This window comes from Mustela erminea, chromosome 14, assembly GCF_009829155.1.
Source record: "Mustela erminea isolate mMusErm1 chromosome 14, mMusErm1.Pri, whole genome shotgun sequence".
NCBI classification, from domain to species: domain Eukaryota; kingdom Metazoa; phylum Chordata; class Mammalia; order Carnivora; family Mustelidae; genus Mustela; species Mustela erminea.
In genome coordinates this window covers 79439703-79511791 of record NC_045627.1, presented here as the reverse complement: position 1 = coordinate 79511791, position 72089 = coordinate 79439703, and the positions used below count along the sequence as shown (strand labels likewise).

General features: G+C 39.1%; 1 protein-coding gene across 1 annotated transcript; it reads left to right on the top strand.

The window, feature by feature from the left end:
* Positions 1-22409: 22409 nt before the first annotated feature.
* On the top strand, positions 22410-60220 carry RAB11FIP2 (RAB11 family interacting protein 2). Its single transcript, XM_032312398.1, has 5 exons — positions 22410-23225; positions 28835-29277; positions 30005-30473; positions 53442-53487; positions 59532-60220. The coding sequence occupies exons 1-5, from the start codon at positions 22873-22875 to the stop codon at positions 59757-59759; spliced, it is 1539 nt and encodes a 512-aa protein (XP_032168289.1). The 5' UTR covers positions 22410-22872; the 3' UTR covers positions 59760-60220.
* The last annotated feature ends 11869 nt before the right edge of the window (positions 60221-72089 follow it).

Sequence of the window (72089 nt, the reverse complement as noted above, 5' to 3'; positions counted from 1 at the left end):
GACCTGAGTCAAAGGCAGATGCTTAACGGACTGAGCCATCCAGGAGCCCCTTCAAAGTGGTTTAAAGAGGATGTTTGAATTAAGTGGAAATTTAGACCAGCCTGCTGATTTCTAAAATACACGGACTATGCCCGGATGATATGATTTGCTGCATCTACGAACAAGAAAAGTAAGGAGAATAAAGCAAAAAAGTAGTTTTTTTTTTAAGATTTTATTTATTTATTTGACAGAGAGAGATCACAAGCAGACGGAGAGGCAGGCAGAGAGGGAGATAGAGGGAAGCAGGCTCCCCGCTGAGCAGAGAGCCCGACGTGGGACTCGATCCCTGGACGCCGAGATCATGACCTAAGCCAAAGGCAGCGGCTTAACCCACTGAGCCACCCAGGCGCCGGTAAACAAGTAGTTTTATATCTGAGGTTCCCATCTGGGGTAAGGATCAATTTTTTATCCCCAAATTGTGTCCTTCGAATTTTTTTAGTCAGTGTTGAACTTTATTTTTAGAACTTATTTTGTTTTTTATACTGTTTCATGACATACTGATGATAGTAGATAATTGCTTACTTAAAGTTCTTGGCAAAATAAAAAACTGGTGATTCTACGTCACCCTCCTCCCCATGTTTTTCCTTCTTATTTCACCAACCTGTAAAATCCAACTAGATTAAATGTCTTTAAAACATTTTTAAATTCTAATAATCGTTCATTCATATAGAGGTTTATTTAGGGCCTCTTACTTGCAAAGCACAGACTTAGGCATTCTGGGATTCTGCCCTCCAAAAAGTCAAGATAAGACAGGTGCAGAAATACTAATAATGTGCGGTAGAAAGTGAAAAGTGCTGTGCAAAGTTTGGAAAATGAGCTGGAAATTTATTCTGACACCTACAAACACACGTAAAGCTGGAAAAGGTGAGAACTGAGATGTCAAGTGGCATGAAATTCATTGGCTAGACCTTTTGATAGAAAGGAAGCCTCATATCAAGATCGACAAGGGTGAAGGCTGGAGAAAGGCAAAACCTTTCTATTTGAAATAAACATGCACTAAATTTGAGCAAGTTTAGGGGGGCTTGGACGTGAACGAGAACACACATCTCAGGGGTACTCACAGCATGAAGGGAATGAAATCATTTATCTCTGTACTCTTAAGCAGGTTAGCAATGACATTTCTTTACATGCTGAATCTGAAAAAAATATATATATATATATTGGCTCTGACCGTATAGAATTATTTGGTAGTGGATTTTTTTTAAGCTGAATCCTTAAAGCCAGGAAATTTTTTAAAAATCAGTATCTCAATACATGGATTTATAGAAATGATGAGCAAAAGAAAACAAAAAAGCAAGAAAAGGGGGGAGCAGGTGAAAGGAAAGACAAATCCCAGAAGTTACCACTGCAAGAACCAGGGGGTGGGGAGGGAAGCAGACAAAGGTTGGTGATGGAAGAAGTCAGAAATTCTTCCATTGAACAGAAGGTTTCGTTTTCTCATTCTTATTGTCACTTAACAGCTTTGCTCACAAAATACACAATTCTCCGTGAGTTTGAAAGCTCCACTGTGATGCCTGTATTTGTTTTAATGTCTACACGGGTGAAATTCCAGTTGTCAGACTCATCATTAGTTGTGCTGACGTTTTATCCAGTATAGTTCTGGCAATTTAAAGCTTAGTCCAACAGTTTCTTTCCCCCCATTTCTAAGGTCTGCTCTATAATTCTGTAATAGTAAAATCTTGAAACTATATTTAATACAACTTTATTATCTTAAAGTTTCTGCGGATCAGGAATCTGGGTAGAACTTGCGTGGGTCCCCGTCAAGCGGGCCACCATTATAGTATCTGGCCTCATTCTTATCTGAAGACTCAGCTGAGTCTTAAGCTTATTCAGGTTGTGGGGGGATTCATTCCCTGGCTCTGTATGACAGAGGCTCTTGGGTCCTAGAGGCTGCCTACGGTTCCCTGTGCCATGGGCTTCTCCACAGGCACTTCATAACAGCAGCTACTCCTTCCAGAACAGCACGGAAGTAAGAGCTAGAACGGTGAGTCTTCTATACTGTGATATAACATGGGAGGGACACCCCATCCCCTTTGTCATAGTCTAATGGTTAGAAGCAAGTCACAGCTCCTGCCCATACTCAAAGGGAGAGGATTACACAAGGATATGAACCCCAGAGGGCAAGGCTCACTGGGGGTTAATCTTAGGGTCTGTCTACCACAGCTGCTAAAATCAACTTTTCATATTTCAGGTATCTTTTTATATGTCAAAAGTAGACATAACTTAGTAGGTGAAAGTGATAATATGGAGCAATGCTTTTAACAGAACAAAACAGATAAGGTAAAGAGAAAAAACTTTGATGGCGCTTTTTGTAAACTCAGAACACGGTAATATAATTCAAATTTACATTTTTAAAAATTAAATAATAATTAAGTCAACTGAAGAAATATGTTAGTTAACTGATTTCTTGAAATGTTTATGTGTTCGCAATTTTTCTTTCTTTTTGAGATTTATTTATTTTTAGAGAAGGGGGAGGGGCAGCGGGAGAGGGAGAAAGAATCTTGAGCAGACTCCCCGCTGAGTATGCAGCCCGGTGGGGGTGTGGGGGACAGAGGGAGGGTGCCTCAATCCCACAACCCTGATGCTGAGATCATGACCTGACCTGACCTGAAATCAAGAGTCTGCCGCTTAACAGACTGAGCCACCCAGATGCAGCCTTGCTCGCAATTTTTTCACATGCTCAAACAAGGTTTAGAAATCTACAAAGCTAGGGACGCCTGGGTGGCTCAGTGGGTTAAAGCCTCTGCCTTCCGCTCAGGTCATGATCCTAGAGTCCTGGGATAGGGCTCCGCATCGGGCTCTCTGCTCAGTGGGGAGCCTGCTTCCTCCTCTCTCTCTGCCTGCCTCTCTGCATACTTGTGATCTCTGTCAAATAAATAAATAATATATATATATATATATAAAAGAAATCTACTAAAGCTAAAAAAAAGTAGCATAAATTAAGAGAAAATATTTGCAACATATTTAAGAGAGAGAGAGAATTAATATCCAAAATTCATGAAAAGTTTCAACAAATCACTGCAGAAAAAGGAGACACTCCAGAAGAAAAATAGGCAAAATATGAATATGCAATTCTCAAAGAATATATATAGTAAATAAAGACATAAGTCCTCAATTGTTCTTATAATTAAGTAAATAAATTATCAAGATAATAATAAATATTAATATTTAAATATTTAAATATTTAAATATAAATATTAATGTTCATTCACACAATTAGAAAGATGAAACAAAAGAAGATTTGTAATCTCAAGAGCAGCCCAGGATATGAGAAAACAAGCACTCATATATTTAGTGAAAAGATAAGCTTTTTGGAAGGCCATTTACCAAAACCTATAAAACTTTAAAAAGCCTTACCATTTGACCCAGCAATTTCATTTCTGGGAAACTGTCCTAAAGTGTTTCTTTAGGAAACGCTCCCAGTTTTCAAAAAGTAATAGACAGAATATTCATCTTAGAATTTTATAGCAGTAAAACACCAGGAATGACTTCAATGTACTATAATAAAGAACTGACTGTGATAGATTCATGTCATGAAATTCTATGTAGCCAATAAAAAGAAAGAAGTTGATTTGGGAGTGCTTACTTAAAAAAAAAAAAAGTTCTATGACATCTGGAGTGAAAAAAACTTAAAGGATAATATATAGATCATGATCTTGTGCATGTGTAAACAAGATAGGCGGAGATATGAACTTAAGTGTGAAACATATGGAAAGGGAACTGCAAGTACACACATTGGATCTCAAACACCCACACCTTTGAGTGGGCTGTAGAAGCAGGAGGGTGACCAGACAGATTCTCATGCTTTGTTTGTGAACGTAGGTTGCTCGGCTCATGTGCACTGAGAGCAGAAATAAATAAAGTGGTACCACTTTTCTCTTTACCATTCTAAGTGGGGCGGGGGGGAGGAACCCACTTCAGTAATTAAAAAATAATAAATATTGAAAAAACCAAACACCTAAACGTATTTTTGTCCTTCCTTGGCAAACTTCTTGCTGAGTCAGCTAATTTTCTGGGGTATGATAAACATAAGCAAAAAATGTAAAATTAAAAGGAAAGTTCTAGTATCTACTTATGGATTGACATGTCTACCTTTCTACTAATTTTCTTTGTTCTATTCCGCTATCCGTATTCTCTGCCTTTCCTAAATTATTCGGTCTGCCCTGTTGTCAGTCCCCCAATTTGTGCCTTTTTCCCCCTCAGGAGGTTTATTTTTCAAAAGCCATGAGATAACAAGAGTAGAATGGCAGATAACAAGAATTCAGTAGCAAAAATAACCAGATCAGTAGAAGAAATATATCGAAGTACAACTTCAGAATTTTGACATCATCTGAAAAACCTGTCTTGTCTATGTTCAGCTTCCACGTAGAAAAGATTCAGTAGCTCTGTTTTCCTAGCAAAATGATAACAAGCAAAGGGTTTGCCATATAATTCTGATGTATTTTGTCACAATGAAGAATTTTTTAACATGGCCTCATGTCACATTTTGCTGATATGAGTGTTTATTGGCATAGTTGGTGCATTTTATTATGATACAAGGAAAATTTTCTAAAAAGCGAACCCAACTTTTTTTTTTTTTACGTTAAAAAAAAAAAAAACAATGACTAAAAAGCTTAAAAATTAAACCAAAAATTAGAAACACATGGCTTTGGGTCTTTAGATTTGATTGGGCAAATACGTATATAAATTATACTTAGACTCGAACGTACTCATTGCCCATTTTTGCTTTATGATTACCTTAAGTCAATGTGGTGCCTTGTAAAAACGTACCGATGCTGCAGTCATTCCATAAACTCTATGAAATAAAACACATCTCTCTGGCTCAGTGACGTTCAGAAGATCTGGGTCTTCGCTCCTATAAATGTATCATATTGCATTTACTGCCTAATAAAGTCTCAAAGAACAAGATTGCCTTTCTTTTCACAACTTGATCCTTTACAAATTTACAAATGTAATGCTTTAACCTACTTGAACTCACCTCTGGCTCCCTGAGGGGAGATGTGAGGCGAGTCAAAGAGTCTGTTCTGGGTTAACCTGGGCCTTGGCTAGCCGCGGTGGGTATCAGGAGGGGCGGGCGCCTGCTGGTGGGGTACAGCTGGCCTCCTGGCCTCCACTAGAGGTCTGTGTAGCCCGAGTCAGTGAGGTTAAAATAAGACAAAGGGAGTAGGCACTGAGAAGACGAAAACAAGGGCCTGGTACCAGAAGGTGAAGGTCACAAGGAAGGGCAAGAGCCATTATCAAGATGGAAGCCAACTCCCGGAAAACCAAACAGAGATAAAACCAAATAGGTGACATTCTTCAGAACTGAGGTATTCGTTCCTCCCCAGCTGTCAAGTGCTTAGAGCAAAATTTCTCTGCAGAGCTTCTGTATTTGGGCCGTCTCAGCCTGAAAAGAAGTTGGGACGTTCAGGTGGCTTTGTGGAGGGTCTCGTAACAATAACGAGCTCTCCCTTGAACCCCACCCAGAACAAGAGATTGCAGTTTATCTTTTGTTAAAAGGTTATGGTTTAACACGAGAAGCTCCAGGGGTAGTAAATATGTAAGGAAGGAACTCTAATAATGCTGCAGGCAGGAGCTTGAACGTGACCTTGCATAAAAATGAACATTTCTTAAAAAAAAAAAAAATGAACATTTCTTTATCAAACAATGAAATGTTTTGTCTAAAGGACTTAAAACGTGCTGAACTCGGAACAGTAAAGCAGTGAGTTTGTATAAGAAGTAGAGGCAGATGGAGAAAGTAAAGACCAAGGAAGAGAGAAGAAGGAAGAGATAGGCAGACTATAGAGGAAAGCATTGCCTCTGGGGTAGTGGGGGCAGGGGGGTGCATTTCACCCGTCAGATAAGAGGAGCCACGCTCTGCTGCCACCTCAAAGCTTTGAAAATCATCCTCACGTGAGCCTGGGTATTTTCTCAACTCCCTGGATGTTTGACATCGAAACCACTCACTTAGGAAAATGGAAATTAAAGTTGTTCCCTAAATCATTCAAAGAATCGCTCCAATGTCACCACAAACTGAGGGTTGCTGGGGGGAGGGGGTTTGGGAGAAGGGGGTGGGATTATGGACATTGGGGAGGGTATGTGCTTTGGTGAGTGCTGTGAAGTGTGTAAACCTGGTGATTCACAGACCTGTACCCCTGGGGATAAAAATATATGTTTATAAAAAATAAAAAATTAATTAAAAAAAAAATTCAATACATATATCATCTAGACAATTTCAAATCAAAGCATTTGTACCTAAAATAATTACCTAGCTTTCCATTCTCCTCTGCTAGTTGATGCACACTAGGAAAAGTACAAATGGTTTTTTAGAGTGTGAATTGCACATACTCGATTCGTTTTGAAGTTTTAACTGGGCAGATGCGCCCATCCATGGTGGTGACAAGCCATCTCTAACTACTTCTCTACCTCCTCAGAGAAAAAACAGTCCATGATCACCATCCAAATGCTGACAATAGAATCTGTCTGTTTCACTCAGCTTCAAAACAAACCACCAAAAGCACTCAATGACCACTGGCCACTTTGTGCATGTTTCCTCCATCTTTTAACAATTCAAAATCTTACGGAAAACACATAATTTTCATCAAAATGGTTGTAGTTCTGGCTGTCTCTGGATGAATGAGGGGCCCTCAGGAAATAACTTTTTCATAAGGTCTCCAATGACTAACATTTTAATCCAGGTGAAAAATCAAGTTACATGAGTCTTTGTGGCAACTCTAAAGAATGAAAGGAGGTCAGCCCGAAGGTGGTATGTGGAGGTGATGAGGGGCAGATAAGGAAATATTAAAAGGCCATATTTTCCAAAGAATGTTCTCAGGGAAACGCACCCCCTCCCTTTTCTGTCTCCACTCCATTCCCTGTGATGTGAGAGAAGAATCTCTCTCTTTCTTTCTTTCTTTCTCCCTCATTCCCTCCCTCCCTCTTTCTTTCTCTCTTTCTCTCTTTCTCCACATAGGGAGAACTGTCTCCACCATTCCATGAGTTGGTGTCTTAGTCTCACCGGGCATTTGGCTGAAATAATCATCTTTGATTAGCATATGGAGAACAAAATCCACCCTTGGTCTTGGAGCTGAAATGCCCATTGGTCTTTATTTTACACAGCTGAGACACCGTGTGTGTGTGTGTCTAAGATTTTGAACATAAGAGAAAAACTTTCCAGTGAAAAATCTGTTTGCAATAGTGATGTGCAAAATAACTTGTCTGCTTGATCCAGAAAGCAGTTGTTCTGGAGGGTAAGACTATAAACTCATTCTGGAAGATAAGACTGTAGAACTGCAAATAGCTTACTGATCAAGCCTGGGAACTTGTTCAACAAGATTTCTTTCAAAACCCTAGCCTTGCTTTGCACTTCTCAGAGCCATTCTGGCACAGCCTGCCCCTTCTCCCCCGGTGACCTCTACTCTGGCCTTGCAACACTCCCTTCAATATCACCAGCTCAGGGTCTAATCCCTTTCCCAATTTCCCCACTTTGAGGCACCCCTGGGACCGTGTCAAGGTGGTGTTCACTCTTGTAATAGATCTAATAAACTACTCTTAGTCTGATCAGCTGCTTTTTCTGGTGGTTTTTAAAGATGTAATGGCCCGCACATTTTTTAGTTTCTGCATCAGGTTTCATAATGGGCCATTCTGGAACTAAGTTCTGGCTTTTAAACTTCAATTTATAGCCCCTTCAAAATCCTTAAACTAAGCCTTACCTTACCCCAGGTGAATGGCTCAAGGGACTTGAGAGGGGGAGGCAGCTTGGCTTTCACTTTTGGTGGGAATGGGGCAAGAGGAGAGGGGACATGCGGTTTGAGATGACCCTACCCTGTTTGAAGACGTAAAAGCTCTGGGAAGAGGAAGAATCTTTATGGATGAGTGGTCATTGATCAGCAGCAAAGAGAGGTTCATTGTCATTCTGCTGCTCTGGCTGGTTCCATGTGTTTCTGTGCCCGGTAATATGGTGGCCCCAATGTAGATAGAGCACATGGGTTTCTTTGAGCTGAGTCATTGTCACACTGTCCCCTCTATCACTGATGGTCCACTGAAAGAGAATCATTTTTATCAGTCTCCTAGCTCTAAAACATTTTGGTGTATTTTCTCCCTGTCCTTCTCTCTCTTATCAGCTTTGTGTTCCTTTGTAAGGAGACACAGGAACCACTGAGAGAATGAGAATAAAATGGAAGTGTTCTGAGAATTAAACACATTTTTAAAATATGTGGCCCATAGACAGTAACTGGTAATCTTTCTTTCCTATTTTACACAATGGATTATGTTGGTGATAATAATAATTTATAATTAAGAATTTATAATTTATGTTTATATAATTTATTATTTCTAATTAAGAATGAAATGTGAGGATATTATATTAATTTACCAATTTTAAGCATTTATACTTCAAAACCAAAAACTAACTGACTTCTGTGTCATCGAAATGCACACTAATGCAAATTTACCAACAAGTATTTTAAAATCCTAGTTCAGAGCTATAAAGAAGAAAATTTTGATGCCAGAGTGATAGTTTGTTTGGACTTTTTTGTTGTTGCCCTTTAATAAATGTTCTTCAATTCGGTTTCTTAAAAATAGATATTTCATTGTTGATGTGGTTAGTCTCTATTCAAGGTGTGAAATTAGTATGTGCCAACACGAAAGGGGGATAGTTCTCTTAATAACATTTTCCATGACATGTCTTAAACATTAGGGCTATTTGGGGGAGATCCAAAAGAGCAGAGTGAGAAATAGTCATAGCATATGAGTGTAATAAAAAATGTAATCATGAACAAACAATACATTAAATTGGTAGGACATAGTTTACATTAGATCACAGGAATGAATATCAAAAATACAGTCAATATTTTTGAAAAAACAACCAGCAGTGAAAAATTTATTTATAATACAAACCAGACACTCCAAAACAATTTGTGGTTTACTTAATTCTTACCGTTCATCCCATATTCTTTTGAATAAGCTGAAGGAAGGCACCCGAGTAACTACCTCAGCTGTTTTTAATTTTGATATTAAATTTTCAGTGAGATGAAAACTCCAGTCTATATAACAAAAAGAGAGGGCATGTCATTTTTAGAAATTGGGATTTTCCCCCCTCAATGTAGATTCCTATTAAAAAGAAATGTATTACAATAAATTACTATATTTCCAAATTGTCTCATTATTTCTAGGCAAACAATAATTGCATATAAATTCTGAATAAAGGAATATCACATTGCATCTTATGTGTTCTGCAATATGCACTCATAGAAAATCATTACAGTAACAAAACCAGCTGCAAGTAATAGAAAGCAAATGATTTACAATGTTACTATGAGAAACTACTTTATTTCATATTATCATAAAAAGAGCAGAACTGAATATTTGCATGACAAACAGAAGAATCCAGGAAATTCCAAAAGCAACTTTTTTTAATTTTTAATAGGTATTAATGCTGGAAGGTGATTTGAAAACCTTCTACTCTAGAGAATATTAGCAATTATAATTTGCAGTCATTATTAGGCCAACAATTGAAAGAAAAAAAATCTACAAACATTAATAGAAATAGAAAGAAATACTTGGAGTAATATATGCCTCTATCATACAACATCTATGTTCCAAGAGCTTACACTTAGTGATTTTGAACACTTTATTTCATTTAAGCTAAGAAGTAGAATGTATTGGTTCCTAAATGAAGCTTGACTCTGAAATTTGAACCACACTGAAAGTCTTCAGTGTCTATGTTTTGGTATGTTTTGTATGTCAATAATTGTATCTGTCTCCCAACAGCCCAGTCCTGGTGACTTGGCCCCGCCCACGTCCCTAATGAAGAGGAAACCCCGTGCAGCCCGCAGGTCCCCAGCTCTCTGCTTCCACCCTCCCCACGCACAGGTGATGGAGCCTGGGCTGCTGTGATGTGCCCTGCCTCAAGAAAAGTTGCAAGCTGGAAACCTGGCCGCTGAGAATCCCAGACATTCCCCGTTCCAGCTCTGATCTCCGGGACACCAAGCCCAGAACTGGTTCCTAGGCTTCAACATCCATATCTCTATTTCCTATCTCTAATTTTCTTCCACATTTATCAACGTAGTAAAGCCACCCTAAGCAAACTAACTGGTAGGAATCTCAGGTTTGCACAGCCCAATTATATACATAATATAAATGATATACATAGTATAAAACGAAGCATATTAATTATATATATCCCATAGATAGCTTATAAATAATATAATAATTGGTGTATAATATATTATGTGATTTCATATTTTATATTTTAATATAGTATAGTGTAATGTTTATAATATATAATATTTTTATATAGTTATAATAATATATATTAACTATATTAGTAATTGCATATCTATTACTATATATTACATACATAACACTGTAGGCTTATATAATAAGTGTGTGTGTGTGTGTGTGTATTTATATGTATATATATATATATATATATATATATATATATAGGCCCAAGACTCAAATATATATGCCTGAAGTCTGAGTCCCAAGTTCTTTGTCAGAGCTATCAAATTAGAGTTCTCTTTAGTGATCACGGTTTTTAGAGAATCAGTTGATTCAAGTTATTTAGCAAACTTTGTGGTCAGAGCAGTGAATGACTATAAAATGTATTTTAAGCACAACTTAAAAAATACACCAAATGAGTACAGTAAACTGGTTTATGGTTTCATTACTCACCATTATGTGTCACAGTGATGTTATGCTACAAAACACCAGATGCTACAACAGGGGAGGCAACCCTCTGAAACTTGGTGTTCTTCTAGGACGTTTTTGCTTTAGAAACTTGAACAGTAATGGTACCCAATGGGTGAAAGATATAGGCGATTAACTATACCAGGTGCTGCTAATCACCCAAGGAAGATGACTGAAAATTGACCCAGGCAGTATGTAGGTGTAGAATGGCCAAAACAAAAATCTGATTAGAGCATATTCAAGAGAAAATGGGAGAAAAAGAGAGCAAGTATAGACAAGTCTTTCAGGAAATTCTTTTCTGAAAAGAAACAGAAAAGTGCGGTGGTAGGTGAAGGGGATGTAGGGTCAAATGAATCATTGTTTTAATCTGAGAAGTATTCGAGATATATATGTAGATGAGATTTGGTCCAGAACCCATTCTCAACTTTTCTATTTTAAAGTAGCCAGGAGGGGAGGTATAAAAACCAAAGTTCATGCAGTTAATGAAGAATTTTGGAAGGAAATTGATGAAAAGCAATTGAGGAAGCAATTGAGGAAGCAGAGTGAGAAGGGATAACGGCAGACACAAAATCTCAAGAACACAAGAAGGGATGAGTTCAATTCCTCGTGCTCAGGAACCGTCCTCAGATGAAACCACAGATGGATGATCACTGTTAGAGGACAGGAGAGGGAAAGAGTGTATGGAGCATCTTCATGGACAATATTTCCATTAATGCACCCCAAATTTACATTAACTTTGCAAGCAGCTCCGCCGCACTATCAATGTCAGTGGCTGTTAGGATCAACGGTGGCCTTCCATCTTTTTCCTGTTTGCTGCTGAAAGACTGTCCAGTCCATCCGCAGATGATTTTTTTAGACCAAGATCATTAGAGATAGCACTTCAGGATAATACATTTGTAATACATTTTATATATATTAATACATCTTAATATTTAGTTCTAATGTACAACCATAGCTGATAGAAAAGGAGATCCAACACCATCTCATAACATCATGGAGTGGCCCTCATGTCCATGGGCAATTCCCTCACTTTTCTTCCAATGTATTATACCTTCTAGCAAGTGTAGGATTTCAGGCCACATACTCAGGTGATAGGCAAGATCAGTAACTCTATGTCCCTGTCACTCAACTTAATCTCTATTTGGATTCTCCCATTTCTGCTTCTGTCAAAATCCATCCAGAAAACATCCTGACTGGATATGCTCAGTCATTTCTGGTTTTACACTCAGTAAGGGAAGAATTTCTGCCTCTCTAGTTTCCTCCCTGGGACAGACTAAAATTCTTTTTTTTTTTTTAAGATTTTATTTATTTATTTGACAGAGAGACACAGAGAGAGAGGAAACACAAGCAGGGGGAGTAGGAGAGGGAGAAGCAGGCTTCCCGATGAATGGGGAGACTGATGTGGGGCTCCATCCTAGGACCCTGGGATTGTGACCTGAGCTAAAGGCAGCCACTTAATGACTGAGCCACTGAGGCACCCCAGAACTGAAATTCTTAGGGCTGAACGGAAGTGGAGGTCCCAGGGGAAAAGCCAGGGTGCATCCATAGCTGTAGGCACCTACTCCCACTAGCCTATCCTTGAGTACAGACATACATGTAGGTCCCATCCTGGTTGGTCCCTGGTCCTTGATCCTGGAGTACACTCCAGATCTTCCAGATCCAGACTTGGAGCATCATTGAGGTCTACCAGTTGTTTCTTAGTAATTTTCGCACTTTTCTAGGGAAGATAAAATTCTCAGAGTTTTTCTGTTTCTTCATTTTAAACAGGGGCTTCATAGGGTTGCCTCCAATCTTCTCTGCCTAGTCTCACTGCCCTGCTAGCCTATTACCACTGTCACTGCTCCAAGTCAGCATGGTGCAAGGCCCTGGGGGCAGTGGGGAGGGTGTGCTCTCAGACCTTGCTCATCTTCAAAGACCCTCCTTGAAAACAAGATACAACTAAGGGCTTCTGGTGTGCTCAAATTGTTCTGGAGGAGCTATAAACAAGTTTCCATGCCAACAAGGGCAAAAGGGAAAAATCTTGGAGATAATCCTAAAAAATATGCGACAAACCCCACACCGGTGATGCTTTTCGTCAATTTCCTTCCAAAATTCTTCATTAACTGCATGAACTTTGGTTTTTATACCTCCCCTCCTGGCTACTTTGAAATAGAAAAGTTGAGAATGGGTTCTGGAGCAGCAGTGAGTTTGGCTCTGCCTAATATTGCCTGAAACTGGAAGGAAAGTCACAAGGGGACTGGGTCCTACTGGGAATGAAAAACACATCAGTTATTATCAACATATTATCAGCCTTACAGCCACATGAGCTTGTGAAAGTGTGTTTTTCCAAGAAGGCACTGGCTTTTCATTTCACAATAAATTTGAATTTAATCTGTCAATACAATGTAATCTATCTTTTCTGCAATGGTCAGCCAGTTTTGATCTATCACATATATTTATTCACTCAGCTATCAAGTTCTTATTTATTCATTGCCTTATAAAATTGATTGGATTTAACATAGTTTGAGTGACGGCAAACTAGAATTTTCTTGCTTTTAAATCTGTTCAATTCTTAATCATTTTAAGCAACTGTTGATGCTAGGAGAATGTGTGACTGTTAAGAGAGATATATTTAATAGACATCCACCTAAAATTATAACAAAATCTTATAAAATTCTCAATTTATTAAAAAATCTTAACTGTATAAAATTCTTATGATAAAATCTTGTATTTATAAAATTCTTATATTTATAAAAAGTTTAATGAAATGCTTTTACATAGAATATTGTGTTTTACTCAGCAGCAAATGTCCAATAAATGTAATAGGTAGGTTGAGGTGGTGTGTGGGTTTTATACCCCTGCATGAGAACCCAGTATTTGTCCACAAGAGACTACATACTAGCATTTTGTATTTTGATTATGAAAGTGCAAGAATTTGGTAATGTAAACAGTGATTTTTTTTTCTCAATGTGTTCACTAATACATTTCAATGCCTCTGCATTTGGATGTCCAGCTGCTGCTTGACAGAAGATGATCTGAGTTGCAAGATAGATCAATTGTCTTTTGCTTGTCTGTGATTTCACTAAAGCAGCGCTAGGCTCTGGGATTGTGTCAAGGATATTATGATAATGCTTAAAGCCAACTGAAGTATGAGAGTTGTTCAAAGGATATGAAGGATTTGGTCCCCAAGTTTCCTGCCTCGTCCTGATGAGAGCAATGCCTCAAGAGGAGAGTTCACCACACAGACTCCCTTCATTCTTCGTGATGGGTTAGGAAAACACAGTGGAAATGTTTGTGTGGACTGTAGTGTTACCTCTTGGAAATGAAACAAGTCGAGATGTTAAAGAATTCAGCGTTAAGGTGAGCAATCAGTGAATGTTAGCTATTGTTTTTATTAAAAGAGAGAACATGTTTAAAATAAGAGGAGTACATGAGAGTCAGAAAACACTGATTCATTGCCAAACGTTTGTTACTAAGTGTAGCAAAGGGTGGCATACCTTTTTAAAAAAAATTCATTGTTTTCATAATTCAATGTGAAAATCTGGTATATTAAAATATTATCTGATCTATGATCTATTCAGTTTCTAATTCAGGTACTTGTAGAGATGGAAGCTGTGATTTAGGGAGTCCTTGTTTTTCTGTAACTCAGAAATCAGATTAATTCCTATGAGGATGTTCAAATGATAGTTTAGCAAATCATTATTAAATTTCAAATGAAGGTTTGAGTAATATTAAGGTGTCATTTTATTTCTATTTTTGTTTGGAAAAAATATCTAACAACATTGGGTTTGGCTTAAGACAAAAGTAATTCAGGGTCTCCCCTCACCGCTATTGCCTGCTGGGTACCTGCTGCAACCCCAGATCCTTAATTACATGGTGAAGAACAACCCAGAACAACTGTGCTGTCCAGTCTCTGCCTTCAGAAAAGAGGAAAGCAGTTGCAAAGAGAAGTAGAGTTGTACCACTAACCAACCCAACAGCAACAAACATCTTTTGAGCCCTTTCCATGTACCAGGCCCTCCCTGAGCTGTACCCAGCCCTTCATTGAATCTTCCCAACAATCCATTTTGTAGGCAAACAAACCTAAATTCATGATTTGCCCAAAGTCACACAGGTAGTTAGTGCACAAAGGATGATACCTATCCTGGGCTAGGCACTCAAGGAAAGTTGAGTGAATGTCTGTATCCAGGGAACTTTGGAGAGAACCCTTGTCTTCTAAAATGTTGCCAGCTCTTGATTCTTGAAGTGCCTAATGCACAAGACTTCATGAAGCCAGTTTGCTCTGTTCCTTTCTAATGTCCAAGTGCATATAGAAAAGGAAAACAAAACCCCTCAAAATTACAAAAATGATTTGGCAAAACTTTAACTTAGAAATTCACATGATGCACTTCATACTTGGATGGCAGTGGTCTTTTTTTTTAAACTTCAATTTTTTTAAGACCTCGGGTTATAAGAGCACAGTTATAGGCACAAATTACACAAGGTAAATACTTTGTCCTCCTGCATAAGCTTGGTAAGCAACCACCATAAAACACAGTGGCTCATGGATGTCAGACTATTGGAAAGATGTTTTGGGTAATCTGAGGTCCAAGTCTGGTGATAAAAGAAATTGACAGCCATTATTTTATTAAGGAAGAATTTAAGTTGCTCAAGGTCATATAAGCCATTAGCTGTTTGAGTCAAACAACTTCTCTCAGTTCAATGTTGCTTCCATTATACTACTTAACTTCCTGGAAGCAGGTATTTCTTTAGGTCTACATTGCCAAGTTAAGTCCTATACTTAATTTTGTATCATAAATGATGATTCTGATAATTATAAAGTGATTATAATACAGTCTTATAACAGGTCTTCTCTATATCCTAACCTGTAAGTGCTCTGAAGGTGACCTAATTTGGGCTGGGTAAAAGATAAGCACCCAGTTCCAAGCCAAAACTATCTTTATTATCAGATATTCAGATGAAGTAAAACATTGTTCTGGCTGGTTGAAAACTGCTTGGTAGAAATGATATAAAATCTTCTGAACAAGAAGAGTTGGATCTATCCCTCAAAATGCAATCCCCCACACCACCAAGCCAGGCTTGGTGTAATACACACACACACACACCATATATAGGTAGATAGATAGATATCTTAAATACTTATAAAGCCCTTTGCTTTGTTTAGCATAGATTAAACAAGTAGAAAAGGAGGGACTACTAGATTATTAGGTCCGATGTAGGGGGAAAATAAACATGACCACCAAATGTTTTGCGAACTGCCCACTAGTTAAATGTGCTCCAAATGAACATATATATTAGTTCCAGAAATACTACAATTCTAATACCTTATTATTTGTTTTAAAATCCTTCATCTTGGATTTTAACTGAAAATGAAAAAATGCTAGCATGTTTACAAAGTATAAAGGTGATATGTTTATGTAACTGTGGTAAATATTACTTATATATTATATTAGTTATATATATATTCTGAATAATGGAACATTACTCAGAAATACCCCATCTCTGTTAACCTCTACATATGTCTGCCTATACAGGTTGCAATGTCCTAGGAGATTTCAGAAAGGCTCATCATGATGAGACAACTGAAACGTGAAATATCTAAGTCGCACAAAATTTTCTTCCATAACAATAATCTTCGCTCTTCAGTACTTTCGGATATATGTAAATTTATTTGATTTTATATATAAATATAACTATATAAATTAATACCTATGAGATATACTTAAAATATATTGTAAATTATACATATTATATGTTAATAGTGCATATAGTATAAAGAGATATAAATAGTATATATGTTGTTATGAGTTAATGGATATTATATGGCATATATAAAATGCATAATTTATAATACATATTATATTGTATGTCAGATATATTACATAATACATATTATATGTCATACATATTATATATACATAGTACATATTTGTATATATGAAATAATATACATTAAATAATAGACAAATATATATAGTAACATATAAAGGACTTTGAGAATTCTGAAGATAGAAGGGAAGGGAACCCAGTGGCACAGAAAGATGATGACTTGTCAGGATTACAACTCCTCAGTTGCAGACCCAGGAATAGAGCGTAGATCTGATGCTCAGACCTGTGGGTTTTCCACTACCTATCATTCACAGATTCCTAATAATTTCACTGCCAGTTGTCAAAAAAAAAAAGGCAGAATTATGAAAAAAAATTCCGTGCGCATGGGCATAGGAGACTCATACAGGTGTCTGTGAAGCATTCTTTATGATAGTGAAAAACTGCAAACAATTTAAACATCCTTTGGAAAGTAAAAGAGCAAATGGGGCTTATTCACCTGGTCCAATACCATGAAACAGTTAAAGTAAATCGATTCATGCTCTGTGCTTTAACATAAATTTTGTTGAGGGCACAAAAATTGCACAACTTAATAGTATGAGAGCATGAGGAGGAAATTAAAAGGCAGCCACACAAAATATTCTGATGTGCAAATACCTATTCTCTTCCATAAATTTCTACCCTCCTCAGTTAGCATGTCTTCATAGCTTGAAAAAGCTACAACTAATACGAATAGCAATTATGTTAATTACAAGTGAAAAGTTTAAGTCTTTCCAAAACCACTTATACTTATGTGTGATTTCTTCCAAATCTTGAGCTGTTAGTGTCAATTTCCTCATGCAAAGTTCATTAATAAAAGTTATATTTACTTCCTTTCTGTGATGATCATTTTCACTTGGGAGAGAGAACTCTCAAGACATTTGGAAGGTTTTTTTCTCTTGAATTAGAAGATCCTTTATTAATAAGTTACATAGAAAGGGAAACTGCTTTAGTGTACTGACCAAATTCAATTAAATTAAAATGCCATTTTCTTCTTCATGTTGTAGAGGTACTACTTAGAATTTTTAAATACTATAGAATGCGTTAGTGGTTCCTATTGTAGTCTCTTATTTTACAGTGAAGAAACAAGGAAAATTACTTCCCTAAAGAGATGTAGCTAGTAATAGGCAGACTTGGGATTAAGACCCAGGTTGCTGACTGGCGTTCTTTATGTTATACATCACACTGCTTCTCTTGCACCACAAACAGTGTCCATACATTGCACGATCCCAGAAGACAAATCAATCAATTCATTGATGAAAGCAAAATGATTATCAAACCCCCAAATTACTAGCTTATTGTGATTGTAGTTCCAACTCAACATGTCAAATACCCTTTTTTTTTTTTTGAGTGGTTATGTGAAGATTAGTCTATCTGTGTATGTATCTTTAACATAATTCTGGAGTTTTGCCATAGGTATGTAAGTTTTGTATATATTTGGGTTGAAATCTGTGTGTGTGTGTGTGTGTCTGTATTTGAGGTCTAAAGATCATGATGATGTTTCGGGAAAGCTTCTTGTTGCTCTTATGTCTCTGAACTTCCAACTGGAAAGTAACTAGTATCTGTTATGTAACGTACATGGGAGTGACCTAGTGGGTTATTTAAACACTAAAAACACTATAATTGTCCTACAATCGATTCACAAGGTGCAATTTTAGAGATGCTGATGTCCAAAGGGAGAAATCTTTCACAATGCTTGGAACAAGTCTCCTTAAGGGACTTGACTTAAAGGGCATCACTTAGTAAATATTTTCAACTGGTGAAATCTTCCACAATTGGAGAATAAGTGTTGACTATTTTTACTTTCTGGTCAAATTGTTCTTACTCATTGCAACAGACATTATAAGAGTCTAAAATTAGAAATTTCAGCATTTTACTCCTTTAAGATGTGTTATCTTCCCAAGCCCTTGTATTTGGTTTCCCAATACCAAATATCTCTGTTTACGTCATTAGGCATAGGATATGGGCAGGTTAAAATAAGTGACTCTCTTTAACTCCAGTATGTTGCCTTTATGTATGCAATCCTTCTCCCCCTTTTAAACTGCTGTCCCTGTATATCTTAAAATTAGTAAGTAGGATTTTTAAAACTGTAAGACAATAAACATTTTGCAGAACCACTTTCATCCCAGATCTAACTGCCATTATTTCTCTCTCTGAACCAACCACATATTTCATCCAACTGACATGTTTTTACTCTTAATAAACAATCAAAAAAGAAAAAAAAACACGTTCTTATAGGAAATGACTTCACTTTTATAATGTAATTCTGGCTTCTATTTAGCTCATTTTTGTTGCTGTTGTTTATTTTTTTCCCTGGGGCAAAAATATGCTATTTTCTTATTCTGGCTTACAAACATTAGGTCATAACTTCTGATCTTGTCAGAGAGTAAATCTAAAGAATTTTGGCTCCAGCTAGGTTTCGGGGAAAACACAATAAATGTAGGTGCTACAGGAGATGTTATTAATTCTAGTTGTTTAGCTCTTGCCTTTAGAGTACTCCCTGAATTGTGTTGGAGGAGTATGTTATTGTGTTGCTGTGAACTGTTGCTGCCAACTTCCACCCTAGAGATAACTATATTTCAGAGATGAGTGAAATGATACTTGTAAACAAGTTTATAATCATTAATAAAGCTTACCAAACAATTTAAGCTCTTTAGAAACACACATCCACTATTATAATTAATTGTGTATTGTTTATTGAATTACAACCTTCCTAGAGACAGGAAGACTTTTAAAAATGCAATTTGTGAAAATTCTAAACTGAAATTTGTTTTCATGATGTTTATTTTGTTTTTGTAAGTTTCAGTTTGTAAGTTTTGTAAGTTTCCTACTCATTTCTCTCTGGAGATGCTGGTTGAAATTCCACCACTGACTACTCAGTACACTCTTTAAAAATCCCAAAGAATATTTTTCTTTAAAGTAGACAACTGCCCACTCTGGGATCCAGATGCTATATTCACAGTATGATGATGGTTTTGTTTTATTTTCCACACATGGCCTTTTCATGCACTGTGTCTCAGAGATGGAAATTCTGCTTTTTTTTTTTTTTTTTTCTAATTTTGATAGTATGCTTTCCCTAGAATGACCTAAAACCAGGTCTTTTCATTCTAGATGGAGTCTAGCTCAGGATTATTTATGATTTATCTGTAGTTCATTTCCCTGAAGATTCTGGTGGTAAACTAATCCAGTGTCTCTTTTTGGAGCACCTACTTCATGCAGAACTCACACCAGCCACTGTGTGCAAGCAGCACTAAAAAACTGGGAGTTCCTAACATGAAAGGAAACCTATAGACACTAGTAAGTATCAGTGGGTCCCTGAAAGAATATGCTAGAATCTGGGTGTTCTTTGAGGTTTGTGTTGTTGCCATTTAGTGTTAGTAAAGTACTTTCCTTCCACAAGACTAAAATAATATAGACGGTATCCCTCCCCCACTGAGGTTCTTCAATGACTGATCTTCTGACACAAATATATTGAGGACTTGCATACATCCACTCAAAAAATTTTTAATGAACGGGCCCTTATTTAGAACCATATATATTTCCTTATATAGAAACAGAGGGGCAAAAGGAGACTCAGTGCCACACGATGCTAAGAAATGTACATTACCCCAGTTTTAAGGGCTGCAGCTAGTACCTTTCAAGCATGGGAAACTGAGGAACACGGAGAACATAATGTCTTTAAATGGAAAAGTTTTGAAACTTAGAGAGTAAAACAATTTGATAGATATGCATATACTTTTCCAACTAACAATGGCCATAAAAATAAAACAGATAATAAACACCCTATCTTATTTTTATGGCCATTGTTAGTTGGAAAAGTATATGCGTATCTATCAAATTGTTTTACTCTCCAAGTTCATCCTATAAAGGGAGAAGAGGCATTAAGTCATTCAAGAAACTGAGTACCTACTGAACGCTAGGGACTGTGAAGGGATGTTCCAAGAAACACAAGGCAGTCCAAAGGATTTAGAATTTCATTGGGAAGATATAACATGAGCAGAAATAAATTTTAAAAAGTAGTCATATAGGGGCGCTTGGGTGGCTCAGTGCGTTAAAGCCTCTGCCTTCAGCTCAGGTCACGATCTCAGGGTCCTGGGATAGAGCCCTACATCAGGCTCTCTGCTCAGTGGGGAGCCTGCTTCCTCCTCTTTCTGCCTGCCTTTCTGCCTACTTGTGATCTCTGTCAAATAAATAAATAAAATCTTAAAAAAAAAAGTTTAAAAACATGAGGAGGCCTGTATAGGTAAAAAAAAAAAAAAAAGTAGTCATATAAATGTCTCTTGTAATTGAGAAACAGAGGGGCAAAAGGCGACTCAGTGCCACACCATGCTAAGAAATGTACATTACCCCAGAATACTCCTCCAAACCATCTTAGTCACAATAAAATAAAAAGCTATCTACAGCCCAAAAGCCATTTTATCTACAATGCAAGGACAAGAGATGGAGGTTTCCAGAATCTCGATTTCTTGCCTCAGGAAGCGAAGTGCCCATCACAGGCTACATATTGAATTTCCAGCAGAGGCAGGACACCCCAGCAAGTCTCCTGACTCATCAGCTATTACCCGTACTTTCCCCACTAGATCTGGTTAGTCCAGGAACAGCTCGGGATTAACACATCTCCATTTCCTTCTCTTAAAAAACCCCCTCCTTTCCAACAGCACTGGTGTCCATCAGGTTGTGCCCTCAGGTGCAGGTAAGGCAACAGGCTGCAGCCCTTGGTGGAGGAGAATCATCTCTGGTTTTGTCTTCAGAAGCTGGATGGTCCACCAGGGGCTCAGGAGACTGTGTCTCCACAGTCTTCTTGGCCCTGAAGAAACTGAGTGTCGGGAAGGGAAATGACGTGTCCAAGGTCACACAGACTGATGATGGCGGCAGACATGGGGTAGGAACCAGGTCTTTTGATTCTAGCCCAGCGTCTCTCCCGATCTTTTAAAATTCCTGTGTTTTTTTGGGCTCTTTTATCTGCTTGCCTTTCTTCTTCCATTGGGGGTGGGGGATGTGTTTCCAGCGAATTAGCGAACAGTGGGTAAGGAGTTGGGGAAAAGCGTGTTTTCGGTCCGGGAAGAAGGCTGACGCACCCCGCCACCATTTATCCAACGCCCGCTCCGTACCAGGCTCCAGGCATCAGGGTACAGCCAGACCGTGTTGGTTTCCAAAGACCGAACCCGGGTCTCTCCCTAGACCCGGCAGGCCCGGGCCTTGCTTGCCTCCACTCAGGAGCACTCCGCCGCTCCCCCTGAGCCCCTCGGCTGGCCTGTGCAGGCCCCACGTCCCCGGGGGCCCAGCGCCGTGCCAGGGCCCAGCAGCGCCCGGGAAACCTAGGAGGGGCACCCAGCCCCGGGAGGGGAGCTCGCGCAGCGCGCCCCCCGGTCGTCACGGCAACCAGGGAGGCGCTGACCCCTGACCCTGCGGCCCCGCCCGGCCCCGCCCCGTCGCGTTCCCGAGATCAACATGGAGACGGCCAACCCGGAAGTGCCGCCGCCGCCGCCGCCGCCGCCGCCCGCCGGGTGTTAGGAGCCACCGGCCGGCGAGGCCGAGCCCCGTGCCCGCCGCCCTGCAGCCCGCAGCCCGCCGGCGCTGGGGCGGCCGTGTCCCCTGCCCCCCGTCCCGCTCCACGGCCAGGCGACCCACCCCCGCCCCCGCCCGAGAGGAGGAGCCGAGGCGAGGGGGAGGAGGGGGAGGAAGAGGAGGAGGAGGAGGAGGGAGAGGGAAAGGTTTGCGAGAGGGAGCCAGGCCGCGCGAGCCGGCGGCGGTTCGTATTACCGGGGTCGGAAGGAGGAGCCGGGCCGAGCCCGCCGACAGGCGCGGGCGGGCGGGAGGCGCGGAGGAGGCGGGGCGGCCCGGCCGCGAGGAGACAGGCGTGGGGCCGGGGGGCTGCGGGTTTGGGCGGGAGAGCTCTAGGCGGCGGGGCGGGGGGCGCCCTCCCTCCCCCGCAGCCCTCCGCGGGGCTCTGGCGGCCAGGCCTCACCTGCCCGCAGGCCCAGGAGCCGCCCGCCGCCGCCCAGGGTCCGTCCCCGCGGCCGGCGGCGCGTGAAGGTGCGGACGCCAGGCGCGGGGGTCCGCGCGGAGGCCTGGGCGGCGTGGCCGGGGGATGCTGGGCCCCTGGGCTTCTGCAGCGGAGAGGGCACCCCCAGAACAGCCGTGCCCCCGGGCTGCCCCAGCGAGGCGCTTGACAGTGAACCCTGGGGAAGTTGGGCAGCTGTGAGTTTGCCTGTCGCCGTTAAGTGCCCTTAGGATGCAGTGATTAAGGAATTAGGCTCTCCCTCCGGGAGGGGCACTGCCTGCGCTTGAGAACTCCGTGCAGAGAAAAAGGACAGAATGATGCTGTCCGAGCAAGCCCAAAAGTGGTTTCCTACCCACGTGCAGGTCACAGTGCTCCAAGCCAAAGATCTTAAGCCAAAAGGCAAAAGTGGCACCAATGACACATACACTATAATTCAGCTGGGCAAGGAAAAGTACTCCACCTCTGTAGCTGAGAAAACCCTTGAGCCAGTGTGGAAGGAGGAGGCCTCTTTTGAGCTACCTGGATTGCTAATGCAGGGGAATCCAGAGAAATACATTCTTTTCCTCATAGTTATGCACAGGTCCCTGGTGGGTCTGGATAAGTTTTTAGGGCAGGTGGCAATCAATCTCAATGACATCTTTGAGGACAAACAAAGAAGGAAAACAGAGTAAGTTATGTAATTTATTTTGAATTGGGGGAGATTAACTCTATCTTATTTATGGATATTGTGTTCTTGGAAATTATTTGTATAGCTTGGGCATTGGTTTTTGCATTGAAATATGACCTAGTTTTAAGCACCCTATCTGCACGAATCTGAAGTGAAAATAGCCCTTGTGAAGAAATATTTTTTAAATGGAGGCGTTAATGATCCGTTACTCTCTTATTTTTGTTTAAGGTAAACATCTTAAATAATTGAATATCTTGCTCCGAATTTTAAGTAAACTGACATTGTTTCATACTTATAAGAGGACTGGATCACATTGTTGATCAACCCAAACTTAACATGTGTTCAAATTGTTGTGATCATTAAACATCACAATTTTCCCGGAAATGTAACATCAGAAAATTAAATCTACCAGTGTAAGGTCTCATATTGAACTCTGAAGCTGTCAAAAGATAAATTACCAAATTTAGAGCTCAGTATTTCATTGCAGCTTTATAAACACAAGTTGGCCTTTATTTTAGCTTAACCATCTTTCGGGGTCAGTACATCTCGATGGAGTCTAATGCTGTTAAAAGAAAAATTTTAAAATGTGTACAAACAATCTTAACCTTGAATAACATTTTTCTGTGAATTTACAACATATTGAAGTTAGTATATTCATAATTAGTTTTGTAGATCCGGCGTGTTTAGACTATGTTCAGTGCTCTCAGATTGGAGACAGTGATTCAGTTCTTGTGATGAAGTGATTTTAATGACATCTTCACTGCAAACATGACCTTTAGCCTACGACTTTAAAGCTTAGGATAGATATATTCTCATTTAAAAAAGGATAATATAAATTAGCACTTAGATATTATGTCTTAAGTTGAAAAATAATATGTTTTTAGAGATTGGTTTACTCACCCTTCCTTAAACCTATAATTATTCTGATCTGAGAGAACCTTAAGATTATCGGAATTAATGAGAGAAAAATACAGGTTGAATTTATAAGAGGACAAGAAGTTTCCAAAGCAGCTTTGGTGTTTTAATCATAATTGAAGTTTATTTGGCTTTTAAAAACTTTTAATAATGGTAACTTTCTTGAAGTTCATGTTAATTTCTTATATTTTAAAACAAGTGTCACTTAATATTTTCTGTACGCCTTCCTTTGGTTAGAGTTTTTAGTAGATTTTTTAAAAAATCAGGACTTCATGTAAGGTTTATACATGAAGGGTAAAAGGGTAGAGAGATAAGTACTAGGAATGCAGGAGGAAAAATGGTAAATATTTAATTAGGAGATAACAATATTTTAAGAAAAAGGAGAGAAAAGTTTCAAAAAATGTGAAGTTAAATGTATTCCGATGATTTTTGATAACTGTTTGTTACCTCCAAAATGGTATTGTTTCCTCTGAGGGGTTTTCCATCAAGTTGAAACTGAAAAGTGGATAATCACTAAATAATTTGCTTCAAGTCACCAATTTTGGATGACACTTACTCTCTAATATTTCAAGTGTTTTGAATGTAAACTTTAAGTATATTGTGACTGCAAGTTTTATCTGCGCTTTTTGATACTTTTTATGTTAATGACTTATTACAGGCCTTCTCTAAAATCTAAATTTTCTGAGTGAAAGTAGGCCCAACTGTGAATCCAGAGATTCAGAGGATGAAATGAGCTTTTAAAATTCTGTCTTGTTTTACTCCTTATCTTTGGCAGCATCCGAATAACAGTATATTTGGCCGTAAGCAATTCTCCTGTTGTGGTTTCCCTAAAGAAAATCTCTATTGGCTACTATATAAAATTGATTAGAACTTTCAGGGGGAAAATGCTTTAAAATGTTCTTAACAGGGCTTGTGATGTTATTGCATGCAAAGTGATTTTCAGATGTTACCAAATCCCATTTTCGTTGTGGATAAATGAGGACCACATATTTGATGAGATGTCTTTATTGGTAATATTTCTAGTTTTTTAATATATTTAATAGCTTCCTTTTCCAGCACAGCTGTGCATGTGGCACAGTACAAGATGAACTTGAGCCACCGGTGTATTGCAAGAAAGATATTTAATATTCTGCACAGTGCTGAGCCTTGTCGGCATATCCCCAAGTGCTTTTTAGAAAACTGGTATGAGTGATGAAGGCTACCAGCTGATTTAGAAGTCCCATGAAACTGCTGGGTGTGACACTTTATACTCTTTGACACTGAAGACAAGTATTTACAGCTTGTTTTCCAATTGTGTCATGATAGGCAAAGAAGTGTGATGGCTAAAACTATTACTTTACTTATTTTTATAATTTGAAATTAAATACCTTTCTTTCTTTCTTTTTCTTTTTCTTTTCTTTTTCTTTTTTTTTTTTTTTTCTTTTAAGGCAAGGGGAAGGGCCTGAGCCAGAACATTTTGAATGGGGCATGGAAAGAGAACTTCTGTATCTCCCACTTTTACGAGTGTCTGGGTTGGTTCTGGCATGAGATTTAAGGAAATAATACAATGTTTAATAATAGAATGGTAAAATCGTTCATGCTGTTATGTAATATCTATTGATTTTTTTTTTTTTTTTTTTTTACAACAGGAATGGGTGATGTTATGTTTTGGGTTTTTTGTTGTTTTTTTAAATGCTCATGAAAAGTAATAACAATCAGAGTCCCTAGAGTTAGGTATGACTCCGACACATGCAGATTTTAGGACTTTTGTGTGAGTCTCTGCAGTGCACCTGTGTCCTGGCCCCTGGCACCCTTCCTGCCAATCTTGTCCCATTCCTGACCACACAGCACCAATTGCTTGGGAATAGTTCCCACATGTGTGGTGGTTTTTGAACATGGACCTGTGCCCACTAAAAATTGAACAGAGGCCATATACAGTTTAAAAACAGCACTCCAGAGGTGAAAAAAATCAGCATTAATCCACTAAGCCCCAAATGCTGTGTCTTCATTCTATCTTTTTGAAGCCTGGGAAAATAAGTGCTATCTCCGGAATGGTTCTTGACGGCCTCATTAAGACTTCCCCATTATATCACTTTCAAAACAAAGCAGCTAAAGTAGTTTGTCATGCCTACATTTTAAGTTTTATATATTTGTTAAAATTCTTCGCAGGTTTCTTTGGTTTTGTTTTGTTTTTGTCTTGAAGTGGGGGGAGGGTGGAAAAGGCACTGTATTTAGAGTTTGTATTCCAACACTGACGTGCTTGATTCTTTAAAGCGTACTTGAGTTGTGTTCCCTACCGTAAAACAAAACGACACAACACACACACAGAGTTGTAGCCTGGTTGTGTTAAGAGTATAGTTTTAGCAAAAAATATTCAATAAATATTTATGGAGCGCAAGGCAGACTGCCTTCAGTGAGCTTACCCTTTGGCAGTAGAAAACCTGCATTGCCTTCCTCCTTGGTTGTCACTGCCTCCTGATTGAACACAGAGCCCTGTAACACATGGCCAGCCAGCCCTGCCTTTAACCTTATTGACATATGTGGTTCATCAAATAGTAAAGAACTTCTATTTTCATGCAGATGTTATTCATCAACTTGGAAATTTTCCTTACTGACTTTAATCTGACATTGGGATGTGACTTAGCCTTTGTGCCTCAAGTCCCTCATCTATGAAAAATGGATGTTAAAAGTAGATGATTGATTTGGTCTTATTTCTGAAATTCAGTGACTTTTGATTACTCCTCCTTCCATCTATTGGGTTATTGGTTTATTTTTTTTTTCAGATTCGCTTTGATTTGTTATATACATGGAAGAGGACATGCTTGGGTTTTTTGTTTTTGGCACACTTCTTCCACAGTGTAGTCATTAGTTTGGGTAAAGCCTAGATGTTTCAGAGTATTACCCACGTACCATCCATCAGAAGCATTTCTCTCCCATTGAAAATGGCTTTATTTTCCAGAACTGGGAATTAATAACTGGGGGTATAACCTTGCTTTTCGAGTGCTAAATGTATCTTGTTCAAGGTTCTCTACTCCACAGAGTTTATTTCTGTCATTTCTCATTTCTAGTCCTGTGTCTTCAGACTTCACTGTTTGCTTCAAGGGGGGTCTCAACTTGGGGTCTTGGAATAATGCTTCCTACAAGAACATATTTTATTTTTAAAAAACTGCTTGTTTTGATGCACCTAGGTCTTAATTGACTGAATTGCTTCAAAGTAATGAGGAAAATATTTCTCTTGTGTGTTACTTGCCGAGATGGAAGTGGTATGGATGTTGTGTGCCAATTTTCCCTCCTGCCTGGAAAGATTCATGAACTAATCTTCCACCTGATGGATAGTAAACATAAGCTTCTGGATATCTTCCTGGTAACAAGGAGAGAAAGTACTAATGTAAAATTAGATCAGAGTTCCTTTGTAGCTAAGAAAATTTGTTATACTCTATTAGAACCGTATTTAAGTAATAACCTGTCTGCAAGTTATGCTTCATTGTTAAGTAATGTGAAAACACTGTAGAAACTCTTTCCTAGGCTTGATTTTGTCTTTTTTTTTTTTTTTTTTGGCTGTTTCCCTGTGGATTAACCACTTGTATCACTGACCCCACCAGAGGCTTTCTCATGGATAACAATACTATGAACAAAACCAAAATAAATTTGGCTTATATAGTAGCCCCCTTATACCCACAGGGATACGTCCCAAGACCCCCATGGGGGTAGAAGCCGTAGCTAGCACCCAATCCTAGATATAGTGAGTTTTTCCCTGTATGTACATACCTATAATAAAGTTTAATTTATAGCTTAGGCACAACAAGAGATCGGTAGTACAATAGAGCAGTTACATACTGTAAGAAAAGTAATGCGGATGTGGTCTCTCTATCTTAGTGTCCTCTACTCACCATTCGTGGGGTGATGAGAGCTGATAAAATGCCTCTGTATTGAGACAAAGTGGGGTGAATAACGTAGGCTTTGGGACATAGCATTAGGCTACTACTGACCTTCTGAGGACACAGAAGTTCCAGGACACAGTTGACCGCTGGTAACTGAAGCCAGGGAAAGCGAAACCATGGATAAGGGGGGACTATTGTAATATCATTGACAATGGGCAGTGCGATTCAGCGAACTGAATGAAAGCACAAGATTTGGCTCCAATTAAAATTATTTTTCTTTGGTGCTGTTACAGTAGCAATAGTAAGCAAAGCAAATAGATTCTAACAGGAAGCATTTAAGCTTGCTTTTTCAAAAACTTCACAGGATTTGTGACTATTTGTCACTTCCTACATTTTACTCATTTTTCATATTTTATTCAGGAGAAGGCTTTGACCCACTTTATATGAATCTAAATTACATCTTATGTAATTTTCACAGTTAGCAAACTATAATGCAGTGGTCTCCGATGTTAACAAGATTCTTTCAATAGATTTTACAAGAAGAAAAACGGGCTAAATATTTAATTATTAAAAATGTGGTCATTATTGTATGATGTTCGGGAGTAGTGTGTTGATGAATTCTTTCCTGGCCTTTACTTCGGTGTCTTTTAACATGAACAAATGTTCTTAGGCCACTAGCAATACTTATGTCAGATGGATACATAATAGCTCTCGTGCTTAGTTTGCCTTGATGTGGAATAGCTTAACCTAAAAAGCTCTTTTTATATACCAAGCTTATATCCTTTCTTCCTTACATGTTACAACCCAGTTTTTTTTTTTTTCCTTCTCTTTAAGGTGGTTTAGACTAGAATCCAAACAAGGAAAAAGAGCCAAAAACAGGGGTGAGATCAAAGTCAATATTCAATTCATGAGGAACAATATGACAGCAAGTATGTTTGACTTATCAATGAAGGACAAAACAAGATCTCCTTTTGCAAAATTAAAAGATAAGATGAAAGGTAGAAAAAATGATGGAACATTTTCGGATACGTCTTCTGCAATCATTCCAAGTTCTCACATACCCGATGCCAGTACTGAATTTTCAAGTGGTGAAATACAGATGAAATCCAAACCAAAAAAGCCTTTCCTTTTGGGTCCTCAGCGACTCTCTTCAGCACATTCAATGTCTGATTTAACTGGGACACACATATCTTCTGAGAAACTCAAGTCCGGCACCATTGGTCAGACGCATCTTCTCGGACGGCAGATAGATGCCTTTGGAGCGGTTCCAGAAAGTGGTAAGTGACACTATCTAATTGTATCCTTAGTGATCCGAACTACCATTTTAATTTTTAAAGTCAAACTTATGAAGTTAGAAAATGAAAATTGCAATTTCTTCGTAGTTTCTTAGTTGTCAGCCCTTTATTGGGTGTCGAGTACACTTAAAATTGGTAAGTTTATTAAAGGCAGAATTTGTTTGGTGACAAATAATGGTGAATATAATTCACCATTGTGTTTATATTATTAAATGATAACAAAAATGAGTCCCAGTTGCTTTTCATGTCCTGGCGTCTTTTTTTGACTGCTGTTTCTTTGGTCTTGAAAGCCTGAAGCATAAATAAATATTCCATTTAATCAGAAAGTTCCTATAAAAAAATATTGTATGTTCAGAAGTAGCAAAGTATGTTTAATGCTAATGATGAAAAAAGTCTTTGGGAATTTATAGCACCATTGTGCCCATCAGAACCTCTAGTTTTGACATTATAGTTTGTGTATGTGATTGTTTTTTTCTGAGCTGAGTCAATTCCTGATTGTCTAGCAATATGCTAATTATTATTAGCCTACCTACTTGAGACTGCTATGCTTCACCATTTTAAGATTGTTTTCCTTGATTATTTTAAAGGTTAATATCTTTAAATAGCTAATTGCTCTCATTCTAAAAGCAGCAGTGTGCACACAGAATGTGTCAACTAGTGTGATGTAATGTGTCACTGATTATGTACTAACTACAAAATTGTTTTGCAGGAAGTCTCAAATCTCCACACAGAAGAACATTAAGCTTTGGTACTTCTAAAATGAACCAACCTGACAGCAGTGTGGATGAAGGTGAATCGTCTTTCGGAAGACAAAATGACCCATTTACAAATGTGACTGCTTCATTACCCCAAAAATTTGCAACACTGCCAAGGAAGAAAAATCCATTTGAAGAAAGCAGTGAATCATGGGACAGCGGCATGAATTTATTTTCAAAATCAGTTGAAGTAAGAAAAGAAAATAAAAGAGAGAAAAGGGAGAAAGTTAGCCTATTTGAGAGAGTGACTGGAAAAAAAGATAGCCGAAGATCCGATAAACTTAGCAATGGGGGATCTGATAGCCCTTGTGACTTGAAATCACCTAACGCATTTAGTGAAAATCGTCAGGACTATTTTGATTATGAGTCAACTAATCCGTTTACAACAAAATTCAGGGCTTCAAATATAATGCCATCTTCAAGGTAAGCCTTACATGGGGGAAGTTGTGCTATTTTGAAAAATACTGTACTTGAAAGTATCAAATATCCCTTTTAAATACTTGAATGTTTTAAATTCCTTTTATTTGATTTTAACAAAAATCTTATTTTTATAATCAATTAAGGAACCAGGCAACATTGCATACATCTTTGGAATTGAACTTTTTATCTTACAAGGATAAAAAATTCTTAATACCCACCCTAGTCTATCTCTACTTAAGTGAGCCAGAAACACACTGAAACTTAACGAAGAGAACCGCGTAGCTTTTGGTGACACATGGTGAGAGTGAATCACCGCTGGGTGTTAATTCGGGCCAGAAATTAGGTGATATGTTATGTTTCTGGATATTGTTTTCCAGGGATTAGTTCAGGGGCTCTCTGGAGAGGATTAGTGGACCAATAGCAGCCCATGGGCTGTTCTTTAAGAAATACTGGCTTAGGTTAAGTATTAATGGTTTTCATCATAGATGTTAACTACCCTTATCAAATGTCTATTTAGAAGTAGCTTTTATTTGTGAATGTTTACTGGAATTTTGTGACCCTTGTGGGTACTATAAATTTATCAAAGAGTTTTCTACATGATGACTTGTGGTCATAGGAATAATCACTATCATGATAAAGATTCGATTTTCAAAAATCGTAGTTCGCAGCTACACATGTAACGGTACTTTTCTTCTTCCTTAGTGCAAGTTGGAACTATATACCTTTGAATGAGATTATGGATTTTGCAGAAGTGAACGGTGGAATAGCTGATTAAAGAAAACCTAATCAAGGAATAAGATGAATTTATTGGAGTCCTAAGCAGGATAGAGTGTTTGCCGTTGAGTGTAGACGTTTTTCCTTAAGGCAGTACCGTATAGGATGCTGACCTGAGTGGGAATCCTGGCTCAGTAGCTCTGGGACCTCTGTGAACCTCATCGTCTCCATCTTTGAAACAAGGAAAGGAATACCTGCGTGGTAGGATTGGGTGATGATAAATTATAAATCAAGTACATGGTATAAAGCCAGTGAATGGTGGCTGTTACTATGTTTTATATACTGTCATATCATCTTTTATTCAAAAACAGTGCCTTGTTTTGTCCCACCATTCACAAAAGAATATAGTGTGAAGGAGCGTCCTGTTAGACGGTGCTCGCCCACCTGTCTTCTGATTTTCTAAAGACGGGTGAAAGTAGGCATTTAACATTTTCAAGGGAAAAGTGTATTTCTTTCATTTTCTTTTAGTAGTAAATATTTGCTATGGCTTTAAAAAGTATTCAGTTTTCTTTATAAACTGTACACCAAAAAATGCATTTTTATCATGTGGTATTGATGTTTTAATCGAAGAGTCCATAGTTTTGTTATGCTACTCACATATTTTATGTTGGTGTTTCATATAGCGTAGTCTACATATTGTCTTAAGTCCTAAATTACAGAGGTAAATAGAAATGTATTTTTCTCCCTTTGCTAAACTTTTTTTTTTTGAAGAAGAAGATAATTAAAAATAACTGTCTGTGATAACTTGGAGATTGGGTAAGTTAAATAATTTTAAAGTCAAAGAAAAGCAAGAAAAATGGGAACTGGTAAGAAAATAATGTTTTTACATCATGGAGGCATGTGGAAAAATAAGTATCCTCAAATCTTTAATTGCCCTCTACTTGGGCTGTTCACGTGGATTGCTGTGGGCTTTAAACGTGAGTGTGGCATCTTGCCAGATTTAGGCTTTGTTTGGGTGACTTCAGGACAAATGCTGATTCTTTCAAAATTAGAGCTATTTCTTGATAAATGCATAAAATGCTTGCAAATGTGTAAGAAACAAGATTTTTAAATTTTAAGTCTTTCTCTTCTTCGCGTTCTTTGGGATGCCAGGTATGAGGACAATATTGTACTCTTTCCCTATGTGTTGCAAACCATGTTCACGGTAAATACGTTTGCAATTAAAGGGTCGCTCTAATTTACAGTGTAAAAAAGAAGGATTGACTCTAAGTAGATCAAGGAAGAGAGTGCAGTTCAAAGTTCTGGAAAGCAGCTTGATCTTGAGTGGAATTTGGGAGGATACAGTCGAGGGAGTTTCGTCTGTCCGTGACCGTGACCGAGTGTTCCTGTTTCTCCTGCTGACATCAGCCCTCAGTGAGAGGAGACATTTTAGATTTCCCAGGTTCACATCTCAACCACACGCACTTTGGAAGCCACAGACTGCCATCACTAGGACATGGGCTGCGGATAATTTTTTCCAGTAGTGCTGTTTTGAGTCTCCTGGACTCTTGTGACTGACGTCTGTGAGAGCGCGGACTGGAGTGAAGGCAGACCACGAGGCTGGGGAGCCAGGGGGCGTTCTCTGAGTGAGCGGCTCACCTGGGATCGCAGGTGCAGGGGAAGCGTGCTGCTGCCCTGTGAGTGCACACGGTGTGATTGAACCTGGAGAATTTTCTTTATTCCAGAAAACTTGAAAGCACTGAGGAATGCTTTCTTAGAAGTCAGAGTTATTATTTCTTGGTAAAGAAAAAGTAAAATCCACCTGACGAAATCGCCTTGTAAACCGCAAAAAATACTACCTTGTGCTACCGTTCTTGGAATAGGTCTGATAATAGTCTTGCATAAAACCAATAGAAGAAATGAAGTCAGTTCTTTGTAAGGTTACTCCAACAAGGAATAGGAAAACGGGCTTCTTTGAAGCCCTTTGCTGCCCTGTTTACTAATTCACAGCTTCTTTCCTCTTACCTGCTCCTCTTCTTTGAAGCCTTGCCTGCTTTCATTGGAAGAGGTCCTTGATCCTTGTGGGGACAGCCTTTTCTTGTGTAAGTCTTACTTTCTGTGGGCATCCCTTTGTTCACTAATGGACCAGTCACTGGTCTCCCTTCCACCACCAGGAACAGCTTGAGGGCGAGGGCGTTTCATTCATCTTTCTGCCCTTAATCTCCAGCCTGATGCTTGGTAGGTAGTAGGGGTTAGAGCAAATCACTTTTGAATCAGTGAACACAGGATAGCAGACCCATTTCCTAAAATGTGCTTTTATTCCTTTAGGCTCCTCTTCCAGCCCAGTGTGGGCTGGGAAGACCTTCTGGCACACCAAAAATAGACCCACAAAGGCAAATAGGTGCATTTTTATGTAAAACTAAGCATTATTCAGCATCTCAGTGAGTGTCAAAGGGCTCTTGAAATTTAATATTCAGACCCTACGTAGCAGTTTCTGGAGTTTCTTCAGATCTCTGTGTTAAGTAGGTTATCAGCTGTCATAAACAACCCCAGATCTCGGTGGCTGATCACAGTCAAAGTGTGTCACTCACTGTCACCTCCTGATTCATGATGGCGGAGAGGAGGGAAGTGGTGTTTTGCTCCTGCGGTCATTCAACTGCACAGTGTTATTCAGAAGCCAGGCTCCTTCCTTCTTGTGGTGCCACCATTTACCACCCAGCTGGCAGGGTCGAGCTTCAGGGGCAAAGAGCCGAGGGTCCCGTGTGGCACGTCTCTGTGTCAGGCCTGGCTGCCGTGTGCATCACCTCCACAGCTGTCCCCTTGGCCAGAGTCCGTCACGTCCCAGCCCCAGGGCAGCCAGTGAGGAAAGCCGGTTCCGTTCCGGGGTGGACCCAGAAGAAGCTGAGTTGGGTGCGGTGAGGGTGCCGCATTATGTGTGTGGTCTGCGCGGTTCTGAGAAGTCTGGCTGCTGTCTCACACTGAGCATGCCGCGCGACCCGTACTGCACATGCGCTGCGAAGTGTAGGTGGATTTCTTGGCATTTTCAGGAAGATGTTCGTGGGTTTGTGACTGGGACGGAGTTTGTGTTTTCAAATCACGGCTACTCTTGCTTTTTCGTTACAGTCGCAGGTAGTTTGGTGTCATCAGGACCAACTGCGGTGTCGTGTGTCTGACGCCACACAGTTTGTAAAGTAATGCTTGTTTGCATCAGCAGTTTGATCATTTTCCAAGAACAAAAAAACCCGTGTGTGTTATGCCATTTTTAATCATTTGTTCACAGCCATGTCTAATTTAACACCAGGCTGGTCTTCCAGTGAAAAGTGGACATGGTATCTATGTTCAGCAAACCAGGATGTCCTTTTTTTAGAAAAACAGAGACACAGCTAGAGCCTTAGCTGGGGACAGGTGACGAAGTTCTGGCTTACAGGAGTGAGTGAGAGAGGAAATCTACCACGTCCAGGTCTGGTCCGTGAAAATGTCCTGTGCAGTCATCTCGATTGCCTGTCTTTCTCAGTACCTTAGGCCAGATGTTGGCAAACCATATTTTTGTAAATAACGTTTCAGCTTCACGCAGCCCAGCCACTGGTTTGTCTACTTTTGTGCAGTGGAGTTGAGTCCTTGTAACAGAGACTGTGTGGCCTGCAAAGTTTACTGAAATAGTTTGCTGAGCCCCAGGCTGACTGAATGGAGATCTTCATAAAAGACAGAGCCATAAGACACGGGTAGCCTGGGTCCCTGAATGTGGAAGGCCACCTCACCAAGCATAAATGATTAAACCTTATCTGAATGAGACATTCTGAGAGTATTAAGTGAACTACAGTTTTTGCATTTTATTTATCACAACACTTAGCATTACTACTACTTAGTATTAAGGGCACGGGAGCCATGGTAACTTTAGTCTGTTGGAAAAGCCTAGTTCAAGAAAGTTTAAGAACCTCTGATTTGTAACACCAAATCCAAACTCTTCTAACTTTAAAGACTTACTGTATTTTAGGTTTTTCTTGATTCGCCAACTTTTCTTTTACTGTTCCTTATCTCTCTGTTCTAGGTAAGTTAATTTCCTTACCTCTCTCCTCTGAGGCCCTTGTAAGCCTTACTGTGCCCATTTCTTGGCTCAGTCCTGGAAATTCCTCTTAACTCATCTGAGTGTGCTCAACCCGTCCTTTAGGCTAAGAACTCTTTAATTCATTCTTGGTTAATAACATGGTGTTTCCTTTTGGATTTCTGCTGATACAGAACATAACTGCTCTAGGATATATATTGTGTCTGGGTCTTAGTCTACCTTACTAAGCTGTCTAAGCTTCTTATAGCTATGCTGAATCTTCTTTTGTGGGCACCCCATACCACCTAGATGAGTACACGTCCTCCTTTGTGCTGATCGTCAGCGGCTCCTGGGGATTTCTCTTCAGCTACAATTTGTTGGGTCCTATCTCAGACTAAATTAGAATCTTTAGGATGAATGGGCCCTGAAATGAAAGTCAACATTTCTAAAACTTCCCACTGATTCTCAGTCAGGTTTAAAAATTACTGATCCAACTTATATCCTTTATTTCATAAGACTAAAGGAAGTTCTAACTAAGGAACAGAAATCTGGAGTTGTTTTGGTGAACTCATGGTTGAATAGATGACTTAGTCACTGGGCCCTAAGTAAGGTGGAGGTCAGCCAGACTAAAACAGGGACATGGAGAGGAGTATGAGATTTGGCTGAATAACTAAGAAACATGTAAATTATGGTAAGTATTGAAGACCAGGCAGAAATGTCTGAGTGCTTAATACTTGTGGCATCTGTGGATGAATAGCGTCTCAGAGTTCAAGTAAAACCTAGACATCAGTAGTGATGAACACCACTTAGAAAATACGCTTGTGTTTATACGCTCCCTATCATAACTTGAAAAGAAGATCTGTGATGTGTTCTTCCGAGGCTCCATGAGAAGATTCCGGATTGAAGAACTGCCCCCAGTCAAGAGAATTCACTGTGTATGTCTCATTCTGAAATGTTTAAAAAAAAGAACTCTCTCTCTCTCTATATATATATATATTTTTTTTTTTCCCCCAAAATATTAGTGTGCTCTGTATGAAGAGCTGATGTTTGATTTTAGAAAGGAGGCTCACTGGAAAGCAAGAACTTATGGGAGGTATTTTTACCACAGAAATTTGATTGGTGAATATTCTGTATGTGACTCATACAAAGAACATGCTTTCCTTTCATATTTTCCTGTTGTATTGTTGTTGTGAATACAATGTAGCAAACTCCTAGTTGTTCTATGTTAACTTAATGGTATGTCTTATAATATCATTCCTGGTGTTATTGATTTTATTAGGGCATATATACATATATTTACATTTATAGTATTTACTGTGAAAAAACCTGCTTGTTGCTTAGCTGGTGAAACAGTTATTTTTTTAGGACAGTACAGAAATAGTGTCTAAGATGAAGAACTCCTGTCTATCATTAATATTTTATAATTTTGCATGACAGTATGCCTTTTACTTTTGGGATCAGGTTGACCTACTTCTCTTTTTCCCTTTGTCCTTTCTTTCTTAACTCATCAATTCCGGTCTAAATTGTATCGTATCTTTCTTAGAAACTATAAAAAAATCAGTTACCTGGAATGTATATTTAAATGTGTTTCTAATTTTTACAAATCACATAGGCATATAAGCATGTAGTCATTATTATGAAGTTATATAACATGAGACTGTTTACTGTAGGCCTGCATTTTGATTTTAAAAAGTTAGAGTAAACAAATGTTCCAAAAGAAATGATCCTATTCATAGTTTCAAAACTTTCATTTTTATAGTGGTCCTTATGGGCCTTTTCTTTTTTTTTCCCTGTGTGAGTTTAAAGCTCAGTCTCTGGTATAATAAATATAATAAGCCTTAACATGTATAAGGTTTATTTTAATAACAGTATTTATTTTTTGTTCATATTTGTCTAATAGTAAAGATAATTTTGCCTCTCATTCATGACAGGCCATAAATCTTTTACACAGCTGAAAATTTGTAGCCTCATTTACAAGACAGAAAACAAAAACTTTTGAGATGATTTTTAGAGCCATTAATCCATTAGTGTCCAGGGATTTGCAGAATGTATCCAATGAAACAGTGACTAGGAACATGAAATATGCAATATGATTAGTTCCCTTAACACTAACTAGAACTTTTATGCTAAACTCCCCAGATACTACTTGAAACTTTTTTACCCTTTGTCATCCTAATACTCATTATAATAGCTCTCATTAATTGGTACATCTCCCAATGGGTTAATTTGCAGATACCAACCATGCCATCCTTTTGCTAACTCACTAATGCAAATTGATATTTATAGACTTCAAAATTGAAAACAAAAAAAGCTCTGTAACAAAAAAAGACAAAAGTTTGCCGAGTTGTTATTATTATTATTATTTTGAGTTGAGAGATTGAGATACAGAGAGATTTTGTGAAAGAAGAAAACCAGCCAAAAAAATCCACAAAAACTATTGTAGGCTAATAAACTGATGTGAAAATTTCTCAATTTACAGCACTTGACAGGTGCTAAAAGAAAAGCATCTTTAATTTTAATGTGTTGTTAGGACCTCTTTAGAGAGACTGTACAAGTTATTAACAAGGTCCTCTGAGACAGGAGACGGGTAATTAACAAGACCTATGGAGATATAGTTTAGGTAATTAACGAGCTCTTAGGCACTGGACACAGGATAACACGATGAGTCCAATAGTTAAAGAGAACAGGTTGTTATGATATGATCAAATACAAGATTTAGTATGTAAGTCCTCCTGAGGTTTCTGATAAGAAAGTATTAAGATTATATTCTAGTGACCCCAGTGCAAATCAATATGTAGATTTTAACTTTTAAGGTAGAATTTGAGAGGATTATTTCTTTGTCAAACCAACAAGCTTGTTACATATAGATTAATAATCTTCATTAATTACCATGAATGAACATGTATATTTTGAGAATAATACATTGGAAAGATGTAGAATTATTTGATTCCAAATTATTTTAGTTATCTGTTGTTATGCTTCTTTTTCACTGGTGGCCTGTTGGCTAAAACTGTCTATTCTAAACCAGCCTTACTTTCCTTATCCCCTTTAAAGTTGTTGGGATCTAGGCCAGAGAGGAGGCTCTTCTTCACCAGCATAGTTTTTACGTGATATGTACAGCTCCTATCCTGCTCTTATGGTACTCTCTAGTTGAGACTTGATATTCCCAATTTCAGACATTTGGCAGTTATTTCCTCCATAAATTTGAAATTGTTGGGTATGAATCGAGTTTTGTTTCAGAAAACTCCCAACAGTCAGTAGACCTTTATTATCATAAATATGTTATATTTTGAAGATTAAGAACAAAAAGAAAGCCCTTGCAGGTCTCCTGATTCATTCCTTTGCCTCCTCCGTGTGACTACTCCAGTCCTTCTAGATGATTTTTTTCTGAATTTCAGGTCTGATAATCAAATGGCACTTTCATTTGTGTTATTTTTGGATTATTTACTATATAAGAAAGTCAGAGGTTAGTAGAATATAAATTCCTGCTCTTAGACTTCATAGAAATGGGCATGTAAATATTAGGTCTCCATTCCATGCTAAGGACTGGACGTTGTAGAGGCAGTGGGGAACCATGAAGATTTTTAAGTTAGGCTGTGATATGATCAGAGTAACATCTTAGATAGCCCTGTAGCATGGGAGAGTCTGGTGGGGACAGGAATGGGAAGGGGGAGGACTTGGGTCAGGAAAGCTAGTTAGAAAGTTAGCAGGGCTGCGAAGGTGAGAGTTGATGTAAGTTACTTGGTGGTGAGGATGGAAAAGAAGGGAACATCTTGGAGATGTGTTTCTTTTGTATGTGGAGGTCGGGATGGTGGGGGATCGGTAAAGGAGAAGAAACAATGAGTACTCTGATGATGTGTCTTTAATCAGTGTGTTAAATTTGATGAAATTGCATTGTAAATGGACAGACGGTCCCCCCACTCACAATGGTTCAACTTAACAAATTTTCAGTTTTATGATGGTGATAAAGTGATACGCATTTGGTAGAAACCATACTTCAGAATTTTGAATTTTGATCTTTTCCCAGGCCTGGGATATGCCATAGGATTCTCCCTGGTGAGACTGGGCAGCCGTAGCAACCACAGCTTGCAGTCAGCCCCGTGGTTGAGAGGGCAGACAACTTAAAACTATTCTCCACTCATCCAGCCATCTTCTTTTCCACTTTCAGTACAGTATTGATGAACTACATGAGATATCCACCACTGTATTATAAAATAGGCTTTGCCTTAGGTGATTTTGCCCAATTGTAGCCTAATGTAAGTGTTCTGAGCACATTTAAAATAGGCGGGGCTAGCAATGATGTTTGGTAGATTAGAGATATTAAATGCATTTTCATTTTACAGTATTTTCAGTTTACAGTGGGTTTATTGAGATGTAACCCCCATTGTGAGTCAGGGAAGATCTGTATTAGCAACAATGTCAAGTCTGTTATCTTTGAATCAAAGTTGGCATTTTCATCTTGTTGGGAGAGGTTTGAGTTTTTCCTTTTTTCTTTCTTTCTTCTTTTTTTTTTAATGAGGTCCTATCTTGTTTATTTTAGAACTTTGTTTTACAGATAGAAATTATGTTTTTTGAGTTGTTGAAGACAAGCAAGTTAGAATCCGCACACTAAATATAGTTCTTGAGCATTTGTTTTTAAATACCGAAACACACTTGGCTTCTTTGAACATAGCAGTGCAAATTTCAGTAATTGCTTATGGATTTAATGCATTTCAAGTGTGCTCACCTTAGAATTGTAATTACTGCATGTATTTCTCTCCAGCAGTTTCGGCTTTACTAAATCTTGTCCCCGTTGGACCCCTTTTGTTAGTTTCTCACAAGAGAATAACTTCTGTTTCTTTTATATTTAGCCCTACTTCTGTGAACTCTACTTTTCCAGGCCCTGCTTCTGTGTTTAGAACCCTTCCTTTTGGGCCATTGTGACCACATCACCTGCAGTTACTTTTTGCCATAACAATAAAGCTTTAACTTTTGAAATACATGTACTGTTTCTATATTTTAATCAGCGGTAGTAGTGGTACCTGTGGAAGGGGTATTCTAAATAGCAGTGGCGATAGAAAATAAAGCAACTAATTTGATTATGAAATAATTTTCTTTTGACACATTTAGCTAGTTTCTAAGAATATCGGGATGCAGACGTTTGACAGTTGTCTCCTCGAACTTGTATTTTAAGGATAAATTATTGCCCTTTGATTCAATGTGTTAAATATATTCTAGTATTAATATATGACATAACTGTAATATAAATATTAAAATGTGATCTATAAATATGTATTATATTAAATATAATGTATCTTCTTACGTCAGGTAACAATGTATGTTTTTTATGTATTTGTTTTAACCTTAGAAATCTTTTTGACAAAAGTGCTAATACCACTTAAATAGCAGTTACATGAATCAGCTCAGCCTAGAGTAAAGCTTAATTCAAGTTGCCAGTTTTTAAAAATTGTTTTAACAGACATGTATGTGGAGCCCTGCCAGGGCTTAGGGGTGGTGGCTTGAAGACAGAATTCATAGAGGACCGAAGTCCTAGTAACTACACAGCTAGGGACAGGAACGTGTAAGCAGTGACCCATATTCCAGTCAGAAGGAATTGTGTCAGACAGAATTTACTGTAGAAAAGGTAAAGGAACACTTCACTAGAAATTCAGAAATGCTTCTTCAAGGAAGAGGCCTTTGAGCTTGTTCTTGACCATCAAAGATGATTTTGTAAGTTGGAGAATGAGTGGATAGACAGTTACTTCAGTAAATAACCAGAAAGCTTGTTTAAAAAAATGGCAAGATGCATTTTGAAGGAATATTTTATAAATAATGACTAAGTACTCTTGTATCGTTAGCTCTTCACTCACTGTTTGGTAATTCTACCATTTCTTTCTTAGTTGGAGTCGTGGAGCTGTACTCCGTGCCTGGTAGGTTCCTGAGGAAGTGTGTTTGCTACTTTAGGCTACCAAGGAGCCAATTAGTGAGTGCCCTGCAGTGGGCCTCTGCCTCGGGTATAATGACCTCTTTGTTAGGATCCTGGTGTGGGATTGGGGGTGTTCAGGTTCATCACATATTTTGTTGACCAGAGGTCTACAGTATATTTTGTTTCATACAGATCTTTTCATTTTCAAAAAATTAAATGCCCCAAGTAAATGAAAAACGAGAATCATGCTGAACATAATTTAATACTTGATCCAGAAAATATATTTGATTACCTTCTTCCCCTCAAAGATGTTATAATATAATGTGAAAATATAAATATAGTAATAGTAGAAAGTTCTAAAGGAAGTAAAGGATAGGTATTGAGTTCAAATTTTGGACTCGGGTCTGGATTTGAGTCTGAATAGCCAGCTGTATGACCTTATTTAACCTTTCTAAGCCTCATTCTTTTTTTGTTTTTGTTTTTGTTTTGTTTTGTTTTGTTTTCAGCTGTAAAATGGGATAACAACCTTGGTTGTTATCCCTCCTTGATGTTCTAGGAGGGAGTAAATAGTTTCATGCCCGTGGAGCACTGAGGGTGGTTCGCCACAGGGTGAGCCCGGAGATGGTAGCTCTCACTCTGACCCTACTGTGCCGTGTCTCCAGAATATGTAATAATTGCTTTAAATAAGCTAAATTATTTCCAAGTAATAATGTATTCTCAACTTGAAGTAGAATTTAGGAGCTCCTGTTTCTCACTGACTGGTAGAGGACATATATATTTGGCAGAAAATAATAAACCTGGTACTTTTTCTAGTTTCTTTCAAGATGTATGCTCAGTAATAATCTTTGATAAACTAAACACATTCAGATTAAGTAAAATATTCCCTGTATTAAGTAGAAAATTTGTTTCATTGCTTTATAAGGGAAAGGTATTATAATCAATATTTCTATAAAATCCTGTGTGAAATTCTTGCCTAGTGCTAGTAAGGACAGTGCAGGGTAGACAGCTAAGTTTTGGCTTTTCCTTAAGTCATGATGAAATTTTTCTAAACTCACGTGGCTGAGCTTAGATTACATTGTTTAAGAAGACAGTTCAAACTATCATCATAAGAAGGGATAAATGCTCTTTATGGAAAACTCCTTGAGAACATTCCAGAGTCATCTTTGGGAAAAGGGTCTCTGCCTTAAGAAATTCACACAGGCACCAGCGTATCCTTCTAACCAAGATTTGAAGGTAGGGTCTTTCTTTGTTGGGGAGAGTGCCTTCTTTTCTCTCAGGTTTTCACTAAGAATATAAGATCCTGTTGGAGGTAATTCTGAACTCAAGGTTCTTCAATATGCCCGAAATAATACTAATTTCATTTATAATATTGTCATTCCTGTTTTAAAAAATATTCCTCACTTAAGAGAAAATATACTTATAAGCAGAATTTAAATATAAGATATTTTTGTATTGCCATCACTTTCTTTTATGGAATAATAGGGATCGGTAGGGTCTTAAAATGTCACCTTTTGTGCCTTTCACCTTTAGACTATAAGGAGGCAATATGTATTAGGGTAACCTTCTAAAAAATGATATTAGTTTTAGAACTTGATAATAAGGTATGGACAATTGCTCTCCTGTCTTGTATAAGAATTGTTAACAGAGATGCATCAGGCAATGTATCTGTCTTTAGATCACAGGCAGGTAGATACAAATATGTAAGTAATTGTCCTCATTGGAGATGCAGTTAGTAAATGCTCAGAGAGCTACAAATGACAGGAGATTAAATGGGTAAGGTCAGGCAGTCTAGGCATCACAGAAAAGGTAGAATTGGCAGAGTTTCAAAAGATGGATCTATGAAGAGAGAGAAGAAAGTGCTTTTATGAATGGAGATTAAAATGTGGTTAGGCAGTGTGTTAGAAATATGTGTTTTAAGTGGCTATTAGGGACCCAGCCTACCTGAAATTAAGGTCGGAGGTAGCAGTGGAGACTGTACCTTGTTAAGGGGAATGTAGCATATCAGAATGAAGACTTTGCACCTAATTCTATGGTAAGTGTAAAGATAGTTTGGCCTATGAGTGATGTGATGGAAAACCAATTTTGGGGACACCCAGAGAATAGTGATACGGGTAATACATATATAATATGGGCCCTGAATATGGAGAGACACAAGAAATCAAAGAAAGATGCCAGTGAGACCTTGTTTCTAAGTGTGATTTTTAGATTCAGAATAAAAACTGTTTGCAGTGAAAAGTAATTTTATTTACATAGTTTGTAGGAACAGGACAATGGGGAAGTTGTGGCAGCAGAAGTTTGCAAATGTGACAAGGTACACTCAAAAAATCAGTGGGTGCCTGTGTTTAAAATGTTCTTAGTGTTGTTTTTTTTTTTTTTTTAATAAAGAACCATTCAGAAAAAGCTGGCTGAGGCATACAGTATAATGTGTAATTTCCAATAAAATTATTATATTCATCAACTTCTGGAGGCGTTAGTATATTTTTATACGAAACAATATATTCTTTTCCAGGAAAATTTTATAATTTCTTAGCTCCGTGATTCTTGATCACCAAGAATGGTTTTTAAGGCTGGGGTTCTCATATGAGGGTGTTGAATGGCCAGGAATCTCCCAGTCACCCCAGCAGCTCTGCCTCCAAGGAGTATGCATGGGAGTCTGGGGTTCGTGTCGCCTGACGGAGGGGCCCCGGTTGGTCTGGCTGCCTTGGGAGCCCCTCATTGAAGACTCAGCAGAGATGACAGGCTGGGGAAGCGGATGCTTTCTGGCCAGCGGCCTTGTTGCAGGCTGCTCTGGAACATCAGAGGCCTTCCTGGTGACAAGAGGACACTATGGCTTCATCTCCAGAACTTGGCTTTGTCCCAGGTTCCAGCTTGGAGTGCCCTTGGTCCACAATGTTGTGGGCTCTCCAGCCTTCTTCACCTTGGCCAAAGAGACCCAGGGCCAACTTGCCTTGCCCACCCCTCATGGAGGAGTTCCTTGTGCCCAGGTTGTCCTCAGCCCTCAGCATTTTACAGGAAAGGGCTGATCAGGGTACTTGGATTGGCCTTGATCACACAAGCCATAGGCCTTATGTTTGGAAACTTAGGAATGTATTTAAAATAATTATTTCATTTCTTCACCAGGAGAAAATGGTAACTTAAACTGGATTGAATATGATACTCTTGATGAAATATATCTTAACTTCATAGATCTCTTTAAGTCATCAAGTTTTAGGACTTCTTTAGTGACATATTCATTACTATTCATGATTGAAAAGCAGCTTGCTCTTAATTTGCTGTCCATGATCTCTTATGTCACTGACCACAATTTTTAATTGTCTCGCCTATGAGATCTCATGAAAGACATCCTGTGAGAATATTAATAAGTAAATTACAGTTAATCCCCATAGACATTTATGTATTAGGTTTTGTTTTGCTGTTCAGATATTCAGTGTGTGTGCCCAGTCCCAGGAGAGAGAATGTAATATTTTAATCTATAATATCATTAATTTGATTTGTGCTAACTTTTTTACTTTCCCTAAAAAGAAGGAAGAAGCAATATTGAGTTGTACCTTGACTCTTAAGCCCTTTTGCATGTGTAATAAAACTGAAATATGTTATGGGTTGCGTTTGTTAGTGGGATCTCTCTTTGGACACCTTATTTTTTAGGGCTTTTAGAAAGAGGATCATTAAAGAACATTTCTTTAAACTCCTTTCCCATTGAGCTTTTGTGGAATAAATGTTTTCAGGATTTACTGGAAAAATCTCAAAATTCATCTGTATTGTGGTGAAATTCCTAAACTGGGAGGCCTGGTTGGTAAAGTGCATGAACTGGCCACTTGAATTGATTTTATTGTAGGTCATCAGTTTGAAACTTACTTCAATTCATATTAGCAGTTGTAAGTATCAGAATAATTCTTCCTATCTTAAAAAGAACTGAAAAAGATTCCATTAATATACTATCTGGTCTAGATATAATTAATCTTTGTTACTCAGCGAAAACAATTTCCTCTGCTCTTTGATGACGTGATATCTTGTTGTTAAAACTTTTATTGACCTACCATCGATTTGCTCAGTCAACTATTAGCCCAGTTCTTAGAGATTTTTATTAAGCACTGGCTATTGACTCATTCAATATATATTTGTTAAGCATCTGCCATACTTAGGTCAGATGCCGGGACTGAAAAGATTAATGAAATATCATTCTTTTCTTCAAGTAATTTATGGCAGAAGGGGTGGGGAACCCAGGAATGAAGATAGAGGCACAAAAGGCAAACTTTAAATAAAATTTATTTTTAGAGCCATTTTACGTCATAGCAAATTGAGTAGAAAGTACAGAGAGTTCCTATAAGTGTCCCACCGCCAACACGTGCATAGCCTCTGCCATTATCAACACTCCCACAAGGGTGGCACATTTGTAACAGTTGATGGACTTATAATGACACATCATAATTATACAAAGTCCATGGTTTACATTATTCTATGGGTTTGGACAAATGTATAACGACGTGTGTCCACCTGTACAGTATCATACAGAGTATTTTTACTGCCCTCAAAAGTCCCATGTGCACTGCCTGTGCACATGATCATTCCCTTCCCCCAGACCCTGAAAACCACTGATCTTTTTATTGTCTCCATAGTTTCTGCCTTTTCCAGAATGTCGTATAGTTGGACTCATACAGTCTGTGTTACCGGATTGGCTTCTTTCACGTAGTAATATGTATCTGAAGTTCCTCCTTGTCTTTATAGCTCGTCTCTTCAGCACTGACTGACATTCCATTGTTGGTATGTACTACAGTTTATCCGTTCACCTGCTGAAGAACGTCTTGGTTGCTTCCAAGTTTGGGCTGTTATGAATAAAGCTCTGTGTAGGTTTTTGGGTGGACATAATTTTCAAAACCTTTGGCTAAATACTATGGAGTGCTATTGTCATTGTGCATGGATTGTATTCTAAGAGTTTATGTTTAGTGGGGAGTGTGGGTGGCACAGTCAGTTAAGTGTCCCAACTCTTCGTTTTGGCTCAGGTCATGATCTTGAGGTCGAGATAGCCCCACATCGGGCTCCTCCTCACTCAGCACAGAGTCTGCTTAAGACTTTCTCTTTTTCCCTCTCCCTTTGCACGCACTCTCTGTCTCTCTCGGACAAATAAATAAATCTTTAAAAAAAAAAAAAAAAGTAGGTTAGGTCTGTAAGAAACTGCAAACTACCTTCCAAAGTGGCCGTACCATTTTGCAGTTCCACCAGCAGTGAGCGAGAGCTCCACATCTTCATCGGCATTTGGTGCTGTCAGTGTTCCGGATTTTGGCCATTTTAATGGGTGTGGTAATGGTACCTTGTTACTGTTTTAATTTGCATTTCCCTGATGACATATGATGTGGGGCATGTCTTCCCATGGTTATTGTCATCTGTGTCACTTCCTTTGTGAAGTTGTCTGTTGAGATTTGGGGCCCATTTTTCCATGGAGTTGCTTGTTTTCTTACTGTTGAGTTTTAAGAGTTGTTTGTATATTTTGGATAACAGTCCATGATCAGATGGCTTTCGTAAACACTGTCTCCCAGTCTGTGGCTTGTATTTCATTCTCTTAATGCCTTTCACAGAGCAGAAATTTTTCATGAAATTCAGCTTATCAGTTTGTCTCATGGATCATGCCTTTGGTTTTCTATCTACAAAGTTATAACCATCCCCAAGGTCATCTGGAGCTCCTCCTGTGTTATCTTCTAGGAGTTTCACGCTTTATGTTTTACACTTAAGCCTATAGTCAATCTTGAGTTAATTTTTATGAAGGATAGAAGTAAGGTCTGTGTCTAGGTTTACTTGCCTTACATTAGAATAGCACTTTGTCATAAAAAAAATTTCGTATTCATTTCTTTTAACCTTCTTTTGATCCTAACTTTTTGAAATAGGTGACATCTCTTATTTCCTCATTAAAAATTTAAATTTTGGAGCAAGTAGGTTTTGCCTGGGTACTAGGTGATGAGCAGTAAGTTTGGAAAGATAATTTGAGTCAGAGCCAATTGGCTTTGAAAGCCAAGCTAAGAAATTGGTTATTTAGGAGGAAGTTGAAGGACAGAAGTTTTTTGACTGATGAATGGAAGGTTAGACTTGAGCTTCAGAGTGTCCTGCCCAGCTCTGTTGCTTAGGCTGGATTGGACAAGGAAGGACTGGCAGAGACTGGTAAGAAGCCGTTGGCAGTAGTCTGGGCTGCGGGTGATGTGATCTGCAGGTCTTGTGATCAGAAAGGTAGCAGTGACCCTGAGTAGCAAGAAAACATGAGAGATCCATGTCCAGAAGCTGAATGGGGAGAATCTGGCAGCTTACTGATGAGACAAAAGCTTTCAACCTGAATGAAGGCAGGTGTCCAGTACATCCCTGAAGGCTTTACCTTGGGCGACCAGGATACTTGGTTATGCCAGAAATTGGAAAATCAGATCGAACTGATATCAAAGTCAAGGTGATGGTTAGTCTGGGACATACTAACTTTGAGGTACAGGTAGGATATCCAGTCTGAGACTTTAAACAATCTGTAAAGGTGGTATTCAAAGGTATTCCACAACTGTAGTGGAAAACAGAAGATTGAGCAGTCACTGGTCCATATCGCTTTGGCAGGGGAGGTGGAGGGAAGAATATGAAATGACCAAGGTAGAATACAAAGAGATCTGAAAGCAGAACCTTAAGAAATACCCAGTGTCTCTCTTGCAGGGGTGAGAAGACAAAGATGACAAGGAAAAGGAGGAATTGGAAACATAGGAGAAAATCTCAGCTACCAGATATCACAGAAGAGAGTCTCAAAGAGAGAGACAGTCATTGGAATCAGATGGAGCTGAGAGATTAAAGAGAAGGAGGCTGTTGCCTTTGATAAAAATAGTTGGTTGGTGACCTTCATAAAAGCAGCAGTGAGTGTTGGTGGTGGGGGATGTGTTGCAGATTACAGAAGGTGCCTGAGTGACAAAGTCAGCAGGGGTTACTCAGGAGGGATTAGAAATTGGCAAAATAAAAAATGGGGCAGCGTAGGAGGGGTAACAGGTTGTCAGCGTGCTCTGGAGGGAGAAGTATGTAAATACAGTAGATGAGGGAACAGTTGGGATGGTGGTGGGCCCACAAAAGAGGTCCCTCCGAGGGAGCAAGTGGGGGAATCAGAGACGAAATGGATCAAATGCGGTTTTGATTGAATGGACCTGACCATGATTAGCCATATTCCCCCCTTGGTTACTTTTCCTTTGGAAATGTGTTTAGAGAAATTCAGTTTGGGGAAATGTGTTATAAATTGTACAGTAGTATATAAATATGAGGTGGTATTATTCAAATTCAAGTCACTTTAAGCAATTACACCATTTCAAAACCACAAGAGCAGTCTTTAATAATGTAATTTGAAATCGAAAATAATTCTGAACATGAAGTGCTCTAGCTCTGTGAATGTGGAAAGTGTTGTTAAATGAAGGCTGGGAACTTTTTTGTGGCCAGCATGTAAATGTGAATTATCATTTACAAAGTAGAAGACAGTGTATATCCTGGGAAGAAAGAAAAGAGTGTTAAAATAAGCAGTTGGAAAGCAAAAGCCAGAAGTTGAAGGGAGAAGGGAAGTATAGATAATTCGTAAGAATAATTGTGGGATATGGTTTTTTCTTTGGCTCTCTCTTCTTTCTTTTCAGTAGATAAATAGGACAAACCTTTGGCCTTAACTGCTTTTTATTACGAAGTTAATAGTTTATGTATTTATTGCATATTCCTGTATCAGTTACAGAGTCCCAGCCGGAACCAGATGACATACTCAAAACGGATAACTGCAGAATGTTTAGTAAGAGGCCATTTACAGAGGGGCGCCTGGGATTGAGGGAAGGAGGATGGAAGTGTAGCGCCAGGAGCCAGCAGTGTCTAGAAGGGACTGCCGTGTTCGGTGCGAAGGGACCTAAGCTACTGCTTAAAACTGTAGCGCGGTGGGGAGGGCCTGAGGCAGCAGTGAGTGGGGGCTGGAGCGGGGGCCTTGGGGGTAATACATGCCTGCCCCCTGCCGCCCATTGCTGTCCCCACTGTCTTTCCGGTGCCTCCCAGGGCCAGAGAGTAACTGGAAGCCATTGGGGAAGGTGGCCCAGAGGACTGCACGCTGCAGGTGTCAGCCTCCTGGGGTACGGGCAGGGGCGGAGGACAGAGCAGCAAGGGCAAACAAGACGGCGGGCACAGTTCTTTCCCAACCTGTTGCTTTGCAGCCCGTGTTGTACCTCTTTTAAGATCGTCATGGACTTTTCTTAGTCACTTCTGATTGGGAGAAACCTCGGGAAATTATCCTGCATTCCCTGAAGCGAACCCTCTCTGAGCTCAGGGCGGGACTGAGGGTTTAGAACACATGAGGGCAAGAAGCCCAGCCCCTGGCTAAGGAGCTTGGACTGTGGAATCCGGCTGCCTTTCTTGGCATCCTGACTCTGCCCCTTGATAACTGTGTTACCTTGAGTAAGCTTCTTAACTTCTCTGTGCCTCTTTCTGCTGCCATAAATGGAAACAAAAACTGCATGTTACAAGGATTAAGTGAGTTAGCATGTGAGGTGCTCTGAAAGGAGTCTGTCAGCACAGTTACCGTCAGTAAAACACCAGTTGTCGCAAGGCTTACTGTCAGTCTTTGCCCCTGCTTCACTGTCCCTGCGTTATTTTTCCTTTCCTCTTTTCTGATACTTTAAAAGTTTTCCTACATTAGAGTTCTCTGCTCCCAGCTACATTTATCACCAGAGGAAGCCCTGGGTCTCTAGTGTCCACTCTCACAACTAAACAAGAGCAATAGAATAGTGTCCTTTGCAAATGATCTTTGAAGTTCTTCTGTGATAGTTCAAAGTTACACTTCTTTCCCCTACACAATAAGGAATTGGATCGTGTCTGAAAATCGGACTTCTCTGCTCCACTGCCCGCCCGCCCTTCGCCCCCTTCCGGCCGGCTGAGTCACCTCCGGGATTTTGCGAATAGCTTGAATTCCCTTATCCAACACGAAATGGGCCAAGGTATACGCCAAAAAATGCATTTAGCTTTATAATTTCAGCAGTAATGGGGCTTGGAAAGAGATATTATGGAAGATGTAATAATACTTCAGAATAATAAATGCCTTCAGAAGAGCTTCCAGTGTGGTTAAGTGACTTCTCACTGAAAGAGCGAAGGTCCAAGAGCCAGGAACTTGCACAGTGTGCATTGTCTGATGCTAACAAACCGTCACTCAGCTTTGTTCTTCCGTGGGGCTTTTGGGTTTTTTTCTTGACAAGGACTTTATACGTTTTCACTCTCAATAGTCTCTACTCTTCCTTAGGTACTCTTGTTCTCAAAGAGTATATTTGGTAGAGAAAAGGAAGGACAAAGAAGAAAATGAAGGCAGCCAGCTGCCTTAGTGATTCGTGCAGTGGTTAGTTTTATCACTTTGTAAAGGTTGGTTGGCCTTTGTGGCCTCTCTGTGGAAGGCTGGTCCGTCAGCTACTTTAGGACAGTTTCAAGTTCTCACCAATTATTTCCTTACTCGGTACTTTAACTTCACAATAAACTGATAAGTGACGTTATAGAAGAGACAGTAATGATTTCTTGAAATATATCAGTATTCATTTAAACTTGTAAAATAGAGTTTACTTGGGAAAGTCTTTAAAATTTGGGGAATAATCAGGAGGTAAAAAAATAAGCTTTGACAAAAACTTCAGAATGTTCAGGTAAAACACCTTCTTAGCTTAAAATATTTTGGAAAATGTAAATTTAAAATATTTCCATCAGCTTAAAATTTGCTTTAAATTTCTTAGTCACCCTCAAACTCCTTCCGGTTTTAACTTTGAAAATTAATTTTCTCTAATCACGAAGTTGAAATTTGTATAGACTTCTTGGGTAGGAGCACGTCTCTCACACCTGATTAAAAACGCCATTTCCCTTAACCTGTCAGCAACTCAGTGAGCAGTCAGACCGCATTGTGCAGTATCTTGTCTGACAGGAGGACAGCAGTCCAAAGAGAAAGATGACACAAATTGGTGCCACACTTCCATAAATAGACACATTTTATTTTTCACCAAGCTAATTCAGTCCAGTTCAGTTAACTCTTTTTTCCCCCCCTTCAGGACAGATCAAGAAAGCCAGCCATGAATGACTGAGTGTGTCGTGTGTTTGACACGTCAGTGTGTGAAAATAAAGCCGGCCACAAGGGAGGGGCCGTGCCTTTGGATTGCAGACAATGCCCCGGGCGAGGGCCCTGTCCCTTGGCTCTGCTCTGCACACTGCTGGCAGCCGTGTGGGGGGTGGGCAGCCGGGCTGGCTGCGCACGACACCCTTGCCCCTTCCCGGAGGCGACCTTTGTGATTTCAGCATTTTTAAGAATCGCAGACATTTTTCCGGCTGCCACTCAGTCTCACTTGGGCTCCACAGGCCAAAGCTCCTGGATATTGCACACTGATAGTTTTGTGATTCGGGTAAAATCTGTGTCCTCCATGTCTGTTTTTGGAAAAAAAAACTTTATTACAATAAATATAATGCAGGCAGTTCCGTTTCTCAGTTCAGTGCTTTCTTCCTGAGACACAGGATGACATTTGTACAGTCATAATACTGCTCGTGATATTCATAAAGTCATCGTTGTTGTCAACCGTAACACTGTGGGGTATGCTACCGGACGGAACTGTCTAAGTAGCATTTATGAAAGATTGAAATTGTCAAAAACTCGCCCGCTTCTCTAAGGGATCAGATCCGAGAACCCCATCTTTTGCATCAAGAGCCCTCAGGGCTGCTGCTTCCGCACAGCCTTGTGTTCTGGTCTCTTCCGTGTCCTTCAGTGGCCCTGCTGTCTTGCGCCCCAGGCCACACGTCTGTCTTCAGAGCACGCGCGCTTGCTCTCTCTCTCTCTGGCAAACCTGTGTAATCTTAAATCCAACTTTTTCCTTGACTTTGGCCTTTCTTTGACTTAGCCCTCCAAGACTAACCTGATGTTGACTGCCTTGGACTCCAGATCGGGGAGGACGGGAACCCCATGTGTTAACAGCCACTCCCGCGGCTCTCCAGGCCTGTGTGTGCCATATGATCATGGCTTTTGGATTTTATTTTTGTTAATTTCTTTTAAGCCACTCTTTGGTCACCCTCTTGAGGGTTTTGCTGGTCCACTGACACTAGTCTGAAACCATCCAGAACACCATAAAGACTGTGGATGAGAAAGTGGATCAGCTGCATTAGCCTGTTGCTGCGGTGTTCATTTGTGGGTAATTAAAATATGTTTTAATCTTCTCCACCATGTCACCCAGCTCTACTGAAGTACTCAAATTTATCCCCAGGAGTTCTGCTAGAAAAGGTCAGTCATCAGTTGGGGAAGCTCATACTAGGAATCTTAGTCACACAAATGAAATGTTGGACGTGTGAGGCGTTCTCTCAATCCAGAAACACAAGTGTGCCCCATGGGTTTATAGCTTGGGACATGTGCCTGTAGGAATAGAGTTTGTCCAGATGTTATAGCCAGTGTTCAGACTTTCCATGTGTACCACCAGAAGTTGTAGGAGTGAATTTCTTCAGAGGATCCCAATTATTTGGCTGATAAAACACAGATAATGAAAAAAAATGTCTATTTTACAGTTAAGTATTTTTGGAGGGAGGAGGGGGATAAAAAGGTTCCTAAGACAGTAAGGCTTTGTAGAGGCTCTAATGTCCAATACTCTTAAGTGCTGGGTAAAAGTTAAACTTGAATAGCAACGATGAAATATTTACTCATCAGATGGCTTTGAAGTTTAGCCTCTTTTTGGTTGCAGTCCCTTCCTAATGGACACGTTTCAAAGAAGAAAGTGATTACAGCATTCAGCTGTGATGTTCTCTTAAACTCTCCACCTGGAAGAAATCCATCTTGTTTTGGTCCATTTGGATATTGAAATTTTGAAGATCACTTACTTAGAAATCACGTTAATGACAGAAATAGTTCTTACAACTCTGAACTCATTCTCATTGTTAGGATAATGTTTAAAAGTTAATATTTCTAATGCCTATATAATTTTTTTTAAAGATAGCTTTAACTCTGGCATTCTGCAGTCTTTCCAACTAAAATTTATTGAATTCTCCACAGTTTATATCAGAAGATCCTCAGGTGAGTGTGTGTGTATAAAGTGAATAGTAAGTGATAAAATCACTCAAGTTTAAAGATTTTTAGAAACTACAGTTCTGATAATAACTGAAGGGTTTTCCTTTAAGGTTTAAAATTGTAGGTGCTTTACAATGTTGAGTAAATATTGCTTTTCTCCTGCATCCTGGGTTAAGTTTCATTTATCCACGTCATTGAGGATGTTGCAGTGTTGGTTAGAAAGGTTCTGTTTTATGTTCCCTCAACCACGTGGACTGTGCAATACACTTTTAACATTTGTGTTTGTCTTTTGTTCCTTAGTTTTCATATGAATCCGACAAGTAATGAGGAGCTCAGGAAAATCCCGGTAAGTTATAGAGGGGTTACTGCATTACGGGAAAAGAAGCCACAAGCCTGCCTTCTGTCTGGTACACATTTTTAAAAAGACCTTCATCCCGAATCCCCCAGTTACCTTTGGGTTATAGTTTAATGTGGCGATCTGGAGAGAAAGAAGAAAAGCAAAATTACAGCTTTGTCTTTAATATATGATTAGGGTGTGACTTTATGATCTGTAGAAATTCAAGCAAATATGATCGTTCTCATTGAAGCCAATTTAGAATCCACATATTTTGTTTACAGATTGTTTTAAAATGGATGTGAAAGCTGTATGTCAAGGTCAACATTATAGTTAGGAAATAAGAGCATGTGGAGAAAATGAACAAGTTTTTGTTGTTTTTGTGGCAAAATCAAAGAAAGAATAAAACTGCCTTATTAAACAATAAGGAAAGCATCCTGGCAAGAGGTCTAGTTAACTGGGAGAGGCTTTGAAGGGACCTTTAGGACACTTACTTTCTTAGTCCAAACAAAACCAAAATATATTTATATTTTATTTTATTTATTTATTTGACAGAGAGAGATCACAAGTAGGCAGAGAGGCAGGCAGAGAGAGAGGGGGAAGCAGGCTCCCTGCTGAGTGGAGAGCCCGATACGGGGCTCTATCCCAGGACCCCGAGATCATGACCTGAGCCAAAGGCAGAGGCTTTAACCCACTGAGCCACCCAGGCGCCCCCAAAACCAAAATATAATATATTAACAGGCTTGGAAGTGACCAGCCGGATTAACTCACAGATTTTGCAAGGACCGTTCAGATATCTTAACTTCATTTTGTTATTATTTGAAGTCCAGATTTGACTCTCTGTTCCGAGTTCCACTGCATCTTCAGTCAATTAATTCTAAATGCATCAGACCTAGAGAGTAAGTTACTTTACAAAAATATGGGCACATGTTCTTTGTAGAAAACTGAATTCTCACTGAGTAACAGAAATAGAGTCTTTATTCCAAAAGGCTGGTGGTTGCTGTTTGAACCATCTGTCCTTAATGTGTGTGATCCAGATGTATAATAAGAATTTTTTAAAGCAATAACATATCACAATTTTCTGTGATGTGATACGCCTAGAAGACAGTGTGGCTTGGTGTATAAACCATTCTAAATGTAGTCATTTGTACTTAGAATTGTAGAAAACATTGTAGAAACCGAGGACTTTGTACTGCGTTTTTGCTGTTTTATGCAAATGATTTATAAGTTTTGATGTTTCATAAATACTCAAGTCTTTAGAATATGGCAGTCTGGTGAGAAATGTCAGAATATATGAAGCCAGCCTTTGATCAGATAGTAAAATGAATTCTATCAGGCAGTTACTTAATCTCAAACAAAATGCAACATCAAAAAATCGATCGAATGTGCAGCTATTGTTTATTAAGTAACCTTAATTACAATTTCTCTGTGCTTGTAAATGTACTTTTCCCAATCTTGTAATTTATTGCTGTAAAAGCATCCTTAGAATTCTTTAAAGAAATAAAATGTGAAAATTGTTTTAGTTAAAGGATTTAAAGGTGATAAAAGAATCCTTGATGTGTGATTATTTTTCTCCAGAATACTAACTATTCTAAATGACAGTGAAAGGATTACTAGGTGTTGTTAATTTACTGCAGGATACAATTAAGAGGAGCCAGCTCATCCTTCTAGCGAGCGTTCTTGAGGGAAAGTATTTGAACGATTTTTGTGTTGAAGATTATAAGATGTTTGAAGTAATTTACATTAAGTTCTCTGATAATAGCCATCCACCAAGTTATTTTTTCCCCCTTCTGGACGTAGTATTTTGTAATTAAGTTTGTATGTCTTCCATGCTGTTGCCAACACCTGTCTGTGAAAGCGCAGTGTTTAAACAGGACCAGTAGCCAGTTGAAAGGGCAGTGCGAGCTCTTTAAGGCCTAATTAAGAACTGAAAGGGAGATGAAGGCAGTAGGACAAAAGATGTGAAAGTAGCTGAGATGATATTCCCAGAGCAAAGTTCCTCATTAGAACAATAATGAGATGATCAGAGAATGCCAAGCCTTCCTCTTATCTCTCTCTCTCTCCTCGAGCTGCCTTGGATGTCAGTTAGTGCCCCACCAATATTTGGTTACCAGGACAACCTTTCTTTAAATCTTCAGTTATTTTGAGTCCTGATAATTTGCTTTTGTTGAAATTTAAATATTGCAAAAAATATACATTTCCTAGTTTAAAAGGCGAGGCTCTCTGTGAAGTAAAAATAGATCACTAGGAATTCTCCAAAGTCTTTTGTACAAGTCTGCTATTTAAAATTCCGATCGGGAAACTTCGTGTAATAATTCTGCTATCTCTCACCCACTCCCTATTTGCTGATATCTGCATATGGAAATTTTGAACAGAGGTTGGGTGGGAATGACAAAAGGATTGGTTGTGAAAGGGGAAGAGAGAAGACAAATTTACATTAAATTGCAATATAAGAAGACATCTTAAGAACACATGTGCTATCTGTGTGGAGCCCTGGGAGTAAATATTAAGTAGTCCGGAGTCCCACTGTGGGTTACGCGAGTCTCTACCAGTTTGGAGGTTTCTCAATTTTAGAAGTTTTTCCAAGGACAGTATTAGACTATCCTTTGGAAAAACAACCAATTTTTGTATTTGCCTGAGAGTTTTCCTTTTCAAGCAAAATAATTTTTGTGACCAGAAAATTATTTAATATCCTATTATATTGATTAATATTAATCCTTATTATTTTGGGGGGAACTATGTCAACACCAAAAGGAGACACAGATCTATACACCTGTATTGAGTATATCAGTCAGTTTGAGAATCTTATGCCTGAAATTAGAAGGGTTAAATGCTTTTCAAATATGGGATAAAACCTGAAACTAAGCACAAAACTGTTTTTAATTATTTTATATTCTTTTCCAGAATATAGTTTATAGTACATGCATTTCTAAGATGTTTTCCTGCCTAGAAACTTGATGCAGAAATTTGGGGGAAAATTTTCATATAAAAGGATAAATGGAAAATATATTGAAAAGGTCAGAAATGTATTTCCAGGAATCTGACTGTACATAAGTATTAGATGGTCATGGTGGCAGGGGGATAAGCCAAATAAAAGAATGGCTTTTCTACTCTAGATTATGACTTTAAAGCATTGAACAGTATCTTGGGATGATGATTAATTATTTTGAGAGATTAAATTGTTAGATTGATTCATATCATGGCATTAATGTAAAACTATGTATGTCAGAATAAGATTTTTTCAACATGTCTTTCATCATTGTCTTTAGAGAACTGTTTAAAAAAAACTTTTAATCACATTATCTGGTAGGCTGATGTGGTTAAATATAACAATATAAATGATTTTCTAACTGAATATCATCACTTAATTAGTTTGGAGAAATTAGTTCATATATGTATAATTTGATTAAGATTAGAGAGATGCTGTTATTTTGTTAAACCAAGAAAACATAAAACAGTCAGCTAGTCAGTAATGAAACCCATTTAGTCGATTTCATTAACCCATGCAATTCGCACAAGAACACGTGTTTTTAAGTATATGTTTTATTAGATAAATGAGATCACATTAGTTGGATGTTATTACTTTTCTAAAATGCAGTTCAAAAAACAAATTACTTTATAGACTAGGAAATTTTAGAGTTGAAAGGAACCGTGGGGAACATCTCATTTAAGTGAGGCCTAGGCCGGTATCACTCTCAAATCTAGGCAGAATTACTTGGGTTACAGTAAGAAAGTTAGCTTATTTTTAATACATTTAAAAAATATACTTAAACCTCAATACTGTATCTTATGTTTTCTATAGAAATTTGCTTAATATAATAAATGTTTAGTAAGAGTGTGGTTAGGAAATTGTAAGGTTGAAATGTCTAAACTGTTCATGACCAATTAAAAAAATTAGTAAATACATGAGAGTGTGTGTGTGTGGGGGGGTCGTGCGTATACTCTAATTATTACAAAAGATTGAGAGAGAGAAGAAAAGTAAACCAACACTTGTCTCCAGAGTTGTGATAAAGCAGTATTTTTAAATGGCTTTTAGGGACAAAGGTAATATAGCTGCTAAAGTTTTATCTGTCCCCAGTTTCTTATGCTAAAGTAAGTTGTTTAAATACAGTCTTACAGAACCGAAGCTCACTTCCCGCTGGCATCCCCTCTGTTCACTCTGTTCATCTAGCGGAGGCTCACTGTCTTTTCACTTTTTCACTTGTCTTGAACATTTCAGCTGCTTTACACGGAATCTCAGCCCCTCCAAATGAGCCTCCCCACTGCCGCCATTTTAATTTTCCTAGAACGTCACTTCAGTCGTATCCTGCCCCTGTTTAGAAACCTTCAGTGGCCTCCCGTTTTCCCTTGCAAGAATCCAGCATCCTTGACAGTCTGTCGGAACCTCCCATCTCAGCCTCGCCGTGCTCTGCCCTGAACCCTGGTTTCCGGCGCCCGTCCTCCCCGATCACCTGCTGTCCAGCCCCTGTGCCTTCAACCCGGTTTCCTCCTTTAAACAAGCAGAGCCCACTGCTTGCCTGTTACCATTTCTGCTTGGCCGAGTCTCTGAAGGCCTGGCATGAGCTCTCTCTTCCCTATGAAATGCGACAGATTCCATGAGGTTGGAGCAGTTTTCCATCCTGAATTTTTCCCTTTTTGCTTGAGAAGGAAGTGACTCTGGGAACAGAAGCATCCAACTGCCACCTGCTCTTCAGGTGTTTCTCTGGATGGCAGAGTTGGGGTGTCTGGAGGGGGAGAGGCTAAAAGTTACACTTTCGCTTTCCTCATGAGTGCGAGACATATATCAAATTTAAGTAGATCCTGAAAATGAGTCAAGACAAATTTAATCCAATGAAATCAAAAAAGGGAGAAAAGCCTTTTCGCATTTACCTTCCAGTCGCTGCTGTCCATCCTCCGCGGCATAGATCAGAAGCAGGTAGTCCTCGGAGCAAGGCCTGTTTCCTCAGTGTTAGCTTGTTTTTCTTAAAGCTGAATGGAAATGTTTTGAAAGAAAGTGATAAAAACTATTTCTAAGCTGTTGAGTTTTAAGGCTAGAACTATGAATAAAAAAGCATAAAGGTTGCTGCTTTATATTTGGGTGTTTATATGACGAGAAATCTAAATCCTAGACGCTGTAGATGATGTTCCAGTACTGTTTTGATGAAATTTCTGACAAATATATTTCTTTTACTATTTGAGTGCCTTGTAGTAAAAATGAATTAAATCAGCGTCTTTTTCTGTTTGTTTATATTATTTTTGTATAAAAAGGAATACCGATAGAATAAGGTTAGCAAAATAAATGAGTGAGTGAAATGCAGGGACACAGATACACTGATCCTCAGTGTTCCTTCACATGATTGTAGCTGAATTCTGAGTTTCCCGATAACCAAGGCAAAAAGGGAAATAAGTTATGTGGGGATTAGCACTAGGAGGAGGAAATAGACTGGTTCCTCAGGGGGAAAAAGCTCTGTTTGCCTCTAAATTAAAACAGAAGTTACCCCCATGGGGCTTCTTCCAAGGCTGCTCATTGATTTAATGCTGGAGGCCTTGAACAGTTCGTAGCAAAGCGGAGAAGCACACTTGATACTGCTGCTGCTTGAAGCCCTCTTCAATAAAAAGCCGAAGTCATAACATTAAACCACAGTTTGTTGGAAGCGATTCCAAGAGGACAAAGCCATTGTCCAAAGGAATAGTTTCCAGTAGCTTCTTAAGAGTTTTTCCAAGTAAACTCTTAGAGATCTTTAGTTTAAATTTATTTTAGTTATATCTGGTATAGAACATTTTATCTCTTAATCCTAAATTATATGGTCAGTTCCATATATTAGGACATTGTCCACAGTGTTTTAAAAAAAAAAAATGATTCTAGCAGGATTTAGAATTACAGTCAATGGTTTGGTGCATCTGCCCTACTTCTTGCCTCAGGACTCAGTAGCTGCAGTATGAACCGTCGCATTGGTTCTAACCACAGACACAGAAAAAACTTGGTCAGGGTTTGAAAAATCAAAAGTTGTTCAAAATAATTCTGAATTTGTCCCCCACGTTCTGTCTCCTAAAGTGACCCATCTTTTCTGTTCCAGGACAGCAATCCTTTTGATGCCACGGCAGGGTATCGTGGTCTGACCTACGAGGAGGTCCTCCAGGAGCTAGTGAAGCACAAAGAGCTCCTTCGGAGGAAAGACACCCACATCCGGGAACTCGAGGACTACATCGACAACCTCCTCGTGAGGGTCATGGAGGAGACCCCCAGTATTCTCAGAGTGCCGTACGAACCGTCCCGGAAAGCTGGCAAATTCGCCAACAGTTAATCAGCCAGGAGTACTGCATTTGTGATTGGGGCAAAAAGGAAAGAAGAAAGAGAAAAAGAAGAAAATCTTGGTACTGCAAGAAACTACATTATCAGGCTTCATTATATACTCGACTCCGTTGCGAAAAATTCCTTTACCTGTAAATATTAGCAGGGACCATCAAGAGTGACCTTTGAAGTGAGCTAAATAATTTAAACATTTAAAGTGAAAATGGGCCAGATTCTCAATGAATAAGCAGTTCCTTAGGATTTTCACTGAGGTGCCGGCTCCGGCCTCCTAACCTGCCGTAGGCCTAGGGATCACTTCAGAAGTACACGACTTCTTACTCCTCAGGACTAGAGCTCACAAAGCAGAATCGATGCTGGGGCTGGTTTCTTAGAAGTCAGTTTCTAGACTGACTTAGCTGCAGGAATACTGCTTATTATAAACACTAAAAAAAGTTCGCATTTTATATGCATATATATGTACATGAATATATGTTCATATATCTTTGTATATAAAATACATGCATATACCTCACATATACATGTGTTTTTAGAAAATTTAAAAACAGCTGATTGCCTCTAAAATTAGGATACCAGTTTCTTAATTTGGAAATCCGTGTGTGCTCTATCAATGCAAAAACAAGCCATCATTGCTACTAGTACAGTTCGTTGTAGGGAAGCTGCTTCAGATCACTCTTGACTTTGCAAATCTTGGTTTCACAGTGAGAGCCGCTCCTATATATTATTCCAGCATCAGATGTTTGCTCTTTTTCTAAAAAGAATGATTCCAAGGTTTTTTGGTTTTCTTTTTTTAGGCATGACATATTTAAGGAAAATTGACTAGCATCACAATAGTACAAATTTCTTAAGTTGATCTTTTAACATTTGTGTTCCGTTCAGTAGAAGGGGAGCTAATGTAGTCTGTTCTCTTGAGATTCTGAATGCCTTGAAGGACATTATTAGGAAGTTAGATCTGAAAAGAATTCGGGGGTGGGGGGGAGTAGGGGATCGTCTGATGCTGATAACCCAGAGCAATGGGCAAATTCTAGGAATGAAGAATTCGGTGTGGTTTCAGGTTACGTAAATAATAGAACAGATGGTTGCATTTGGGTCTTGAACCAAAATAAGAGTCACTAAAGGAGGAGTGAGTTGTTGGAACTGCCCTTCGCTAGCATGGCACCGTACACACTGTTCTACATGGACCCTTAAGAATTGGTTTATTGCAAAATTCCGTGTCAGCTCTTTTAAGTCTCTCCCCCAAAATATCGATTACTTCCGTGAATTATCTTCATAGATTTGTGCAAAATAAGCCTGAAATGTGAAGTGGAAAACAATGGTATGAAAATATTACTAGTCATCTGGTTATTTTTTCCCTTAAAAATCTGAAATACGTTTTCTAGAAACACTGAATCTGTATTTCTGGTTTTAAAAGAAAAAAACTTCATCTGTATGTGGAGACCTGTATTCTCCAGGCTTTTAATGAACTGCACTGTTGTCGAATATTTCTCTCCGCAAAGACTTTATTGAAAATTCGGTACAAAGCAGATAGAATAGTTTTGCTCATTTTAATTTTCTGAGTCAGATATCTTGGCCAAGTATATATATTCGTGAGCTAAAATTGCTCATTTGTATTTTCTGAGTTTCCTTAGTTTTCCTATGGGAACATACATTTTGAAATTCTAGGAAGTTTTCCTAAACACAAAAAAATTAAATAATTTTTTTAAATGGAGAAATGGAGAAGGAAAAGTAGCTTTTACCAACTTTTTTTTTTCCACTTCTGAATTTCTGTACTAAACCTCAAAATCTGGTTTAGAATTCTATTTTCTCCTTGAGGTCTTAGTATTTATTATTTTTTAACACAGTGCCATTTTTAGTTAGCGTTTTATTCAATATTACGAAATTTTTAGCATTTTTTTCTGTTAGTATAACTGAACCTCTTCTTACACTTTTTAAAATACTAAAATCCATGTGTTTTCAGTATTATGCCAGATTATCTGCAGATATTTTAATATGCTTTGGCCAAATTTATTCTTTATAAAATGAACCAAGATGCCAGTTTTGTATTGGGGATTTGTTTTATGTAAATAGAATTCGTTAAAAAGTATTGTTCAAATACCACTATTCTTTTTGTGAGGAAGTTCATTTCTAAGGAGAGGTTCTCTGCCAGGTTGGAAGTGTTGAGGATTAAATTTACCAGACGTGAATAATCTGGTTATAACCGAATCAATGTTTTTATCTTTCAACCTGACACAAGAATTGTGCTGAAAATGAATCCGCACTTGTCACTGCCTGAAAATGTGCTGTCCCAATGTTTATGAACTTCCGCTCATGACCTGGAGTCAGACTTATTATGTGTTTTCATAATTTGGTCAATATGAAACACTAAAAAAAGTAAAAATGAATTCCCAAGCAAACATGTCAGTGTTTCCTGTGTTTGGGCAGAAGAGCAAACAGAGTAGTTTTAGTTTCTAGTATTGTGGAGAAAAAAAGCCAAGAAGTTCACCTTCAGTTAATTTCTCCAAAATGTAACTTTTAAGTATTCTAATGGTATATTTTGTTAGTAGTTTAGACATAGAAATAAAAGATACGCACTCGTTAAATAATGCACAGCACAGTAGACTTACAGACAGATTTTGCTTTTAGGCGTAAACAATGCATGCTGAAGAATATTCCCACCATAAGAGAATTTCTTTTTAAATCACAGAACCGATGTTTGTCCTAAACCTATCTTGAGCTAACGTATTTCTGTTACTGACTGAAGTATTTCTGCTGTTCTTTTCAAAGCAGTATTGTTTTCCAACCGATTCCCCTACCAGTTCTAAATTTGGCTTTGACAGTATTGAACCTCCTGTCTTCCCACTTAGGCTTCAAACTGCATTTACCGAATCCCAGGGTTATAGCTTAGAATTGTACATAAAGTAACATGTCACCCATTCATGAAAAACGTTCAAGTATTGCTTTTTGCTACTACATTGTGCATAGAACCTCGTTTTGCCACCCCCCCCCCGTGAACGTAGTAGTATCCAGAGATTATGCATAACTACATCCATTGCTTTTGGCAGTAAATGAAGATTTTGTTGTAATTTTCCAGCTGTGAAAATGTTGCCTTGTATTTAAAAGGATTTCATGAATGGAAACCTAAGTAAAACTCAGCTCATTAGTGACAGACTTGCTTTCCTCCATCCTACCTTGACCTACTTCTCCATCCTCGGGCCCCCTCCGCCCCATTCCTTCCACCCCCATAAGGGTGCTTATTCTTTAGCAAGGAGAATCTTAAAAAGCTGCTGTCTTTAATGTATCTAGTAATTGTTACACTAGAGCTTTTATTTTCCCCTGTAGCTTTTTAGGAGAAGCAACCTACTTTGGATTTGTAATTCAAGCTGAAACTTTTTGATGTCCATGTACTCATATGTCTTATAGATATGGTGGGTGTCTGTGTGTGTGTGTGTGTGTGTGTGTGTGTGTGTGTAAGTGAAGTATAAAGCATGTTCATTCACTCGAGCTCTTTGAAGTAAGAGGTAAAGGACCACAGTGCCGCTGGTTCACAGAGATGTAAGGGTCTGTCAGCACCATCGAAAGCCCCCATTTTCACAGATTTATAACTTTAATAATCCAGATGCAATCATTGGAAGTATTTAATATGCAATAGGTAGCACCTTAACTAATTAATCTGCATATGAAGGGTTTTCTGATGTATTTAATAAGAAGTGTAGAAGCTTTCAAGCATTAAACTAGAGTTGACGTTTTATTTCATTTATTTTCTGTGTTGAAAATTTCCACTCTTACAATGGAATTGAGGTCCGTAAAAAACGATACGTTGGACCTATTAATCTTTGAATCTTCCAGGCGGTTTGTATTTTGAGGTACAAAAAAAAAAAAAAATGCTGCAGATCTAGAAATGTATATATTTAGCAGGTACTTGAAAGACACAAGCATTATTTATAACTGAAGAGTATTACATCCTATTAAGTAAAATGCTCTGGTAACTTGTATACATTTTTACAGGTACAAACCCAAAAGTCTGTAAGCATTGCATAATGTGACAGTTGTATAATTTATGTAATCTGATGCATGAATCAGAATTTTTATATAATATATAATTATCAATTTATTATAGTTGATTAAAGTGTTTAATCTTAATTCAGTTGTCGTACGTTCTTAACGCAGAGAAGACTGTACGACGCACACATTCGTACATGAGTCCTGCTTATCTTTGAACAATACGTAGGATGCCTCTTGGTTGGTGTATCACAGCAAACGTATTGTAAGACCTACAAACTCAATTCACTGTGAAAGTAGTTCTGAAAAGTCAGAGAGTGGTTTCCAAGCACCCGAGACTGGACATTCTTCGACAGGTGTGGATGCCTTCCTTCAGAGGGCTGGAGCTCGTGGTTTGGGTAGAAAATGACATTTGAGTATTTCGATGGAGGCTAAGGCCGAACCCGAATGCTTCCTATTTATGCACTATTTCCTTTATTCCTTTATTCCTCGCAGTCAGGACCATTTAGGGGTTCAGAGGAAATGTAAGACAACGAATGAACAATCGATTGGTGAAACTCAAGAATCAAGTTGACAAACCCACAGCATTTGTCACCACTTCTCATCGTCCATTTTACTCAGAAGTGACTCGTCAACACCCCTCCACCCTCCCAGCTCAGCAGTGCAGGGCTGCACCTGTCCGTCCCATGTTAGCTGCGGGAGGCAGGCACGCAACGGGGCCAGGACAGCGGCGGTGTGGCTGGGCGCGGATGGCAGTGTCTCGGGCTGCAGTGTTACCGCAGACTGGAAGACGCGATCCGGATGCAATAGGTTTTTGGACACAAATACACATTTGGAGCAAGGGCTTTCTCGGCAGGCTAGAAAGACTTCCTGTTTTTAACTGCTCTCCGTTTTGGGGGGCCCATTTAACACACCCCTGTACTTCCCCCGGTGTATCTCTAGATTGTTCCCCTTTCTGCCTCTCCCCAGGTTTGTAATTCCTTAGTCTACTGAGACAGAGATATTTTGGGTAATTTGAGAATAGGGACATATTAAAGTGGCCATTTCCCCTGTAGGATTTGTTGTAATGCAATGCCTGTCTCAGAAATGTCACTTTTTCAAGGTAATGGCCTTGTAACCTGGATGCCTAGCATTCTGCAATATTTTTCCCCAAATAATTTTACATGGTAACGCAAATGTCATGCTTTCAAATTTTTACTTGGAAGCAACTTTTTTTTTAAGATTTTATTTATTTATTTGACAGAGATCACAAGTAGTCAGAGAAGCAGGCAGAGAGAGAAGAGGAAGCAGGCTCCCTTCTGAGTAAGGAGCCCAATTCAGGGCTCAATGCCAGGATCCTGGGATCATGACCTGAGCCAAAGGCAGAGGCTTTAACCCACTGAGCCACCCAGGTGCCCCTAGAAGCAACATTTTTAGAAACATTTGTAATTACATGAACTAGAAAGTCTTGATTCTATTCTTTTACTCTTCACACCCTAAAATTCGTTTGATGTTCAATGGTTTCATCATTTTGTAGGCATACCCAAAAAGCCAGAATTGATGCTGGGAAACACAGAATCAAATTTCTCTATCAGAGGTTTTCAGGGATAATGTGTTGTGGCCAAATGGGAGCTGTGGTCCAGTTTGTTACTAACATTAGTACCAAAGTTTGCAAACGAGTTTTTTTTTTTCTAACGAATTAGAACAGAATCAAGATTTCACCATTAGAGCGTTACTTGCATCCTGTTAGGCTCTGGCAAGGGACAGGGGCATGCAGGAGACCAAGTCTACAGGTCCTTTGCAGTCCCCAGCCAACCTCCTTATTTGTGCGACAGCCTTAGTGCAGGGATTGCAAACTCCAGAGTCAACAGAGCCAGGTAAGTACGATGGACAACCAGGCAGGCCAGGTGTAGCAGAGTAGGACTTAATGGGGCGGGGCGGGGGGTGTGCAATCTGGAGAGGGGACAGCAGCTGTTCAGCTCAGGCTCATGTGGCCGCATGGAAATGAAGATAAGTCCAGGGTTGCTAAACCTGATCTTCCTAGAGAGAATGAAAATACAGATTTCTATATGAAATATGATTTCCAAGTGTTGGCAATTAATTCACTTTTTTAAAACAAAACCAAGGGCTGCCAGTGTGCGACATCTTGAGTCACTATTTTTAATTTACCATCTAGCCATCGTCAGAGCAGTTCAGACTATGGATGTTTTAGTTCCCCCACAAATGAATCCCAGTTTAATCATAAACTGTGTTGGCCAAGGGGTGTGTGGGCTATGTGTGGGATGTAAGAGTCCCAGCTCAGGACCCTGGCAGGGGTTGAGAAGGAATCAATGGGTATGAAGTTTCCCTTCTGCTAGATGACTACATTCTAGAGCTCTGCTGTACAAACTAGTGTCTGTAGCTAACAGCACTACTTTGTACACTTAAAAAGTTAAGAGGCTGGGTCTCATTACATTTTCTTACTACGCAAAAGAACAAAGACGTTCCCTGATTAGCCTGTCCCTGAGCCTCACCTGCCATTGCTTTTAAGAAGGAAATGGTGCAGGTAAATCCAAGTTCCAGTAGAAGGGCCTCTGCTCTTATGTTCAAAGCATTTTAGAATGCTAGCTCGGGATCTGTTATGTGCCCTTCTTGTGGCAATTATAATTTTTCAATATATATGATGGTCTTGCTTTTGGCAAAAATTATATTAAAACCCTTAGTGTCCCCCAAAAAACAGGGCTGTGGGGTGGCTCAGTCACTTAAATGTCCGACTTTGGCTCAACTCCTGATCTCAGGGTCCTGGGATCAAGCTGTCTCAGGCACCCTGCTCAGTGGGGAGTCTGCTTCTCTCTCTCCCTCTGCCCCTCTCCCTATTCATGCGCTCTCTCTCTCTCTCAAATAAATTTTTAAAAAATCTTTTTTTAAAAAACAAAAACATGGGACACCTGGGTGGCTCAGTTGGTTAGGCATCTGCCTTCAACTCAGGTCATGTTCCCAGGGTCCTAGGATTGAGCCTTGTGTTAGGCTTTGCTCAGCTGGGAGCCTGCTTCTCCCTACTTCTACCTACTGTTCTCACTGTACTGTCTCTCTCTCTGTGTCAAATAAACAAAATCTTAAAAAAAAAACTATAAAACTATAAAAAAAACGATAAAACTATGAAAACTATTTAAAAAAGCAAAACTATATGGTATTTAAAATTCTTTAAAAATCAACCAACAACCCCCTAGAAAAAAACAAACAAAATCCAGAAACCAAAAAGCTCAGTGTCCCAAAGATCAGTTACGCTCCTAATATTGTGCTGTGTGAAGGTCATAAGGCATATGACAATTGCCAATAGTACTTAATTTGTATTGAGTCGATGTGTTTTCATGTGTTTTTTTTAGGACCTAAAATACATATACATTTCAGTGAAAATATAAGGCCTATCAATTCCATAGTTTGCTTGATTTTATACATTAGTCTTTTAAATCTCTACTATAATAAAAAAGAATAATGAAATAAAAATTCTACCATATTTGACTCTGATCAGATGAGGAAAGGTGCATAGTGTGGAACCCTGGTTCTTACAGTGTTGTCCCTAAAGCTGCAATGTCATTGTCACCTGGGAATTTGTTAGAACGCATGACCTCTGGCCCTTTTCCAGTCCGGACTAAATCAGAGTCTGGGGGTAGGACCCAGACTATTCTTTCAATAAGCTCTCCAAGTATTCCAAATGGGTTTTCAAATTTGAGAACCATTGAACTAAAGCCCCTGCCCTTTTTTGGGTAACTTATCATAGAGAATCCTTTTTTTTTTTTTTTTTTTAAAGTTAACGTAACTTTCCTTGCCAGTCCTGAATTTATGAATCGGGGAGAGTTTTTTTCTTTGTTTGTTTGTTTCTATTAGTTTGGTTTTTGGTTTGTTTTTGTTTTTGTTTTTGTTTTGTGGGGTTTTTTGGTGAAATGGACATCTCGTATTTTAACTTCAAGTACAATGAAATGTCATATAATAGAATGTCTTAAGCATAGTGCATTATGCAAAGTAGATACATAATAAATACTGTGGATTTTCTGATGCCATATTTTGGTTTGTGCAGTAAGATTTGGGATTCTGATTGAGACTATGGGCCTCCCTGCAAAAATGCCAGAGTGTCTTTCTTTTGTGGTGACGTGGCTATTCCACATTTGGTTAAGGAGTGCAACAGTCTCCTCCTCACAGAGGCCTTTATCTGAAGTCAAAGATACGAGATAGAGAAGAACTAGAGAATACAGCAACATTATGGAATGTAGTAGAATAAAGTCTGACTCTGTATATAAAATCAGGTAATGAACCTTAATAGGACAAAAGCAGGCACCTTATGACTGTAGGTGAGAATACAGATCTATTTAACGGGCACCAGTAGTTACAAAAGCTTGTATTGTTTTCACAGTCAGAACTGGGTTGAGTTCACATTTCCAGGGAAATCTAGAATGAAATTTAAAAGTCTTACAAAATCCTGCATCAGTTACTAGAAATGCCAACGAGTTAGAAAACACCATTATGCCTTAGGTTTAAGTAACATCATCGAAAATAAGGGTGGTAGGACAGAGCGAATCCAGCAGGAGAGCATGTTATTTGTTTTTAATTCCTCAGTGGAAAAAGGGCTAGAACAAGAACCACATAAAATGGATTCCAAGCCATCCGAACACTGGCAAAAGTTGTAGGGTTGGAGTTGTTTGTTGTTGTTGTTTTTGTTCGTTTTCTCCATGGAGACATCAGTGCCAAACACCTGCTTAGCCGATTGTGAATGGGGAACCCAGAGCTCAGGGCATTAAAGTCACAGCCAGTTCAGAATCCTCAACTTGAACTTGTAGTTTGAACCTCTTTCAGCAAAACTCTGCTCAAGTTCGTCCAAAGACTACCAGAATTGGCTCATGCATTTCCTTTCCTAGTTATGAGGGAGGTATTAATGAGGGGAAGATGGCAGAGGAAACCACGGAAGGTGGGTGCAGGAGGCGAGGGTTGAGACCAGGCCTGCAGGTGAGCTAGCTGCCAGCCTCAGATTAATTTAGGTTCTAATCTCAGACCGTACAAGACAACCACCTGTTCTAGGAAAAAATTCATTTGTCATAGCAGTTGACTGATCCAAGAGCAGCATTTAATGTTTTTATGTTTACATTTAAAGATTTTTTTTCATTAATGTACTGTTATTGAACATCTTTCATGATTTATAAGCTGTAAAATATTTTAATCCTTGACTCATTTGTTTACCAAGCTATTCACTTAATGCTATATAATATGTAGCACTTGCAACCATCTGTTGGGAATATTTGAATAATACGCGTGCTGTGAAGATCTGTGCAGCTAGTAAAGCACAAAACACATGAAATATTCAGGAAGAGTTTGTGAAGACAATCCGTGTATTTTAATTAAAAAAAAAAAAAGTGGACTGAAATCTAGCAGTAAGTCTTTCCAAAAATGCAGCTCACTTCTTATTCTGGGCAAACTGCTCTGCTGAGTGGCATTAAGATGTCATTTTGACTTTAAGTGAATAGATTTTAAATGAAAACATGGGAATTCATACTAATTGGAATTGCGCCTATATGAGCTCTTCATTAGGCGCGGGGGGGGGGGGGTGCGGGGGTGCTCGCAGAAAGACGAAGGATCCATGGTAAGCGCATTGCTTTGTGCAGAGGGGCCCGGCGCGGGACCAATGCCTGGACGAAGGGTTTGCAGGGAGCACTGGGTTTAGTTGGGTGGGCTTGGAAACACGGGGCCGGCAGGGTGGCACCCGAGGTCGTGCAGGATCCTTTAATTCTGTTGCAGGTTGAGGCTTTTTCTTTTCTCTGGATGGCGGAGGATGGAAGTGGGCGGGGTCAGGTTGGCACCATGGATGGGGCCCCCAGAGCAAGGGACCTTCTGTGAAAAATTGAAAACAGAGGTATCCTAAGTCACGCAGCTGCGTGGAGACCCCGGCCTCTTACACCACCCACCTTTCCTTTTGGCCAGAAGGGATTCCGAAGGAGACTTGCCCATTCCTGGGAGGCTTGTCATGACTTTGGGGTCACACCACTAGAGGAGGTAGCACAGAGACACCTATCAGGAAGGCACCAGAATGTGCCTTCTAAGAATGTGCCAGAATAGTATATACATGAGACAAAATTTAGGCCCAACCAGACCTAGGGAATGTCCAGCTAACAGTAGTAAGTCTTCAACCTGGGATTCACCTGCCAGCGGTGCCTTCTCTGACTGCGTTCGACTCTTGGGTTTTGTAGCCGAAACCAGACTCCCTTGGAATTAAACCTATTTTTAGTGCCTATTATTTAGTGGCCTCATAATTACAGACGTGACCTTACTCACGGGTGCCCCTCAGACTCCCAAAGCACATCTCCTGTCAAAAGCCAGGCTAAGACCACAGCAATGGACCACACCTCAATTTCTGATTCACTATTGCAAATAGCTCTCCGTTTTAGGATACCAGCAGAATGCTTCAACCTTTTGTCTGATCCTTGCTCTCTCAGCGTTTTTACAGACTCCCTAGGTATTTATTATTAGGCACCTAAGATAGTTTGGGATTCTCTCGTCTGTTGGTTCCCACAAATGGGCCACGTTATACAGGCCTCTCCGTTGTCTCCCCACTGAGTGCTTCCTATATCTGTAGGGAATCGTCAAGTTGAACAGACTTTCCCAAAGTTACCCTTCAGATTGGCAATCACTAGTGTTCGGCATTTCCTAGTAACTACATGAATTTCAGTATGCATTTTTAAATGGTAAACTTACGCCAATCTTTATTATCTTTATATCCTTATTTCTTTGTCCCAGCTCAGTTTGTTTCATCATTTTTGAATCCTATGTATCTTTGCAAGTCCCCTCAGCTCTTCTGTGGAATGAGTTATCATGAAGACATTTACGTCATTTGAGTACATTTCTTCCAATCCTGCTGGTTTCACTCCAAACAAATTGCCACATCTGATCTCTCCCGACCTCCAGCAAACCCCCAACCTACACATTTATTTGTCCTTGTCTTTGAGTCTAATCGTTATTTTTTTTAATATTATAAAAATATACCAAGAGTTCTCGGTGAGGAGTTGAGCCTCTAGACATCGGAGCCACGGCATTGACAGGGAGCACGGTGCCTGGTATATAGGCTGGTGCTCAATAAATACTTGTGGAACGAGTGATCACATTATTTTTACCAAAATCCATTTGTTATTACTAATATGTATTATAAAGAGGGATTTTGTCTTAGAAGAGAGCCCTCTTTGAAATGGATGAGAAGAAGGGTGTGGGATAAGTGGACGGAATTGGGTCCGGAGGAGGAATGACAGCTACCGAAACATTGCTCAGGGGACCCGGGGAGCAGGCAGAAATAAATTCATCTCAAATTGTAGGCAACCTATCAAAATTTAATAAGCACGCTTAATCCACTTCTTCACTCCATATTTTAGTGAGGGCTTGCCGTGTCCTGCTGCAGGTGTTTGTTCACTAGTCTGCATGTCCTGCGCGTCTGTACACGAGCCCAACAGAACGGAAGAGCTGCTCACCTTTGCTTCGCCACCGCTCATGGGCCACGCATCGCGCTCCAGGCCCTCACTGGATGCGCGCTGCAGAAAGGGGGTGGGGGGGAGTTCTGTAGCTCGTTCTTTGAAATACGATATAAGGTCTTACTTTTTGTGTCCTACATGGTTTGGATGGCAGCATGCTGAGATTTTAATTATCTGCACTTTAAAATATCGCAACCATGGTTATTAGAAAGACACTCCTTGTCCTTGATGAAGGGAGGAGCTCCCATTCTAATGTGGTTTCTATTTGTAATTAACAAGAAAAAAAGAAACCTTGAGTGGTCCCTAATTGAAACGGGGAGTACTTCGATCCACTTTTGCTTAGGAGTCTTATGGAAATTCTAGATATAAACACAGTTTATTTATAATTACATCATGATGCAAAAATATGCCATCTGGATGAGGACACTAAGCTAGGTGGGCATTTCTGACGGAAGTGCTTTATGTAATGCACCTATCTTTCATTGCATAGACAGGAAAAACGAGTCGAGAATAAAACGTCGGTGCCACAAGGTAAATAGATTTCCCCTCCCGTGTTAACTGATCAATAAACAGTTACTGCTATGTTGTGGACATGGGCAAAACCTCCCACCCATCTGCTGATTGGACCCTAGAGCTCCCCCGTCCTTCCTTCCACTCAACAAATTCAATACCTGCTGTGCGTGAAGTACTGTCTTAAACACGAATGATACAGAGTTGAACAAGACTCAAGAACAAAAACAGAACCATAAGAATCAGTGATGTCTACCAAGGTCTTAGGAAGTTCATGATCTCTCTTCCCCACCCTATGTTTTAAGAGACATTCATTTTTCTTTTTTTTTTGAGTCTTTTAAGGTCTACTCGAGTTGGAGTAACCAGTTAGGTGT

Coding starts and splice junctions, on each gene's coding strand:
- RAB11FIP2 (XM_032312398.1), top strand. CDS start 22,873: ATGATGCTGTCCGAGCAAGCCCAAAAGTGGTTTCCTACCCACGTGCAG. Junction 29,278..30,004: donor TGGAGCGGTTCCAGAAAGTG/GTAAGTGACACT, acceptor ATTGTTTTGCAG/GAAGTCTCAAATCTCCACAC. Junction 30,474..53,441: donor AATATAATGCCATCTTCAAG/GTAAGCCTTACA, acceptor TTTGTTCCTTAG/TTTTCATATGAATCCGACAA.